Consider the following 71,614-nt stretch of genomic DNA (forward strand, 5'->3'; position numbering starts at 1 on the left):
AGAGATCATGGAGGCTCACTGGCTAGCTAGCGTAGCTTCTCTGAGCTAGGTCCAGGCCTGTGAGACATTGTGTCTCAAAAAGAAAACAGAGAAGACGGCTCCTGAGGGAAGACAATGCCGTCTTCGCTTATTACCCTCTGTCATTCAAGTCACTGAATGTCACTAGATATCTCCTCACCATGTGTGTCTGCTGGGTTCTCCTCCCCAGTGAGAGGAGCATCATGGTGCAGCCTTGATTTTAGGATTTTTAAAAATAGATATCCTTGCCTTCCTCCTGGAAGCACTCCTCCCATTTAGCACTCCAAACAGGCCCAAAGCCTGGTGACACCAGGCTGACAGGTGACAGATGTTGGCTGTATTGATGGTTCTGAAGTGAAGATGTGAACAGCTTTTTTTGCTATTTCCATGCATCCAGAAATGAGAACAGGGGTCCTCCTGCAGGAGGAGGGCTCTGTGAGGGGAGAGAGGTCTAAGCTCATTTGTGACCTAAGATCATCTTGTGGGGAAAGGACACGCAAGCAGCATTGTACTCAGCAGACAATGGACGTTCCTTTAGTGCCGACAGTTCTTGTGGATCAAGACAGATGACTGACTGGCAGCCTTCACTTCTCACAGTCTGTCCACTCCCCGGCCGTCTCAGCTGTTCTTTTCTAGGCCAGCTTCCTGGCCTCCTGGCAGCGCTGGCCACATGGAGAGGTGCGCCAGTGAGGCTTGATGCTTCCGCACTCGCCATGATAGCCAGGCCCGCAAAGGCCCTCTGTCTAGGCTAATATTAGGCGTCATTTCCTCTGTCCATTGTAACTGCTCCATCCTCCGATTGGCACCTGAAGTGAACGGGCAGGGCGGCTGCGGGTACCAAGAGGCCATAGCTTCCTGGGGGACATTGAAGCCATCTCTAGATGAGGCCTTGATTTGACATGACTGATTAAGCAAGCAGCTGCTTATTAAGAAACAGATCTGAGATAGAACAATTTAATTAGCTTCTGTCTGCTGAGCCTTTAATAGAAGCCACAGCTTGACTATATGGTACTCTTTGTTTAGTTATAAATGGAACTTCGTCCCTTGGCAGAGAAATGCTCTCATCATATACCCCAGGAAAACAGAAAATAAATCTGCTGAAAGTATAAAGTATGGGGGGTTGGAGAGGTGACCCAGCAGTTAAAAGCTTGTACTATCCTTTCAGAGGACCTGGGTTCTTCTCATCGAAGCACCCATGTGGTCACTCCCAGAATCTGTAACTCTGGTCCAGTGAACCTGATGCCCTCTTCTGGCCTCTGCTCGCACCAGGCAGGCTCTAGGTTTACATAACATGTGCAGGCAAAACACTAATACACATAAAATAAATCTTTTTAAAAATATATAAAATCTTTGTCCACCATAACAATTCATTCACAAAAACTAGGACTCAGGGGAAGCAATATATGTTTTTTTTAATTTTTAAATCAGTATTTATTTAATGCATGTGTGTATGTATGCACGGTGGGTGCACGTAAGTGTCGGTGTGTGTATGTATTGTGTGTGTGTGTCCTTGCATGTGTGTTAAGGCATACTCGTGGAGGTGAGAGGATGATTTGCAGGAGTTGATGTTCTGGATCCACATGTGGGTCCTGGGGTTGGAACTCTGTGTCAGGTTTGGTGACAAAAACCTTTTACTGGCTGAGTTACACTTTGCTTAGTCCTTCTTTCTTTATTCTTTCTTTCTTTTCTTTTTTATTTTTATTTATTTATTTATTTATTTATTTATTTATTTATTTATTTATTTATTTATTTATGTTTTTTTCAAGACAGGGTTTCTCTGTGTAGCCCTGGCTGTCCTGGAACTCACTCTGTAGACCAGGTTGGCCTCGAACTCAGAAATCCACCTGCCGCTGCCTCCCAAGTGCTGGGATTACAGGCGTGCGCCACCCCCACCCCCCCACCCCCAACCTCTTTCTTTTTTTTTTAAAGACATTTTTTCCCTGTAGACCAGGCTGGCCTTATATATGTGTGTGTGTGTGTGCGTGCGCGCGCGCGCGGCATGTGCCCATCTGTCTGTGAATTCACAGCAATCTACTTGTCTCTGTCTCCCTAGTGGTGCAGCTGCTGGGAATAAAAGCATGCACTCCTCCTCCTGGCCCCGAAATGCATTTCTTAATGGTGAATTGCTAGTGGTTTCTTTAGGATATTAGCTAGTTAGTAATTCACAAACCTGGTAATGTGCAGTAAGTTTTATGACAACTTTTAGGAAGCAGCCAAGAGATGCACTGAATTTTGACAAAAGTGCCAGCAGCTCATGCATGCTCCAGGCCGTGGTGAGCATCCGAAGCCTTCAGGCAAATCCTGCCCGCTGTGGACTGAGACTCTTGTGTCTTCTGGCTACGGATTCCACTCTCTCTAGTTAGCCACCCCCTGGCTTCCAGGTTTGCATTTGTTTTACTGCCAGAAAAGGTCGCACGTGGCACTGTCACAACACATTCAGTTGATACACAAAACCTTACTTTCCCGTATTATGTGATTAATAGTAAACCTAGACTAAAAGGCCACAAATTAATTTAATGTCCAATACACATATTGAACTAAAAGAAATATAAAAAGCAAAATAAGCAATAAAGTTAATGGAGTCCTACAGAGAAGAATGGCGATATCAATAATTCTACGGGCGGGGGGGGAGAAGGAAGGGACTTTATTACTGATTTAAATTATGTGCTGGTTGGCAGGGCATGAGGTGGGTTTAATGCTGTGGCTCAGGCAATGACTTGGTTTTTTCTCTGGTTAGTTGGCTTCAGTAGGAGCTTGAAAACGTGTATTGATTCATTTCCCTCTCACCTGACCAGCCTGTGAGAGAACTGCTGGGCTGGTGGATACGAGCGCATGCCTCAGCTGGGCTGGTGGATATGAGCGCATGCCTCAGCATGTCTGGTGGATATGAGCACATGCCTTAGCTGGTCTGGTGGATATGAGCACATGCCTCAGCATGTCTGGTGGATATGAGCACATGCCTTAGCTGGTCTGGTGGATATGAGCACATGCCTCAGCATGTCTGGTGGATATGAGCACATGCCTCAGCATGTCTGGTGGATATGAGCACATGCCTTAGCTGGGCTGGTGGATATGAGCACATGCCTCAGCTGGGCTGGTGGATATGAGCACATGCCTCAGCTGGGCTGGTGGATATGAGCCCATGCCTCAGCTAGTCTGGTGGATATGAGCACATGCCTCAGCATGTCTGGTGGATATGAGCACATGCCTTAGCTGGGCTGGTGGATATGAGCACATGCCTTAGCTCTTTTTGGTCTGAACATACTTAAGAATTTCTTTTTTTTTATTTTTATTTCTATTTTATTTATTTTTTGAGACAGGGCCTCACTGGTACTCTGGCTATCTTTGTAGACCAGGTTAGCCTCAAGTCATTGAGATCTACTTCCCACCTGCTGGGATTAAAGGCATCTGCCACCAGGCATAGCTCCGAGATTTTCTTAGGAGCCAAATAAAGTTCAGTTCAGCAATATAGAAAATGTACTTTGAATGTGTATATACATATATGTGGATACTACTGTTCTTTCCACTAACTGTTCCAAAGCGCTTTTATTTTATTTTATTTTATTTTTTAAAGTAAATAAAACAGTTTTAAAAACGATAAAAAGCTTTTACATTACTGTGGAATTTTTTGGTCTAAAGAAAAATATTAATATTATCACAAACTTATAGTTACAGTAGAATGGTTTTTTGGTTTTGGTTTTTAAAAGATCTAGTATTTATTTGTTTATTTATGAGGCAGAGTTTCTCTGTGTTGCCCTGGATGTTCTGGAACTCACTCTTGTAGACCAGGCTGGCCTCAGAGCCACAGATGTCCACCTGCCTCTGCTTCCCAAGTGCTGGGTTAAAAGCATGAGTTACCACTGCCCCGCAGATTTATTTAATAGTTAATTGCATGCATATCATTGTGTGGACATGAGTGCAGTACCCAGAGGCCAGAAGAGGGTGTCGGCTACCATGGGCCTGAAATTACAGAAGGTTGTAAGTCACCCACTGGGTGCTGCGTGCTGGGAACTAAATTGTAGTTTCCTTCAGGGTCACAAGGGCTCTTATCTGCTGAGCTATTTTTCAGCCTGGATGGTTCTTTTACATTACTTCTTTCTTAAAATTTAACCTTTTTATTCAATGTTGTATCTCACAATACAATCAGTTTTTAACTTTGTAATTTATTTTTTTGTTTGTTATTGCAGGCAATGGTCTATGCCTTTGGCTTTAATGATTCTTAGAATTTATCCGACCAACTCCTTCAATTTATAGATGAGAAAACTGAGTCAACGAGAAACAGGTGATTTATCTATATATAATTAAAGCAATACTGTCAAATGAGTAATTGAAGGTGTAGCAATTGAAATTTCCTCTTAGTGTTAAATTCCTAAGATAAGTTTGAATCATGATGCTAAAATGTTTTTTACGGTACAGAGATCTGTGAGGCACTAGAGTACCTTTTAGGACCTTAAAGTACATTTAAAGTATTTTTGTTTTCGGTGACAAATGTATGATGACGACCCTAGTAAATATGAAGAACATAGCGGCTGTGCGCTGGCGGTGTGCCCGCGACTTGGCCATGTGCGTGTGCATGTGTGTGTGTGCTGGTGTGGCCGTGTGACTGACGGCCACTTGCTGTGCTTCCCCCTCAGGCTGAGGACGATGGAGGCCAACACCACGGTGGCCATCGGCACGGTGTGCAGCAGTTTTGTCGTCTTCCAGCTCCTTTTCCATTTTGTAAGTTGCTGGTTCTCAGCAAGAGTTTCTTCAGGTTATAACAGTCTTAGCATCGAGAAGAAGATCGAATGGAACTCAAGGTAAATGTAATAAAATGTAATAAATAAAATGTATGTGAAAATGTAATACGCTGATTTAAAATAGTCTTATGAGATCAGAAAAGTCACCATTTAGGCTCTTAAAAACTTTTGTTTGATCTCAGGAGCAGAAGAAAGGATTTTTACATCAGATGATGTCAGGGAGGGCAGAGGGGCTGGGTGCCGCTGGGGACGGCACGCAGTGCTCTTCGAAGTTCTGGGCGCAGTTCCCAGCACCCACACCACAGTTTGCAGCCGCTGTAACTCCAGCCCAGGGAATCTGGTGCCCCCATCTGGCATCCATGGGCTCCAGGCGCACAAGCGAGAACAGCATCCATGCACATGAAATAAGGATTATTATTATTATTATTATTGTTATTTCTTCCAATGAGGTTTGGGAAGATTGAGTAGACTCTAGCTGACTGTAGGAAGCTCTGTTTTCCTCTCTCCAAAGTTCACAACAACAAACACATTTATCTTATGTAGTGTGGATGTTTATCTTGCATGTGTGCCTGTGCACTGTGTGCTGGGCTGGCCGAACCTGCTGAGGACCACAGGTGAGTGCTGGATCCCCTGGGTCTGGAGTTACAGACAGTGTGAGCCTCCTGTGAATGCTGGGAATTGACCTTAACCACCGAGCGTTCTTTCCAGCTCATGCATCATTATTTTTAAAAACCTTTTCTGACATTTGAAGATAGAGTGGTGGGAAACCGGAGAAGGGGGAAGAGACTTTTCTGAGTGAATTTTGAGCTTTTTTTTGTTTCCTTTTCAATGTGGTCAGAAGCTGTAAAAGCTTTCAAATCTACAGCTACCCAAGACATGGGGAGGACGCAGGGAGGTGGGAGTAGAGATGAAAATGAAAGTGGAAACTTACTTATTTTTTTGCTCAGTCTCCTCTCTGTTCTGTGGCACAGGAAATTGTAATGTGTGAAACTGAGTTCTGCTTCGAAGAGGGGATCTGGTCTCCTGTAAGATTCATTTAACTGTTCTAATGGGGTTTCCTCATCTCCCTCTTTCCTGCTTCCTGCTCATATACTTATGTACTTAGAGCTTAGCGATAAAGAGTACAAAGGAAAGTTGGGCTCTTTTTTCAAAAGTATAAATTTATGTCTTAAAACTCAGCTTCCAGCTTTGAAACATGCTCCAAACCAAAGACAACATTTTTTGGAAAAAACAAACAAAATAAAATTCAACTTTTTCCACTTGGTGTTTTTTTTTTTTAGCTACTATAGGATTTGCATTTTTGTCTTTCAAGGAATATGATTTAAAAAAAAAAAAAAACCTTAGGTGTTTACTGATAGCAGCTTTGAGAGCATAGACTCTTGTTGTTGTTGTCATTGTCCTGGGGACTGAATTCAGGTCCTCAGGATCGACTCACCCTGGGAGGGCACTGAAAAGGAACCTTTCTTTTTTTCTTTTTTAGTTTTTTTTTTTGTTTTGTTTTGTTTTGTTTTTCGAGACAGGGTTTCTCTGTGTAGCCCTGGCTGTGCTAGAACTAACTCTGTAGACCAGGCTGGCCTTGAACTCAGAAATTCGCCTGCCTCTGCCTCCCAAGTGCTGGGATTACAGGCTTGCGCCACCACACCTGGTGAAACTTTTTAACATATGGTTACTAACCACTGTTCAGGCCTTTAGGAGAGGCTGTGTTTCCCTCTCATAGAATAGTCTTTTGGATAACTGTTAGGTGAAGTGTTTGAATGGCAAGAGATGGTGCTACACCTTTAATTCCAACACTTGGGAGGCAGAGGCAGGCAGATCTGTGTGAGTTCCAGGCCAGCCTGGTCCTACTGCTCCAGGACAGTCAGGCCTACACAGAGAAATCCTGTCCTTTTCAAGCAGAAATAAATAAATAGAAGCAGTGTTTGACTTCATATCAAGGAGCTTACTTTTTATACATGTGAGTACACCACCATTGCTGCTTTTAGACCCACCAGAAGAGGGCATCGGATCCCATTAGAGATGGTTGTGAGCCACCATTTGGGTGCTGGGAATTGAACTCAGGATCTCTGGAGGAGCAGTTGAGCTCTTAACTGCTGAGCCATCTTTCCAGCCGGAAGGAATTTACATTTCTATCCTGCTGTTCTCTAAGTGTGCTTGCTTTGGCTTGGTTCACCAGATCCGTTAGATTAGTTACACTTCCAAATGCTGCCCCAATTTACAACAGTTCCTTTGTCACTAGCCAGACTCAGGAATTTAAAATACAATTTGGGATAGCATGGTTTATCCACTTAAGAGATCTAGCTGATCAAGTAGACTCGTGGAGTTCAAGGTCCAGCGAATGGTTCTAATGTGAAATGTAATATTGGTTGATGAAGTTCCTTTGCTGTTAGAAACTTGGGGAGTCATAGCATAGACGTCTATCTCACTTCAAGTTTCTAGTTTATCCCTGCATCCTTCATTTTAATGAAAAGAGGCTTCGTTACTTGTGAATTCTAAATAAAGATTAAAAACTTTGAAGCTGGCTTAAAAAGCCAGCCTCATTTTGTGTGGATGATTGCACGGTGTCTCAGAGGGTCAGGTTGCAGGCCTGGGTCAAGGACTAGATTGGCACAAAGAATGGATTTTCATCCAAAACTTATTTTCTGCTATAAAAGGAAAGAACCTGGATCTTATGAACTGTTTCACTTCAATATCTCCAAAAAAGAGTTGCTGGGGGTGGGGTGGAGGTGGGGTGTGGCTCTGTTTGTATGTAGCTTGGGGTGTTTCTCTAGTATTATAAAGCCCTGGGTTGTGTCTGTAGCACCCCGTAAAGCCAGGCCTGGTGGCTCCTCTGCAGTTCAAGCTCTGGGAGGTGAAGCACAGGTCTCAGAGGGACAGGTGGAGGATTTCCTGGTGCCATTGCCTATACTCCAGGTTCTCACAAGTTCAAGCCCAGCTTGAGGGATCTAGCAGATGTACCTATCTCAAAACTCAGCACTACACAACTGAATACAAGCAGCAGATCAGAGGTTCTCTAGTCTCTATTATTAGGAAGTGTTTTCATAATAATGGCGAAGGGCTTCCATGAGCATCTATCTGCTATTGCTCCTTGAAGATTTGTCACATGTGTGCCGATGCGTGTGGATACTCACGGAATCTCTAAGGCAATGCACCACCGCCAAGGCACGGCTCATTCAGACTGCTCTGGAATACCGCCGTGGGCCGGAGGTGTGGCTCAGTAGTGGAGCACTTGTTTGGCATAAGTGGGCCCCAGGTCCCCTCACTAGCAGTGAGGGGCATAAGAAGGAGCCATTTACGGACAGTAGATGTGGAAGTCATTCCTACCGAGAGCAGAAACTCATCCTGCGTCCACACTGCTGCTGCTGGGACTTGAGGTGTTCAGGGTTGTGGGCTTACCAACTGAGTCAGAGAAATGATTCACCTAGGATTATAGAACTTGTTCATGTGAAAGTAAGACTGTGGCCCTATGGTTTCTAAATGACTTTATTCCCATTGTCACTGTCATTATTATTATCATTATTACTTGATTTCTTGAGACAACATCTTGTCACGTAGCTCTGGCTGGTGTAATACTTGCTATGGAGACCAGACTGATCTTAACTCCACAGAAATCCATCTGCCTCTGCTTTCCGGTGGCTGAGATTAAAGGCATGTAGCCCCCCCACCTCTGATTTGGTTATTTTTGGTGTTGGGGATTGAACCTAGACCTTCTGCTTGCAAGGCCAGTGCTCTGCTGACCCCTCTAAATGACAGTGCTAGGCACTCCCAGATGTGCGGGACTCCTGCATCACTCTGTCCAAGGTGCGAATCTTTCAGGATGGAGAATGCCGCAGAGGAATAAGTTGTCCGTTACAAGGACTCTGAGATCTTTACGTGTACCTCGTCTTGTTTCAGGGTAGTATCTACGTGCCACTCTTTGCTGGTTGGAACTTTTGGCTTATACCTCTTCTTCTTCGATGAGGCTACTATAGCTGATCCGCTCTGGTAAGCTGTTTCCTTCCCAGCTACTTAATTTGATGCGTGCTTGCTATTAATTATTAATAAAAGCCTCATTTACGTTCCTTTAAAACAAAGCATATCGATTATCTCTGATGGATGCCTTATTAAAGTGCTTATATTTGGCCCTACTTAAGCCAATTACATTAAATGGCTTTAGATTTGAGCACAAATGTTAAGGGCAATTTTGCTTTCATACTGCAATCGCCAGCTCAGACAAGGAGAATACGATTAGTTGAGGAAAGCCAAGTTAGTGCAAACAGTTGTGAGCAAAAGAGTGTCTTCATTGAGCTAGGACAGTCAGCTGGAGTAATCAGTGCTTAAGATTTGTCGTCAGAGTTGTGTGTGACATCATTTGCCATCAGATAATTGAAACTGGATTTAGAGATGGCCATGCTAAAGGAATTAAACCCAACACTTATATAAATATTTGATTTAGCATATGTAATGATTTAAGATAACTGTGAAGATGCTGTAAACATTGAGTACAGTTGTGGTTACAGAAAGTTTGCAAACTGATGGAGTTAGGAAGGCTTTGGTCAACTTAATAAGGAACTGGAGGGTGGGAGTACTGATGTGAGGTGGCTCTGTGCCCTTTGGGACACGGGACAGTTTAACCAGGTGTTTGATGTCACTATGTGACTACAAGGGTACCATCCCAGCTGGAACTGTGAAACTCTCCCTCCAGGATTTACCAGCTGATACATTATTTCATACCTTGATCAGAGTTTGTATTCCCAATCTAAACAAATCATAGCTTTAATTCCCCCCGTGGTTATTTTCTTAACATGTTTGCAAACAGAACCAGTCCTTTGAGAAGTAAATTTTATTAAAAAAAAAAAAGTCTCTCCTTTGTCGAGTTTTGCCTTGGTAACTTTAACCTAATGTAATTTATACATTTTGCAGGCTTTTTTTCCCTGTGACTTATTCCAGGTCTATCTAACTTTTCTGGTTTGCATTTATAGGTCAAAATGTATGAGGATAATGTGACTTCTCTTTTGTGTTTTCCCTGCTATTACCAGTTTCATCTTGTGTTAATTTCAAAGAAATGCAAGTTACAGACCATACAAAGGATGGAATAAAGCAGATCTGTCCCACCCTAGACTACTGAGGTGCCCAGCAGGTTGTAGCCTGCCTAGGCTGGAAGCCTGAGTTTAACCCCTAGGACCCATATAAAAAGTGCAGTGAAAGATCAGACTTCTGAAAGTTCTCTGACCTCTACACACATACACACACACACACACACACACACACACACACACACACACACACACGCTTAAACTCAAAAATGTGATACACATATGCAAAACACATGCACAACACACATGCGGTAATAATAATAAAAAAATGAAATAGAAAAATTTAAAAGAAATACATTGTATTTATACAGATTATGACCCTGGTTATAAACACCAGGGTCAAATTGTCCGGTTCTGACTCTATTCATGGCTCAGAGTGATATTGATAGGATGATATTGCCTCAAAATCAGAGGGAAGATAAATGATTTCTTTATTTAATTGGGACCCTGCTTCTAAGTAAGGCATTTAAAAAAACAGCATCTAAAATTCCATTTCAGTCCTTATTTGAACAAATCACATGAAGATAAGTCTTTTTGTAAAATTAAATTTTTGTACGTTTTAAAATCATGTATGTATGTGTGCATAAAAATTATGGCTATTTGTACACTCAAAAGTATCTTAGCCAGCACTGTTCTCAGATAGGTTTAGAACAGAGCACTCAAAGGTATCTTAGCCAGCACTGTTCTCAGATAGGTTTAGAATAGAGTCCAGAATCACTAATGATTCATTCATACATAGGCCAGTGGCCCTTAGGAGTCCTCTAAGTGCATTGAAACTGGTAGATGCTGCTTCCTCGTTTAAAGAAGAAGCAAACCCTGTGTTTACGCCCAAGGATTTGGACCCTTTTGGGAATAGTTACAAGCACTACAGAAAATACTGGGCCGCCCTTGGTCATCCTTAGGCAGTCTGCCTTTGACTCTGAACCCAGTGTGGATTGGTGTTAGGTGGTTTCTTAGGAGAGGTCAGCCTAGCTTAAATGCCAAGAATCAATGCTTGGTCCGTAGGAAGATCCTGGAGGCTGGCATGGGCTTAGAGTAAACCTCATGGGAAGTACAGGCAACAGGTATTCTGGTCAAAACAAATCCTGTGTCTGGTGCGCTGGTGCATCCTGTGATCCTAGAAGGGCGAGTGAAGGCAAGACAGCGGGAATTCAAGTTCCAGGTGGCCCTAGCAAGTCTGAGGACTGCTTGAAGCCTTGCCTTAATAAGTCAAATGAAAGAAAACCATATGTTTAGGAGGATAACGTGGTGTTGCTTTTGTTTTGTTTTAAACATGTATAGGGGTGATCCAACGTTTGTGAACATAAACATTGCAACTGCTTCCGGCTACCTCATTTCCGGTAAGTCGTAACATTGTTTATTGCCTATTACTTTTTAAACTAGCCATGGAATAATGCAAAGAATGTATTATTTATGTTTTCAGCTAATATGAAAAATAGCTTTAAGGGTCTGTGCAGGGAAAATAGTCGATGATGGCAGATCTTGAAACTAATTCCTCTCTAGATCTTAGGAAAGGACAGATTTACACACTGAGACTGCAGATAACTGAGGCCTGAGCCAATGCTCTTTGTCTTCTCTAAGGAGCCTATTACTCTAGTTACTGTAAAGCTAAAGCCTGGTTCCTGGCCCTTGAAGACTGTATCAGTAGCCAGGAGTTTTAATTGTTTGGATAAAGTTTTCACATTTATGCTGTCTAGAAATGATAAGTTAAGGTATGGACTCCTACTTGAATTCCCCCTTGCTCTGTTCCCTTTCTTGCTGGGTAGGGTTTGGATTGGCATTTATTACAGTGAGGACAAGGGAAATAGAGAATATGCCATCTTAACTGCAGTTAGAAACATTTTAGTATTTCTTAATATAATGATAAAGAGATCAGCTGAAATTTGGACATTTATTTAAGAATACTATTTTATAATTCTAAAACTTACCAAATAAGTGAAAGAAAATACAAACAGAAAGAGAATATGGCACAACAGTGATAAAGGCAGGGTGAATTTAATGGAAGATTTATGTGTCATGAAGATGAGAATTGTAACAAAAATAATTATATTGAAATAAGTACCTCTTTAAGAGGAAGGGATAAGTTTTAGGGAAATGATAGGTAGACTGTTGATTTGATAACCCAGTTTAAAAAAGGAACTTGTCAACATATTAGGAAAACATTTCCTCGTTTGTCCAAAAATAGTGTCATTGACAAGATCAAACAATTCAGTGTGCCACATACCTGGGTTAATGCTACTGTCACTGCAGAATAGCAACCCTCAGGCAATCTGTTTTATGTTCCTGTAGTTTTGTTTTTAAAGCAGGTTGCTTGTAGCCCAGGCTGGCCTCAAACTTGCTATGTAGTCAAGGATAACCTTGAAGTTTTAGATGCCTCAACTTAAAATTGCTGGTATTATAAACAGTCACCAGGCAGCGTATGTAGTGCCAGGGACTGAACCTAGGGCTCCTGAGTGCTGTGTAAGCCTCCGCAGAGCTACGACCTCAGCTGCTCCAGAATCTTGTACAAAATAAAATTACTAAATTCTCTCAAGACAACAACCCATAACACAGGGGGCCACACACAAATGTGTGGTTATCTCAGTTTTCTTTACAACATGCTACAAAGCGGTGATAGCTCTGACTGAGGTGTGTGCACCCAAGGCGGCCTGGGAATGGATGCATTTAGGGAAAGGCACCGGGTAATTCCTGAGATTCATTCTTATATTAAATTTCTCAGAGTATTTGGATTCTCTTTAAAGTTTATGGTTTTGAGTCCTCTTTCAAACTGTTTGTATGTAGTTTTGTATTCATAACCTTTACTTTTAAAACTGAAGTCTCTACATTCTCTGCTCTGTTAAATTCAGAGTTCAACCATTTGCTAGAGAAAATAGTGTTAATCTGAGCAGTTTCCATGTTGTTAAACTAAACTATTTTCTGAATCACCTGAGAATCTCTTAATGAGAAATCGTTGCCTTCTCACTCTTCTATCTCTTCTGGATAGTCAGTTTTTTGTGGTCTTATTGGTTTTCATGAATATTTAGCTATGTCATAATGTATATAATATACATATAATATATATGTATAATACATATACATATTCCTGTGGGCAGTAAGGTAGTATCTGTCTATATCCCAGCATTGAAAAAGGAAAATAAGGAGTTACAGGTGAACCTTGGCTACATAGCAAATTGGAAGCTAGTTAAAGTACATGAGCTCTTTCTCAAAAAAAAAAAAAGCAAAAAACATTATTATAGAAGACATGATAATTGTATCTTTTACCTTGCCTGTTTGCTTTGATGCAAGGCTAAAAATCAAAAACTTGCAATCAAGTTATTTTTGATTGATCATATTTTTGTTTTGTTTAACTCTGGAAACAAGTTAGTATTGCCAGATGTTGGCCTTCATTCCCACCCCACCCCCCTTCTGAGATAGGAAACATCCCCTAGTCTGACAATCTGAAGTAGCATCAGCAGGGATGGTGAGACGGGTAAACAGGAACAGATACTTTGTTCAAAAGTGGGTGGTATCAGAATGGACAGACAATGTGGTAAATACACTTATGAAACCAAGCAGCTTTTTTTCCAATGTGACATCTCATTTTTCTTTCTTGCAGATTTATTGATTATACTTTTTAATTGGAAAGTGATTGGTGACAAATTTTTTATAATTCACCATTGCACAGCACTAACTGCATACTACTTTGTATTGGTGAGTACCAGCGTTCACAGTAGCCTGCAGGCACTGCTGGAGACTGAGGCTGAACAGGGCTAAGCCTATAAGTCTTGTTTGTTGTTTTTGTTTGTTTTGAGACTGGCTGTCCTGGAACTCAGTGTGTAGAGCAGTTAGATCTCACACTCAGACGTCCACTTTCCTCTGCCTCCTGAGTGCTGGGAGGTAAGGCCTGCATTCTGTAAGTTTTAATTCACAGTGGCCACATTCAGATGTATGCAGGGATCACTCTTAGGTTAACTTATAATAACTAAAACAACAAATTCTCATGTGTTTAGTTTGGATTTGGTCTTTTGAGGTGGGGTCTCACATAGCATAGGCTAGCTGAGGCAGTCTTGAGCTAACACTCCTGCTCCTTTTCCCCGTTGTACCAGTTGCACCAAACTTATATTAAAAGGGCATCCCATTACAATCTGATTCTTAGGGGTCATGTGCATTTCCTCCAATGCTTTTGGGTTCTTTGTCTTTTAAGTAATAGTAATGATAATTCACATTAGACAGTGACGAGGCTGGTCATAATTACGGTAATTTTTTGAGAATTTCATAAGTGAGTGTACTGTATTTACGTCATCTCCTTTGCCCTCCCCCCAGTCCCTCCCGTACACCCTCAGCTCTTGACTTCGCTGTCTTCACCTCTCAGGTGAAGACATGACAGGCATCAGCCTCCACCCCGACTCAGTGTGTCTTTATATATTCATAAAGCAAGTCAGGCAGATGACACTAATTATTTGAGTTTCCACTTAAAAAAAACCTTACTTAAAACCTTGCAGATGCGAACACTTGTCTTTCTAGATATATTTGTAATGTAACAGCCTTGGATGTGTATAGATTTCTGTGTGCTGTGCTCCCTTACATGGACGTAAGCTTAGCTATTATAAACAGCTGTTCTGTTTTGGCTTCTGGAATCACAAGCTTGGTAAATGGCTGGCTGGGCATAGATTGACAAGCTGAAGGCTTAATTATATGAGTCAAATACTGGTTTCCCTTTGGACATTTATGTCTGCTTTTAAAGAATCAGACGCATGCTGTTTTAAAGGAGAAATTCATGGTTGTCGTATTTAGCAAGTTGATGAGTAAGGCCCGTTGCCACCCTGTTGTTTTAATGCCTTCCTCTGTTATGATGTTTTAATATGAAATAACTTCATCTAAAGTCAGTCTATTTATCCCAAAGCAGAGTCCTAGACCAGGCTGGTCTTGCCTCTGCCTCCCAAGGGCTGGGATTGAATAATTGGCCACCCGAGTTTTAGGGCAGAAATCTCAGCTCCCGTGGCCCCATCAGGCCTTTAGTGACACCAATGAAAAATGGTGAAAAGCAGAGAAAGGAGATTTTGTCGATTTGGAGAAGATTGGATGCCCCGAGTTCATCTTCAGATTACTGACATGAGCTTCAGTTTTAAATAGAGGAAGACTTGGCACGAGACAGTAGGTATGCATGGGCAGTCTTGGTCAAGGTGTGGTCCTTTAGATCACTGTCTCAGATCTGGTCCTGCAAGCTGGTCCAATGAGAAGACGACTAATCTGGTTTCTTGAAGACGATTTCTCCGGCTCAGGGTGACCTCACCATTGTCCTCAGTATGTGTGGTGGTCTATCTTTCAGTCCCCTCAGGTTCTATTGTCACTAAAATCTGAGGTGACTCCAAGTTTAGGATAATGACACAGACCCATCTTTGAGAGCCTGGTACTTCATGAAATACCCAAGGAGACAGATGAGAAATGAATGTGGAGGTGCCAGGCCTACATTGTGCTTCTAGTTATCCTGTGGGACCAGGGGAAGTCAGTGCATCTTAGCAAAAGCAGCTTCTAAGGGTCTGCTTTGAATAATGCTATACTTTTTTGAATATATAAAGGGTTTTCCCTTATGTAGAAAATTCACAATTCATTTTGTTACTCTAAGAAGGCTAACAAAGTAATAATTCCTTTTTCTGAAGTCAAATGTTATAAAATTCTTATTATTTGTCATTATGTAGAAGCACTTGACTTCATGTCTGCAACTGTTTAAAGATCTTTTTCTTAAATGATTTTGTTATTGGAATTAAGTCAAATAGTAGGAATAGAAGCAAGTTTCTTCCAGATTTTAAATACAGACTCTAGTGAAGAAGTACTTTGACTAGCAGGATGCAGGTTTAAGATATTGCAGGTTATACTTATGATTTTAAACACACACATGTATGCATATATATTTATGCATATGTGTTTTACTTGCACATATGCATATGTACCACTTGCATACTTGGTGCTTGGGGCAAGTCAGAAGAAGGTATGCCTTGGAACAGGAGTCACAGACAGTTGTGAACTATCATGTGGGTGCTGGAAAGTGAACCCAGGTCCTCTGCAAGAGCAGCAGGTGTTCTTAACCTTTGAGCCATCTCTCCAGCCCCATATACCTAGGTTTGCAATGCCTTTGTATGTGTGTCTGAGCATGCTGTGTGTTTGCATGTATATGTGTGTAGGTGTGTGTGTGTGTTTATGCCTGTAGAGGTCAAAGGTGCTAGTTAGGCACCATCAGGCCTGGCTTTTGTATATATGGTTGCTAGGTATTGAATTTAGTTCCTCCTGCTTGCAATAGAAACTTTTACTGACTGAGTTTTCTCCCTAGCCTTGGGCTATATAATGTTTGAGCACTCTTTGTACTCCCTACAGCATTTATTAGATTAATTTTTTCATACCAAAGTAGTTTTAAATCTTAGGAACTCTGCTTCCTTCTGCACAGAGAGGTAACCATGCTGTAGGTCTTTAAAGTGCCAGTCAGCTTTCACTCCTGAGAAGAGATGCTGGTTGGCCAGGGGAGGGTGGCATTAGCTCTTACTGTGGGGACATGGATTGATTTATGCTTTAATGCATTAAAACTACTTGTTTATTGTGTGTGTGTGTGTGCTTTGTGCCATGCATGTTTGTGTACCATGTCTGTGCTTGGTGATCTTGGAGGCCAGAAAAAAGCACTAGGTCCCCCAGACCTAGAGTTACAGATGGTTGTGATCTACCATGTGGGTGCTAGGAACCGAACCTGGGTCTTCTGGAAGAGCAGCAGTGCTCTTGAGCTTTGAGCCATCTCTCCAACCCCTTAATACCCTATTGACAGACATTCCCCCAGACTGTGGCTTTCTGTCCTAATTTCTTTTTTTCATTCTTTTTCCTTTCCTTTTCTTTTTTGTTCGCTTTCCTTTTTCCTTTCCTTCCCTTCCCCTTCCCCTTCCCCTTCCCCTTCCCCCTTCCCCCTTCCCCTTCCCCCTTCCCCCTTCCCCCTTCCCCTTCCCCCTTCCCCCTTCCCCTTCCCCCTTCCCCCTTCCCCCTTCCCCCTTCCCCCTTCCCCTTCCCCTTCCCCCTTCCCCCTTCCCCCTTCCCCCTTCCCCCTTCCCCCTTCCCCCTTCCCTTCCCTTCCCTTCCCTTCCCTTCCCTTCCCTTCCCTTCCCTTTCCTGACTCAGTGTGGTTAGTTTTCTTTTTACTCGGGCCTCACTGCAGGCCAGACCTGTGTATCATTAGTTCGTTCCATGAAGGTCATCGCCGCAGGTCCACATTCTCAGCTCTGCGCCCCTGCAGCGTCCTAGCATCTATTATTACACTGACCTGCTGCAGTTTAGGAAGAAACTTGGGTTTCTAATGGGTCTTCATGGATGCGTATAAAAGTATTGATTGGAGTATGGTGTCTTATGGGTCAGAAGTTCTGTGTCGCTTCCTTTAACAATTCACCCCAGTTTCTGCATTTTAAAAATACTTTAAGGCAATTGTGTATGAAAATCCTATTGAAAGTGAAAGACTTTGTTGTGCCACGTGCACCGAAGTGGTGCTTTGTGATAAACTCTAGAATTAGGAAGAAACTGTCACTTTGTTTAGCCTTGGCAAAAATATCCAGGGCTGTGGAGCTATTGGCCGGTAAACGTTGGCACCCAAGCATGAACCTCAGCCTTTGTGTAAAATCGTGGACTTGGTAGCATACACCTGTTATTCCTGCCCTTGGTAGGGGAGCCAGGTGCAAATTCTAGCCAGCCAGTCAGCCTAATAGGCAAGTTCCCCACCAGTGAAAGACATAAGGGGGACTGTGACTGAAGACGACCTCCAAGGTTGACTTCTAGCTGCCACATGTGTGGACACAGACACCTGTACACACATATGCATGTGCATGCAAACATACATACATCAAACATTTTATCTACCTAACAATGCCATAAAATAGATGCCACTTCTTAGTCTATGGTTATTGGAGTTAGGAAGTAAAATCCTTAGCTTAAAAACACTTGTTTTTGAAGACAGAGTTTCACTATGTAACCCTGACTCCCCTGGAATGTGCTATGTTGGCCAGACTGGCCTTGAACTCTCAGAAAGCCACTTGCCTATAGAGGCAAGTGCTGGGATTAAAGGCCATGTGCCACCATGCCCAGCTAGAAAGAGTTTAATAGTGTATTTATCTGTAATCAACACATGCAAATACTGTGTCCTCCCATCTCCCCCCATTAGAATAGCCTAGAGATAAAGTTAGGAACTGAGTAGGTGGCTCAGTGGTCAAAGATCTTGCTTCGTGACCCTGAGGACTGAGCTTGGAGCCCGAGAACCCACATAAGTGCCTGGTGGATGCAGCAGCCCTCCCGTTGATTCCAGCCTTAGAAGATGAGACGTGGGTCCCCAGGGAGAGACCGGGTGTACATCACCAACTCTTGGGCCCTATTGAGAGGCCCCACTGCAGGTGATAAGTTGGAGAGGTAAATGGAGGGTGATTTTCCACATCAGTTTTGGGCCCCACATGCACAATCAGTGTGTGTCTGCAGACATGCATGCGCACGCACACATGAAAACAGTAGCTACCATGGCCATGGTCACCCTTCTGTTGTAGGAATTTGTTTCAGCATTTACTATTCGGCCTTGAATGTTTGATGTGAACATTCTCAAAAGTTGCAGGCATAGCTGAGTTTCTATTTGGCTTGGGATCTAGACTTGAACTGTTAAGAAAAGGGAAAAGTAAGCAGGACAAGATGGCAGGACTGGGAGCAGCACTGACTGCTCTTCTGAAGGTGCTGAGTTCAAATCCCAGCAACCACGTGGTGGCTCAACCATCCATAACAAGATCTGACTCCTTCTTCTGGAGTGTCTGAAGACAGCTACAGTGTACTTACATATAATAATAAATAAAAATCTTTTAAAAATAAAGAAAAATATTATCTTTAAATAAAAGGGCAGGACCTTTGTCTGCCATTTCTCAGTTCTCTGGTAACAGGGATTTGCATATTGGAAGTAACTTTAGCTAAGTTGTCTTCTTTTTAGCTTTAGCTTGCTGGGATTTTAAATCACATTTTCCTTTCAATATGGAAATAAATAAGGAAAGGAAACAGCCGATGGACTGTTCTGTCACACTGTCACATAGCAGCTCAGATAGGAGAGAGACTGGAAAAAGGCTGATCCCTTGTATGCGGAATGCCAGGGTGCTGAACCTGTGTGGCTCTCACCGGCACATTGTGCCTTCAGTCACAGCCTGGAACATTTAGCTGGGATGGCTCCTCCGCATCTGGAGAGAGTAGCTAAATGGCTGCCACGTCTCCAGCAGCACCTATATGCCCAGTCTCCCCCGCTCTCCCCCTCTCCACTCTCCCTCACCTTCTCAGCGCTTCCACAGCCCTTTACAGCCTCACACCTCCACAGTCTTTGCCCTCAGGCCTGTCTCCTTCCATCCCATCCCTCCTTTCTCCCTCCCACCTTACTCCCTCCTCTCCTATTCCTCTCTTTGACTGTCTGTCCTAGAACTCACTATGTAGACCAAACTTGTCTTAAACTCAGATCTGCCTCAAGCCGCTCTTAAACTTTTCTGTCCTATAGAAGCTGCTGGGAGTGCCTGGAGCTGCCGCCTTGGTAGTCACCCATTGTTCGTGCCACCAGTGTAGCCCCCACCACCACAAGTGGACAGTTATTTTGGATGATGACAATGTTCTGCTTCACAGAGGCTATGTACAGGGAAAACAGGACTGCAGCCTGTGGATGAAGAAAATGTTGCTTAAACATCCAGGAATAGAGGCACGGTAGAGCCATGGGTGTAGGAGGCACCTCCCTACCAGGTTGACATCTGATCCAGAAAGGCTAGCAGGTCTGTGGTTAAGGTCATCTAATGTGTTGCAGGCAGACGACTTAATAATCTGAAGCTGACTTTGGCAAAATAGGAGCTCCTTAGTGGTGGCAGGGCAGTTTGGGTGGTTCTCTAAGTCCAGCTTCTTCTGGTCTGGACTTCCAATACCCAACTTGTCAAAGGTCACAGCAATGCTGTTCATTGGCTGACTCTGGAACTCTGAAGGTGGCAACAGTTCTCCCAGGCCAGGATTCCTCCCTTTCCGTCCCGGGCAAAGTTTCCACACTGGGCAGCTGCTGCTGTGGCTAGGCATGAGGGGGTGGACTTGACAGCTGTCAGTCAAGCTGCTGAGCTGCCTTCTCTGATAGTTCCAGTCACTTAAAAAATAATATTTTGCATGCAGTCAACAGTTTTCTTCAGTAAGCTTAAAAAAATAATGTTTAACTTCTAGATATTAAATAACCTTAGCTTGGGCCTCTGAGCTGTCTCAGGGTTGGTATAAGCCTGAGATAACATACACATTCAGATTAGTATTTTACTGTGAAATTAGATTTTCCTAAGAGCAAGCTTATTATATGACTCTTCAATTGAGATGCCTAGGATTCTCAAGTCCATAGAGAGGAAACAGATTCCAAGTGGCTAAGAATTGGGCAGAGGGCTAATAAGAACACATTGTGTCTGAGTTTGAAAAAGCTCTGGGAGTACAGTGCTGACAGTTGTGTGACAGTCGGTTGTCCTTTCTATCGCTGACTCTACACTTCTAAAACTGTCGTGTTGTCTATATTTTATCACAGTAAATTAAGAAAAGAAAGCTTGCGTATGAAAAATTAGGAAGAACTATTGTGTTGGACAGTATACTTTTAAAATAAAGCTACATGCTAGAATGATAAGCCTAAATAGCATAAAGAGCTTGTGTTCACATTTAGATTTAATAACCTGTGAAAGAGAGAGATGCCCTGGTGGTGGCTGACCACATTCCATCAATAGTATATCGTGTCTGAAAAGGAAAGCCATCTTCAAGTTTAGACTCCCAAGAAAGGCACAGTGTCTCATTAGAAATGCTCTATTCGCCCGGTCAGAGCAACCCAGTGTAGGGGTAGTGGACCCCTGTCCAGAGTTCCTGATCTCAGACGTTCAGGACAGACAGACTCAGGAGAACAGCCAGTGGGCTGTAGAGGAAGGGTTAGATTAGGTAGCAGTTGCATTAAGACAGACAATTGAAGGCCCCAGAGAAGAGAGCCTGGACAGGAGAGTGGTCACAGGACACCTAGCTTTGAAATGTCCCTGAAATGCCAAGGGGACTGTGAAGGAGAAGAGAGAGGAGACTTATTCTCAGCTAATGCAGACATTACTAATGTGAATGTGCAAACTAGAGTACTTCGAACTGAGAGGTAGGTGTGTGTGTGTGTGTGTGTGTGTGTGTGTGTGTGTGTGTGTAGGACAGTGGCTGTCACAATGAGGATGTGAATCTTAGTGTGGTTTCCATTGGGGTACTACTTCAGAAAATAGCAATCTAGCATCCAAGTGGCTGGGACAGGAAAATAGTAAGTTTGAGCCAGTCTCTTCTATAGTATAGCAAGACCTTTTCCCAATAATTAAATAAATAAATAACCAGTGACAAGTCCCTAATTACTGCAGTAATTTGGGGAATGAAAAGATCTTGGGTCAATTTCTTTTTCCTCTATAGTATTGGTTATATATTACAGTCAATAATATTGTACATATATACTTTTTCTGAATATTCTGGGAGCTTTTGAGATATGTTGCACTAAATTCAGCCTTTAAAAAGCCCTCATGCAGGCAGTGGTGGCACACGCCTGTAATCCCAGCACTCTGGGAGGCAGAGGCAGGCGGATTTCTGAGTTTGAGGCCAGCCTGGTCTACAGAGAGAGTTCCAGGACAGCCAGGGCTACACAGAGAAACCCTGTCTCGAAAAAACAAAAACAAACACACACACACAAAAACAAAACAAAAAGCCCTCATATCGGTTGGGGGTGGGGTGGGAGCCCATGTTCTTTAATCTCAGCATAGCATGAGGGAGGCAGAGGCAGGCAGACTTCTGCTGAGTCCAGACCAGCTCAAGCTACACAGTGAGATCCTGTCTCAGCAAAAGTTCATGGAATATAAAGTAAATAAATTAATTAATTAAAAAACTTTGATATTCTCAGAAAAAAACTAGAGACGTTTTCATAGATCATAAAACATTATGGAGAGGGTCCATGGGAGGAGACATCTCCTCTTCTTGGGAGATTGTCAAGAGTTGGACTAACAGGAAGTGGGGTTTGTGGAAGCATGGTAGGCTTAGCAGGAGGAGGGGTTTGTGGGAACATCGTATGTGAGTACACATTTGGGTAAGACATAGCCACTGAGGGATGGGTGAAAATTCTGACTAACATGCTTGATTTTTCTACAGTTCACAAAATGGTTATAGGATCCGTAGCCACAGCACTTGATAAAGCTGGCCTACTTGTGATGTTTTGTAAGGAAGAAACCAGAAGGCTAGCATTGTGGTGCACACCTTTAATCCCAGCACGTGGTAGGTAGAGGCAGGTGGATCTCGAGTTTGAGGCCTGGTCTGTAGAGTGAGTTCCAGGGCAGCCAAAGCTACCCAGAGAAACAGGTGGGGAAGGAAGAGGGAGGGGGAGAAATAAGAGTTGGGGAGGATATTATTAGCAGGTTAGAGAGGAGAGAGAGACCAGAGTGGGGGAGGATATTCTTAGGTTTCAGGTGCTGTAAGCTCTGTTGGAGCTCAGTGAGAACGATAAGGCAGCATGGACACGTGGCTGTTTGCCCTGACAGTGGCTCTGTCTTCATGGACCTCACAGGCATTTTTTGAAAGGGGAATTCCCAGAGTGATGTCTCAGGAGTCCTGGGGAGGAAGCAGGTCTTCTCCTGACCCAGCTCTGGAGCACACTGGCCATAGATACCACAGTATCCATCAATCAGCTGAGTGGCAGCTGGCTTCAGAGGAGGAAGGAGACCTTCAGTGCTTGCTGACAGGAGCCTGCATGTGCGGAGAGAAGGAATCTCAGAGATTGTTCCCATGTGGCTGGCCAGTTTTAGATTGTGCAATAGAAAGGGTTTCTTTTTTGGTTTTTTGGATTTTTTTTTTCAAGACAGGGTTTCTTTGTATAGCCCTGGCTATCCTGCAACTCACTCTGTAGACCAGGCTGGCCTCGAACTCAGAATTCCACCTGCCTCTGCCTCCCAGAGTGCTGGGATTACAGGCGTGCGCCACCACCGCCCAGCTAGAAAGGGTTTTCACTTTATGCTTCTAGTTGGCTTTTCTTCAGAGGTGAATGAACTCTTGGCCTCAGAGGTGATGCTCCTGTTTAAGGCAAGATTTCAGCTCAGGAAAAATGGGTCAACTGCTGTGCCAGTCTTTGTGGATATAACAATCAATAAGGTACAGGATTCAGGCCCTTCGCAGGTACTGGGCCTGTAACAGGCAGACAGAGGTCTGCATAGAGAACCTGACCTAACTGGTAGTTAGGGGAGAGTGTTTAGGAGATCGCCTGGAAAATACTGTCTGGTATGCTGGAGTGTTTGTAAGTGAGTGCTAACCACAGTGAAGAGAGTTAGTTAGCTCCTTGAACAGAAAGGTCTTGAGACCCTGCTCAGTTTGCAGTGTGCCGGAATCACCTGCAAGCTTGTGAAAATCTAGATTACTGATCCCCAACTCCAGGGTTGCAGAGTCGGTATGTTTGGGGCTTACCCTTTGAGGCTCAAGGGTAATGCATGTTTAGTGCAAAGTGCTTGCTGGGGAAGTGTTAGGGCTGGAGCGTGGATCCCTAGTACCCATGCAAAGCCTGTCCCGGCTGTGTGCATCTGCTCCTCCAGCGTTGGAGGAGGGAGAGAGTCGGATCTCAGAAGGTACACTCTAGGTTCAGTGAGAACCCGTCTGAAGAAGTAAGGTAGCAGTGGAAGCTGGTGACATCTGCCTCTGGTGGCATGCATGAGTGAGTGCACAGGAGGCATGTGCTTAGCACATAAACATCTCAGAGGGGAGTGGCCACTGTGCCGGCTCAGCAGGCAGAGGAGAGGTAGGCACTTGCTCGCTGTGTCAGCCTGGGACCCAAATTCCATCTCCAGGAGCTAGAGTTAGTTGTCTTCTGTACATCCTGTCAGCCACGGGCACCCCACACAGCAATCTCACACAGTAATAATAATCAAAAGGACCGTGCAAGTTCCCAGACCCTGTGCTCAGGGCACCATATTTTAGAGCTGCTCTACTCCAAATAAGAAAGTGGAGATTTTCTTGAAAGAATTTCTTACACTGTGGAGGATTTGCATTTGGGATGAATGTGGTTAGAGAAAGACATTTCAAAGGTACTGTTTTACCAGGAACTTTTAACCGGTAAATTCTCCACATATTTAAGGGATATTGTAAATGATGGTGTTTCTGGTAGTAATTCGGTGCCTTGCTTAAAGGCCACATCTTGTCCCATGAACTATGAGGAGTTGGAAGAAGTGATCAACAACTGTTTAAACAGTCACTTCCTGAAAATGCGTCTGAGTTTGCCCTGACTATAGAGGAAAACTAAACCGTTAATTAAGACTGAAGCTCTCACTGCCTATCACGTCCTTACGCTTTATGACTTTAGGATGTCTATTTTAAAATGCTACTAAAATTATTATTTTTTAAATTGGGGACAGTTGGAGAGGTGGCTCAGCAGTTAAGAGCAGCCACTGGCTGCTCCTCCAGAGGACCTGGCTCTATTCCCAGTACCACACGGCAGTTCATAATTGCTTGTAACTCAGGACCCGTGGGTTCTGACACCGTGCTCTTCTGGCCTCCCTGGCACCAGGCACACATGTGGTACACATATAAACACATAGGCAGAACACCCATAACACAAAATAAGTAAGTCAGTCAATAAATAAAAAAAAATTAGGATAAAAGTTTGATAGTAGCACTTACCTTTAGAAAAGCTGGGCCTTGGAAGTCCACAGGAAGTCATTTGGCAAGGAAGTTGGCACACTTTAGGAACATATTAGCTTATGTTTGGTGCATGTTTGTTCAGTCACACTGGGCATAATTATGTCACACGTCAGTCTTAAAACACCCCAAAGAAGAAGAAAGCTGTTCATCAAAAACAGATTGGAGTTTGCCTTTACCCAGAGTTGCCTTTACCCAGGAGGTGAAAATGATATCATAAGTGAGGAAACATGTGTCATGGGTGTTGCGTTGGAATCCGCCACCCTGAGGGAGTGACTTGGTGGAGCTGGTGGCCCACACCTGCGGTCCCTGCACTTGGCAGGCAAGCCTGGAGATCACAAGCTGAAGGCTCGCCTCTCGTATGCAGAGAGAGTCTGAAGGCTTGGCTACAGTATACAGTGAAACTCTGTCTCCAAACAAGAAGGGAGGTGAGGAGAGACAGACAGACGACAGACAGACAGACACAGCCAAACATAGAGGGATTGTTGGAATGAAATAAAAGATTTTGCCCCTGGTTCAAGCAAGAATCCCACTAAAAATAGCTTTTCCTTTTGCATGATTTACCTTGAGAGTTATGTATATATTTCAAAGTATATATTTCAAAATATTCAAAGTTATGTATATATTTCAAAATATATATTTCAAATATATTATATATATATTTCAAAGTTTATCACTCCTGCTTTAATTCACTACAGAATTTATAGAAAAAAAGAGAACTTCGGTTTTCTTATTTGGATTATGTAGAATTAAACAATTATTCTTCTAATCTTATTTTTCTTCTTAAAAATTATTTTCTTCTGAGACTTGTTAAGTAGCTTATGTTGGCTGGAATCTACAGTCTTCCTCTGTGCTGGGAGAGCAGGCTTCCTAGCATGCTGAGATTTAACCCCTTTCAGTCAGATACTCCAACCAGTTCATTTGTTAAAAGAAAGATTTTTTATTTTTACATGTATGTGTCTGTATGCCTAATTGTATATATGGGGCACCACAGCCGCGTCCTCTAAAAAAGTAGCAAGTGTGTTTATCTATCTGCTGAGCCATCTCTCTGATCCCCAAACCAATTCTTCCGGACAAACTCATCTGTACTTTTAACAAGGTACCACAATTTTTTATTAAGAATGCACATAAAATATGCATGGGCTTTCAGCGTGAGTACAATTTGTTTCCTGTTATTTTAAAGTGCTTCTTCATGCTGCACAAATTGGAGAGGTCATGCTGTCCTGTCATCCGCTTGTCTCCTAGCTACAAATGTGACCTCTATTATGTGGTAAAATTAATTTATAATAAAACAGAATGAGTGTGACCTATCCACGGGAGGCAAACCTCTGAAAATCCTGCCTCCCAGGAAACCCTTCCCATGAGGGGAGACTGTCCATGGCAGCTCTGATGTACAGTGTATGGTGATGAGTGGGTCATCGGTCACAGGGACATGCTGATACAGCCAAGCGTGTTGTAATTGGGAGCAGCAATAGTCTCTTTTGGACTTCGGGTGTTAGACTGACAGCTGTGATTTGCATTCAGATAGCACTGGTTTAATATATAAGTTGAATTTTCTAGAGTGACTATATTTTCTAGCAGTTTACGTAATGAAAATGAGATGACTTATACAATGCCAGAATGCCCAGCTATTACTGATAAAAGGTCATCTTTCTTGTATATGGAAAAATACATGTATTTGCCTGTGTTTGTGTATCTACATATATGTGTGTGTGTAATATATATACATATATACACATATCACATGATCCATAACAGGGCATTACAGAGAAATAAAGTAAAATATAGTAAAAGCGGAACATACTGTGCAATATTCAGAAAAGAACTGGGGATCCACATGGACATGAGTTGAAGTAAGTTCCCTCTGGCCTTCATGTGTTGAATCTCTTTGAGTCTAGTTCCTCTGAATGTGTTTTGGAGATAGGTCTGCTTGCATACATAGTTATGAGGACTTCATATTGCAGTAGGAGGGGCCTTTAATAAACCGTTACTAATGTCCATTTAAAAAGGGGTAATTCGGGCCCAGGAATTTTGTGTGAATATAGGAGCTAGGCCGCTAAAGTGGAGGAGCCATCGGTCTGGCAGCAGCGGTGGAAGAGAGAACGCCTTGCCCTTCACCTGCACTTCTGGCTTCTAGAACTGTGATGTATCATCTAGCACTGGTTCTTGGTTACAGCTCTGCCAGATCAACCCAGCTTTAGTGGAGGGGACGTAAGGCACAGCCAGTCATGGGCTTTCACAGGCCTGGGATGGAGTGGGTAGCTGTACCTTCTTCATCCTCCAGACAGACACACATGCTCAGTTGGAGTGGCAGCCTTGAGTTAGCTTAGACAGCACTGTATGAGCATACACTTCGTATTTTCCTATTGATTGCTACAGGAAATTGAATAAACTTGCATTTCCTAATGCCAGGGCTGCAACTCAAGATTTCTTCATGATAGAATGGTTAGTGGGAGGAGGATCGTGGGGCCGAAAAGATGTTTTGACCTCCTATAGTAGACCTGCCTCTGCCTATGGGGGCAGTGATCAGACTCCTGTAGTCACATGACACTTCGAGTGCCAGCAACAAAAAGTGCTTTGGGGTGCTTTTTGAAAAACAGAATTTCAAGCTGAACTTTAAGGCATGGAAAGGAAAATAAGAGTTGGTGCTGAATCATTAGCATACAAACGAGGTGCTGCTCATCTGTGAGTCTGGCAGGTAGCACATGCACACATTTTGGCCAATGTCAGCATGGAAATATCTTGCCAAAGGTGGGGAAAGACATTACCTGCTAAGTTCCTTGCAAATGGCTTCTGATACTGAGGATTTTATAAATTATTTGATCGTTTAAATTTCATCAAAACCTGTAGAACCTCTTAATTAAAAAAATTAACTTTGTGCAAGGATAAGAGTCTCCGAAGACATATGCCCTCAAGACAGCCATGATTCATCTCCTAAAGATGTTGAAAAGCCAGCTGCTACAAACTCATGTTTTCTGAGTTGTGACAAGGATGGCTTGCTTTAATTATAAATAAGTTGAGGATGAAATGCAGAAGAATAGTGTGTAATAAGGGAAGTATTTGTGGACAGTGCCTCAGAGTGCCTTGACTTTGGAGGAGGTCATGGGAGGGAGCTGTCAGTGGTTGAGTTGTTTGATGTTATGTTGATTGCAAGAAAAAAAAAATCATAAAGTAGTTACTCAGCTTTTGGAAACAAGGTGGCTTCAAAACTTCAATACAAAATAGGGGATGGAAATGTAGCCTGGGGCTTCAGTGCTTGTCTAGCAAGCAGAAAGCTCTTGGTTTTATAGCAGCACCTAGTATCAGATATGGTGGAGGCTGAAGGTGGAGCTGAAACACAAGTCAGAGCGTCATTGTCATGGTTTCACACGATGTCCCCTCCCCCTAGGCTGCAGGTTGTCATGGGTAAAAAAGAACTTACTATAAACCGGAAACAGAAAAGAATAGCCTGCTATATCATGAGACTGAAAAAAACATTGTTTAAACTGATTCTAGGTAATACCTTTAGTTTGTCCTGCTGTGTTTATATTATTCTCAGAATGTGCTGCACACATTAATATACACTATACCCTGTTAAATTGAAGTGTTCAACAAAGGTAAGGGGACAGGCTGTAAGAAATGGTGGTGGCATTGTAAGTGACAAATCAGTAAAGAGAAGCAAGCCCTCTGAGTTAGTGATGTTACTAACTGCTGACTGGCACTGTTACCAGTCACACGGTTCTGTGCCAACGATTGTGGATGCACATCCTGACACTCACACTTGCCTTTAGGTCCCAGTGTTCTGGGTCACCGTGACAAGTTGGCCCATCTTTCCCACACAGGGCTCATCTTGCCTGCTGGTTTGGTCTTTGGCTAGCCAGCCTCCTTTCTTACTCATACATTCCAGTGTCACCAAAGACAATGAACTTGAAAACAGCAGATCCTGTAAAGCAATTCTGTGGCCAAGTGCTGAATCTTAAGCCCCACCCCCACAAATAATTATGTAGATAAGTAGTAAAAACAAGTTTTCAGATAAAAATTCAATTTTTAATGCTTCATGTTTTAATTTAGCTTGGTATGCCTGGCCAGGAAATAGTTTGCCAAGTTCTGTGTACACATACTGGATTGGGGATGGCAGGCTTCCCTCTGAGATCATAACGTGGATACTGACCTGAGAGGCTGAAGGGACTCCATTTGCTAATGGCAATTTTACCACCACCCCTTTTCTTTCTTTGTGTGTGTGTGTGTGTGTGTGTGTGTGTGTGTGTGTGTGTGTGTGCAGACGTGTGGAGATCAGAGGACAAATTACCTTCCACCAGGCATCAAATTGAACCATCTCACCTGTCTCCTCTTAGTAATTTAAAAAGTACATTAAATAAAATTCTAAGAACTTTCTTTTTAGAGTTTGTTGTATTATTGTTCTGCTGTATTTTCCATCTCAATAAATTTGTGGAATATTATGTTTCTCTCTCTCTCACACACATACACACTCTCTCTCCCTCCCTCCCTCCCTCCCTTGGCTCTAGAACCTTCTGATTGACAAGTATCTATTTGTAGATCAAATATGATGACAAGATTTTGGCATGTAGTTATGTTTTGCTCACTGATTATTTAGGATAATTACACTTTTGAGATGTTTAATCCCTTCTGCTTCATAATGGATATTAAAAGTATGCCATAGATGTTGACTGTATAACTAACTCTTGACATTCTCCCTTGTATGTGATTGTTTTTCCTACAGTGGTTTGAGGATTCTGTGATGGTTTGTAGAGTGTGTTAGCTCAGAGTGAGCCAGTTGCTGGATTTCTGTTTTCCTAGGAGAACGTGTAGTGCTAAATGAATTTATGTGTGTGACTGATGACTGCTTATCACCTGGAGAGCTCTGAGCACATCTCTAAAGTCTGAAGGCGGAAATCCGGAGGTTGGAGAGATGGTTTCGTAGTTTAGAGCACATCTTGCCCTTCCAGAGAATCCGGGCTCAGTTCCAGCATCCAAGTGGTGGCCTACAACTGTCTGTAACTACAGATCTCGATGTCTGACACCTTCTAGGTCTGCCAGGGCAGCAGGCATGCATACGGTGTCCACACAAACATTTAAGCTCACGTTCCTACACCTAAAAGCAAACTTTAAAAAAGAAAAAAGTTAGTTTAATGATAAAAGGCAGAGACCTGGTCTGTTTTTATAGCAGTGGATTATACACAAGAGTGACGGGCTATGTCTAGGAAGTTTTGTGTGTTTTGGTGAGTCCTGACTCTGTCTGTCTCTGTCTCTCATCCAGAGATACGGAACGCTCGCATACATTGCCAATTACCGCCTGCTTGCTGAGCTCTCCAGCCCCTTTGTAAACCAGAGGTAGGTTACAAATCTTACCAGTTTTGAAGTTGTGTGGTTTAGTGTTAAATTGTGGAAACCTTTTCCACATGACGCTGAACCTTTGATAGAAAATCTGATGTGAATTATTGTAACGGTTGCACGCAGGGACAAGTGAGGTCTTCAAAGCTTTTGAGGTAACCATATCCTCAAAGTTCCTGCCAGTCTTTACACAGCAAAGCCTTCCTCCTTATTGCATCCAGGATTTTTGTAGTTTGATTTTCCATTTCAGTATTTAAACCAGTACACCCCTTGCCTGTTGTCACCTCACCTTACCAAAGATGAGATGTGAAAACAGAACTGTAGCTTTGACAGCGGATGGCGCACAGACTCCAGTCTCCTCATTCTGTTCTGGGATCTGGCCAAGAGTGTCACACCAGGTGTGATGTCTCTCCAGTCCCTTAGCATGTCTCCGTCCTCTCCTCCAGTCCATAATAGTTGCTTGACCTCACCTAGATTCTTTGTTGAGAACTGGCCAGCTTTCTCATACAGTATCCCCAACTTGGGCTCACTGGATGCTTTTCTCATGCAGAGAGTACAGGTAGGCGCTGGTCCTGCTGTGCCTTGGCAGGGATGCTTGTCCAGGACACTGTCAACACTCGTCACCTGGGGAAGGTGAAGTTTGCCAGGTCCCCCACTAGGAAATTTTTTCTTTTCTCTATTTTGTTCCTTGAAAACTAGTCTTGAAGTAGCCTGCCTTCAAGATCCTGAAGGAAGAGAGAGGACACTCACCCCCTTGCCTCATTCTGCTTCCATTTCCTCTCTCTGTTAGCTGTGGTGGAGACAGTTTTTACGATAAATGCATTGCTACTCTTCACGTAACAAGGTCTATTGAGTCTGTTGCTTCGGCGGTTGAGCTGTCCCTGCCTTTCCACATCTATGGTTCTGCATTCTCCGTGCTTGGCCCCTCCAGAGCCGTCTTTCACAGCTGTGGTCCTCTTTTGATGCCAGTTTGCTTAAAAAGCATTCTGCCTACTCGTCCCTACTTTTCAGAGTTCTCTGATGTGTTCCATATGTTGCCAACTTTGTTTCTGACTACTGAGCATTGATTTTGTCTCTCTGCCTTACCTGTGGGCTGTTCTCACCCTTTTTTGTTTGTTTTTTTGGGTTTTTTTTTTTTTTTTTTCTGAGACAGGGTTTCTCTGTGTAGCCATGGCTGTCCTGGAACTCACTCTGTAGACCAGGCTGGCCTTGAACTCAGAAATCCACCTGCCTCTGCCTCCCAAGAGCTGGGATTAAAGGGGGCACCACTGCCTGGCTTACCTCGTCTTTCACTTCCCCAAATCTGAGAAAATTAATAACTATCCTTCAAGTCTTCAGTCAAAATCCCAAATCCACAGAAAACTTTTCTTTAGTCTTTTATGATTTCGGATGGGACATCACAGAGCAGGGATCTCAGATCAGACACATGTGATTTAAGAAGCTCATCCCACATCAGCCTTGTGAATAAGTTCACAGGCACTGGTAACCATGAGGCATGGGCACAGCAGGGAGATGGCCACGGTCATGAGCATGCCACATCCTCTCTGCACTGGACACACTTCATATTTCCTGTGAGGTCTTTAGATCATGTGCCTGGCTCATCTTGTTGGCATAGATGAGTTCTCTAGGTACAAGAGTTCTCTTACTTAGTATTCAGATATTGACTACTTTCTGTTGCACCCTGCGAGGGTCAACCACATCCATAGCCTCCTGGGTTGTTGGTCATAAGCAGTCCTCACAACCATGTCTTCTAAAAGCATTGAGGCTGGCCTGCTATAAATGCATTTAATCTGTATATCAGGAGATACATCAGATATTAGTATGTGTGCAGGTAATTAGCCTGTCTTCCTTCCTTCCCTCCTTCCTTCCTCCCTTCTTTCCTCCCTTCCTCTATGCAGTGGGACAGAAGGTTCTCATTTCCCATATACATCAGAAAAGAAGAAAATGGAGAAGTGTAGTTAACATTTTATCAAACAAAGTCATCCTTTGTTTGGCCATGTCTCATATATTCTAACCTTACTTGGTCCAGGAGATAATGTTTAGCAGGTTTAAGGCCATTTGTATGGTTTTAATCAGCAGTGGGTATTGGAAGCAGGAGGCTCTGGAGTTCAAGGCCATCATCAGCTCCCTAAAGGATTCCAAGGCAGTTTTTCACTCCTGTGTGCCTCATGCCTACCGAGTGGGACAGCATAGCCGTAGGACAGTTTCAGAGTAGAAAGTTCTTTTGAACAGACTTCACAGCAGCGCAGCCGCTGTGCATTCTCCCTGGGTCAGCACAACTGTTTGCTTCCCATGCTTGCTTTCACCCAACACCCACAAAGCCAAAGTGCTGAAGTTGGCGTCCAGGCTCCAGAGCTACGATGTAAGCATCTACATCTTCCATGCTATCAGGCATGAAGTCACTGAGTATATTTGTATGTATCTGTGTCTGCAGTTTCTGTGACACTGGTTTGTTTCTCTCACTGATGCCATGAGTCTTGACTATGTGGGAAATCTCTTTACCCAGGAAGTAGGTATTATGCCTCCTCCAGCTGTTCCTCTGTAGTGCGTTAGTTCTCCAAGACACTCTAAATCATTTTGTGTAGGCCCATGTGGTCATGTACACATATGTATATGGTTGACATCCAGATGTTTTCATGAGTTGCTTCTCCACCTTACCTTTTTAGACAGTGTGTCTCCCTGAACATGGTGTTTGCCATTCCAGCAAGGATTTCTGGCCAGTGCGTTCCAAGGATCTGCCTGCTTTCAGATCCCCTCCCACAGCGCCAGTGTTACAAGCCTGTTTTCACACCAGCATTTTTTTGGGGAGTTCCGAACACTGTTGCACAGTGTTGAGGTTGCACAGAAAACACTTCATCCACAGAGTCATCTCCCCAGCCCCTCCATATAAGTTGATACGTGGTCCTTGAGTTCTTCCTTCAGCCTAAAGCAGGAGACTAGGAGGGCAGATCCCAAGCTGCGGAATAAGTGTGATGTTTCTTTTCTTCTCTTAACAGGTGGTTCTTTGAAGCCTTGAAGTACCCCAAGTTTTCCAAAGTCAACGTCATCAATGGAATTCTTATGACAGTGGTCTTTTTCATCGTGCGGATCATTGCAATACCTCCAATGTATTCTTACTTTTACTCCGTGTATGGAACAGAACCCTACATAAGGTTTGGATCTGTAATCCAGTTTGCCTGGATCTCCACTTGTATTGTTTTAGATGTGATGAATATCATGTGGATGATCAAAATCACAAAAGGATGCATCAAAGTCATCTCTCTCATCAGACAAGAGAAAGCCAAGGATAGCCTTCAGAACGGAAAACTCGATTAAAGGTGTGCGTCATCAGACACCTGTTTCCATAAGCCGTCTTCATTCCTGTGTCGTGATAGATCGAGCTCCTGCGCCGCTCTGTTAGCCACGACTCGTACTCATGGTTTCAGTGTTTTCTTTCCTCTTTTCTTTAATCTTTAGACAAGAGAAAATAAAATTTAGTTTCCACCCCAGGATTTCTTCTTTCCTTCTATATTTTTAGGCATGGATGGAAATTGGAAGGTTTAAATAAAAGTTGTAAGTAGAGTGGCGGAACACTCTCAGTGTGCATGGGGATTATTCTCTGCAGGAAAACGACTGGTGATTTGCTGGCCTTTGTACTCACCCATTTTGCTGAAGGATGAGAACATCTTTTCAGTTGTGAGCAGCTCAGGTGGCTGTGCTCCGGTCTTTCCTGGTGTCAGTGCCTGTGTCAGGTTTCATTTCTACGTTGCCAGCATGCCCCTTCCCCAGGCCATCAGAAATGACACCATTTCATGGGATATGCAGTCATCGTTGCAATGAAGTATTTCTCACGTTGGTACTGACATATTTGAAAATATTTTGTGCATTTTTAAGATTTCAGATGCTGCTTTATTTCTATTCTTAGTGCTTTATCCAATTATATTTTGAAAGTTTTATAGTCAGGCGCGGTTTAAGACCCACCGAGTGGACCATATGAATGCCGATAGATGACTTCTTGTGCTAATGGGGGGGAGGCCTCCTAGGAGCACGCCGTCATCACGATGCCTTCCACTCTGCTTCCGAGTATTTTCCCCATGAAGATCAGATTTCTTCTTGCAAAATCTTTTCCCAGTTCCATGCCTGACACCAAAACATCAGTATTTTCTAGAATGCACTGGATATGCTCCTGAAATCAGCCTCCTTTTGGTGAGCCTAAAACTACAGACAATTCAGAGTTTGTGCTTTACTCATAGATTTTACTCGGGCTTGCTTAGTTTATCTTTCCTTTTTTTTCTTAAAGATCAGGAAGGAAGGTGATCTAACCCAAGTATTCTGATTATCAAAACTGTCATTCTATGTGAAAAGATAATCCGTGCGTGTGTGTGCATGTGTGTGCACATGCATGTGTGTATGAAGGTATTTTTCCTTTTCCTTTGATTCTTGCAATCCAAATATAGAATTATATATTTAGCTATTATTGCCTTTATTTATTTTTTCTGAAGTACTTGACTTGTAATGATTGCTTTTAAGAAACAGATTTAATCTAATTAGTGGAGAATACTTGAATTTAACTGAACTTAAACCAAAAGATGTAATCCATTTAGAGTCACAGACTGAAGGAGAGCCTGCTCTTTCATTATTCATCTTATGAGGATGACAGGAGACTAGTGGAATGTAATCAGAAACATTTAAAGCAATGTAGTTTAATTTAATTGTCCAATAAAGATCGAGTCTGGCAAGTTCTGGTATGTTTAAAGATGGGAATTGAAATTCCAGTCAATCAAATGATAAAAAGTTGATTGTCTTTACTGTACTTTAAATAGTGTATTTACTTTGGAAAGATAAAGTCATGAAAAAGATGGGGCTTTGGCTTTAAAGCAGCTAGTGTCACATTGCTAATGGCTTGCTAAGTTTAGTGCTGTCTCCATCATAGGCACTCAGGTGTGTGTTGGTTGTGTAACAGTGAAGGTATGAGAATGCAAACGATTTGTATTGTTCATGGCTCTTTTATGAGAAAATGGGCTTTTTTTTTAATGGAGAGAAGACATTTATACTGTAAAATTATTTTGGAAATTCACTAAGAAAGGAATAAATTTTGAGGTAAATATTTTTGGCTCTTTGGATATTGCTACGGTCCTGAACACAGATTTTAAACTCCCCATCAAAATGGTGGCAGCATACAGTTATGAGTCTCTTTGGAGGCTATAATTGTTTCATGCATCAAAGGTCATTTGTATTCCGTTGCTGTTGTCATTGAATGATATAACCAATAAGTATGTTCAGAAACAAACATTAAACCCAGATTTACCATTGTAATCCTTAATAGCTGCAGCATCCAGAAAATACATTGGAAATGTCCTGTGAACTGCCACTGTGAGCCAGCGTCCCCTGGGGCTGTGTTTTGCTGTTCTTGATCATATTTATCAACCTAAAACACAAATAAAGACAGTACATAGTATTTACTAAAACAATACAATTTTCATTTATTGAATGACAAATTTTTTGCTAGATATTTTAGATATAAGTATTTTGGCTACATGGATTAATTTAAAGGAGTATTAGGCATTCTGATATTTAACAAGTCTTAAAATATTTATAGAAAATAAAAGCAAATTGGTATAAATTTTTAAGCAATTCTATTTTTCTAGAGAAGATTAGTGACAATCTGAATATATAGTATTCTAGAAAATAAACTTTAAAAAAAGAGCAAAAATCAACTAATAGCGTGCAAGATCGTGGCTCCTGCATCTGATGTTGTGTATGAGACTTAAGGGTTTTTGAGCTTGGGTTCATAGGATTTGCATTCTTGTGTCTAGAGTCATTTGGAGGATTGTTTGCATTTATTTGAAATTCAAATAAATGGAGTTACATATGCATGCAAAGAAATTAAGTCAAAGTACTTATTCGTGGACCAGTTATCTGTTAAGAGGAATAATGGTAGGTTTTACCATTTCTGAGAGTCACCCTGCTGCATTTTGGATAAACTGAGTCCATAAGGTTTAGAAAGTTGCCTAATTTATAGGTATTTGGATGGAATTCTTCCATAAATTTTAATAATTTGCTTAACTCAAGTGTTGGATTTTTTAATTGCTTCCTCTGAGGCCTTGGGCATTTGAAGACAAGTTCTTTGTGAGATTTCCGCATGACTCATGGATGCATTTCTTAGGCATTGGAAACGTCGTTGTTTGTCATGAATGCACAAAGGGAAAAGTCCCATCCTAACACACTTTTCTTTCCTTTCATTTTTTTAAAGAAAAATCAACACATCCCACAAGACCCCATTAACATATCTGGATACATTTATTCCTGCATTGCTATTAGCTCCAAATATGTAAATAAGCATCTTAGCATTTGTAAGCATTCATTGCCTCACTTTCAGTGTTTTAGCAGTCTATGTAGCTGAAAAGTCCACATAGTTATGGGCGTCAGTAATGTTTCATAGAAGGTTATGCGTCTTGTGTTTTGGATTTCATCAAAAGGAAACATTTTATTATTCTGTTAGATTGGCAGGTGTGAGCCAGCACACTAGTGAAAATCTTCCTCTGTAAAGAGACTCTGGATGTGCACACACACCTCCCAGCCTTAACCACAATTGGCTCATGCTAAAGCTACTGAAAGCTAAGCCCGATGCAAAACTCAGATGATGTGTGCAGAACTGAGAGAATTCTACAGGACCCGGAGTGGAGGAGACAGCAAGGCTGCATTTCCGTTCAGAGATGTTATCTCTTCCTTTATTGGTCCTTTTCTCAATGAGCTCACCTGGCTTGCTCAAGTCCAATGCCCCACAGACTTCAGTTTCCCCTTTCCGTATGCCAGGACCTTTCTATATCTCCTTCTGAGACATCCCCACCCATCTGGATGCTTCTCAATCTTGTGGCAAGTTTCAGAGTTTACAAACAGGTTTCCTCATGCACACAAGCATTGGAGGAGGTATAAGATCTGACAAACCACAATTTATTAAGAGGCTACAGGAAGCCAGTCAGTGTATAATACTACCTGTTTACAATATGAAACAAAGGCAATTATGGTTTTATTAAGAAACATCTGTAAGCTCTTTTCTTCAGCTGGTTTAGCAATAAGAGTTTTATAAAGTGTTTCAGCTAGGGATTGTAGGTGTGTTAATTGTATAAATGTTCTTTATAGACCCTATGGCAACATTGAATGTGCAAAACAGCTGTTTTGGTGAAGGCAGGGTCTGGCTTGTAGCAAATTGTTTTAGAGTCTTCTTCAACATAAACAACGTCTGTGGTACTGTTTATTTAAGACTTCCTAGCTAATGAGTTATTTAGTGTTTCTTGGAGTACAAGAGCCCAGGACTTGAGCCCTGGTACCTTTGTGGTCCAGACACCCACCCACTTGATAGACTGTGTCATACTTTGTCTTCTATTGCAGTAGGCAGCTTCTAAAGATGGGTTTGTTTGCATTGAAAACGTTCACACGTACCACTCCGAACAGCAGTTTTGATATCAGGTCCTACACAGAAGACCAAACACAATTAAAACTGTTTCTAAATCTCAGATTTATAAGCTCTAGATCTCTGGCTGGAAATTTGTCACCATCTCAAATTTTTTCTTTGCATTTTTATGTTATTCTGCAGTTGATGTGTGTTTTAATAATTTGCTCCTTTTGGTGAATGGAACCTAAAAATATGGCTGTAAATAAAATGTGCTCTGTAATTTTGTTTGTTGCTTGATTGGTTTCTGTAGGATTATGTCTGCTTTTTTTCTTAGGGAATTTTTGTGTAGATTATATTCTTAAAAGTAGGATAAATTATGAAGTTTTTGAGTTATTTGAATTTGTAATAACATTTCAACATAGATCTTATTTGCTAAAGCTACTTTAAAACTGCAGTACATGCATTAGCTATAGTGATATGTACGCTTTTCTCTGATACTATAATATATAATATTGTCAAAATATGCTTAATTTATTTCCATAAGACTGAAGAATTTTATTTACAAAACATAAGACCAGATAATTTATAAATCAGTGTTACTAAGATGTATCCATAATTAAAATACAACCTAGGATCTTCGATTTGGTTTCTGGTTGTGCTTTGTTTGAAGGGATAAGTGTCTTTTCAGCACTCTCATTAAACTTTTGAAATGTTTGTATACTTTGTATGTGTGCCATTTTGAAGTTTATGCAAGTTCTAAGCAATAACCTGCATGTCTGACTGGTCAGCATCCTTTGTCATGACAGTTTCCTTTAGTATTAAGAATGACACAGAGAACTATTGTGTAACTCTCCCCTCTCCCAGTGAACACCTTGGGAATTTCCTCTGTTAAAACACTACTATAATGTGGTGCAAAACTTTGTATTTTGTGAAAGAAAAATAAAGTCACAATTATTTAGTGCAAAAATTTGTATAGTGTATGCTTCAGTAGTATTTAGTGAGTGGATTGGTGAGACCGGGTTCTTCCAATTGTATAATCCTAGGACCTGCATCCTGAAGGTAGGTTTTTATACCCCAGAGTGGCCCCCTCTCCCCGATGAGATTCCAGCGTCAGAGGAACCCCGAAGCTGCAGACATTTAGTTTGTGCTTATTAATGGAGCTAATAGGCTCCTGTGGGTTTAGTGGAACCTTGCAAGCAGTTGGATTTTGACCTCCTTTTTTGCCCTGCTGGCCTCTGAGCTTCAGCGCTTTTTGCCTAGTGTCTTAGCTGAAATTTCAGACTTCTCAAATTGCAAGTGGTCTGAAATCTTGCATCTGAGTTTGGAGTGTCCATAGATTGGGAAGCCGAGCGCTAATTGAACAGAGAGCTGAAGTGGTTTTGCCTTTAGAGAGTACCATGCTTCTGATCATGCCTTAGAGCAGCTGAGTCTCAACATGAAAATAGCAGCCCCAGCTGTTGGTGGCGAGAGGCTACAGGTGGAGCCGACGGGATCCAAAGCCTCAAAGACTGTCTCAGGTTTAATTCATTAGCTTTCCTAATGGCCACTCTTAACCAAGATTTATTTATGGCTTCTTCTTTGGTTGGTTCCTAAGCATGCCCAGACATATGCTGTGGCCAGTGCATCACTTTCCCTTATGCCAGTGACTGATAATCTACCACACATAGCGAGGTTCTTCATGGAAAGGCTCTGTACGTGAGGGGCTGGTGTCTGTTGCCCTTTATGACACAGTGTTCCAAGCCAGCTCCTTGTCCATCACAGGCAGTCCCAGCCCCTGTCATCTACCTCCAGCTAAACCCCAGGGCCACCTCTTGCCACATCCCTGATTATGCCAGCAGAAAGTGCCTGAGCTGCCGCGGCTCCTAGGAGTAGGGAGGTGTCACATGGACAGTGGGCATTTCTACTAAGGATAAAGGTCAAAGTTAAGTGAGAATTTGGAAGGGAAAACCAAAAGGAAATGACTTTGAAAAATAATGCAATGTATATATTAAATTTTAATTAACAGGAAATCTGTCAGAGTTCTGAGTCTCATGGGATAATCAAAGAAAGAGGGTCACTCAAGGACGAATTCAGAGCTGCACAAAAGCATGTGTTTTGATTGTTACACATATGATGTTTTTGGGTAAAACAAGTTCCTCATACCAAAGCCCTAATCTAACCTATACGTTTCCTGAAGGAAAACATCACATCTCTGCAACTTCAGCCCTTACTGCAAACTGTCCTCAGTACTTAATAATGCGACACTTTCCAGGTGTGCCAGGACGGTCCCGTGACCAAAGTCATGCGAAGGCTGGAAGGCTCCTTCAGAAAAACAACTCTATAGATTATAGCAAACAATCACTGTTTTCTACAATGATTGCTTCAAGGCCGACATACTTCTAGATTTCATTTTAATGTTTACCCTAGAGAGAATGATTCTACTAGATTTCTTGTTTCAGAAATTAAGAGGAATAAAGTCCTTATGGTTATTACTTGTGACTTCAATATTGAAATGCAGTATGTACAGCTATGTACTTCTATGTAGGGCATGAGCTTACCTGAGGTTTCAGAATCATTTAGTCTAAGAGCAAATATTATCAATATTCCCACATACTGCCAATGAGCCCAGGCCTCTAAGCGGAGGGGTCATCGCAGTGAGTGGACCTGGTGGACTGCCCTATCAAAGAGCCCGAGTCTGGGTCTGTTTTAGTAGTTAGCAAAATACCCAACAATTACATTTCCTGGAAAGAGCCGTGTTGGCAGGTAGGCTCTCCGAGGGAGGATTTAGAAGATGAAGTGAGTGGGGTTTTAAAGCTGTGTTTGGGCAGAAAGGATATGTGAATGGGTGCGGTCGGCCCCTTAGGGAAGAACTCTGAATTGAGAACTGGAGAGGAGGAAAAACATAAGGTGCCTGAGTTACAGTAACCATGACTTAGAGACTTAGTTTTATCAACGTTAAAATAGTGTTTGAAGTGTCTCTGACATATCCCCTTCAGCTCCCCTGTGCTGTTAGGAAGAGCTTTAATTTGCAACAAGGCAATTAGGAAGGAATATGCATAGCTTTTGAGAGTAGCTTCAGGAAATCTGACTAAAATGGCGTCTGAGGGATATTGTCAGAGTCAGATTAGATGAATGAAGAACAGCGGTAGGTTGGCTGGCAGAAAAATGGATACGCAATTTCTAAACAATAGCCAGACCATGGCGTTGTGTGCCTTTGATCTCAGCACTCTGCAAGCAGTGGCAGGCAGACCTCTGAGTTAGAGGCCAGCTTAGTCCACTGAGTGTGTTCCTAGACAGCCGAGACTAGAGGAGAAAAACTCATGAATGGAGCCGAGTTGAGACCACCTTTGAGCTACTGAGCCACAGACTCCGGGGTGCTGGTGGAGGGAGCTGTGTCTCAGCAGGCTGGCAGCAGCCCTTTAAGTTGGTGGAACAGAGCGGGGTCCACAGAACAGCAAGGCAGAAGGCAAATTTAGGAGAAGTGCCTTCTGCGAGCCCTCTGACCTCCACCCTGACTTTTTTCTGACCCACTGCCTTGCCCTCAGGTGTCTTGAGTTTGTGTTCTTGGCCAGCCATTCACAGCCCTCTGAAGTCCCTTGCTGACTCAGGCTCCCTGTGGGGTCAGCCCCGCCCATCAAGTCTTAGGTCTTTAGAAATGGCTGGACTGTCTGGTCAGTTGAAGCAGAAGGTCCTGTAGACAGGACAGAAGTGGCTCAAGGAGACCCTAGCCTTGCTGTGAATTAGTCCCAAAGGTGTCCCGAGCAGGCATTTATGACCTTGACAGATGGCCACTTCAGTTTGTGAGTTGATCAGAGGTGAGACAGGAGGCATGTTTACCGTGTTTCCTCGTGGGACACCGCCAGTTCCCCAAATTCCCTGAATCCATCCGCTTAATCTTATCATCTACTTGTAAATTCTACTGGGAATGGGGGATGGGGCGGGTGGGTTGAGGGAACCCACTGCCTACCTGTTCCTGATTCGATTCTAGCCTTACAGCCCTTTCCTCCCTTACTCATCTGTGTCCTTAACACCACATATGAAGACGTTTGGTTCTCTTTTGCCTACTAAAGATAAAACAGAAATATAAGTTTATGGGACTGGCAAGATGGTCCAGATCCTCCTATGTGTCCCCTATCCACCATGTACTTGCCATGGTACGGATGCCAGAGAAATCTATCACCCTTGGAGTGTGGGACAGGGTCGGACAGCAGTGGGAGCACAGACTAAGATTTGAAAGAACATGAGAAGCCCCTTCATCTGGTGATCTAGATACTGGCGCTCCTTTCTGCCTCTCCAGCACACAGTTGACTGATGCCCTCAGACAGGTGATGGGTGATTTTAGACAGGTGATCTGAGCCGGGCAGTTGTGGCACACACCTTTAATCCCAGCACTTGGGAGGCAGAGGCAGGCGGATTTCTGAGTGCGAGGCCAGCCTGGTCTACAGAATGAGTTTCAGGACAGTCAGGGCTACACAGGGAAACCCTATCTCGAAAAAACCAAACCAAAACAACAACAACAACAAAAACAGGTGACCTGATGGCAGAAAGGTGACAGATAACAGACAGGCGAGGACCTTAGACAGGTGTTTCTGCCTCTCCGGCACACAGGAAACACCTTAGGCAGGTGTTTTTACCTGGCTGGTGTTCGATTTTTCATCTGTAAACTGGGCGTTTGAGCTGTCCACTTTCTCTTTCAAAGTTCGTTTATTCAAAGGCAATTAGAATCCACAGTTATTCATAGTAAATAGAATAGAGGTGAAGTGTCACTCAAGGCTTGGCAGGCTCGAGTAGGAATCCTGTCAGAGATTTCACAATACTATTTTTACTTGTGTAAGTTTTTGGAGCTAGCCTAATTTATATTTGTTTAAAATTGTGTGTGTGTGTGTGTGTGTGTGTACGTGCATTCTTTTGGATGTGAGTGACAGTGTGCATGTGTAGAGCTTAGAAGAAAACCTTATGTCTCTGTCATTGTCTTCTGCCTTGTTTGTGATGGAGTCTCTAGGTTACTGCTTCTGTGGGTGGAAGATTAGCCAGCCCTCTAGCTTTCAGGGATTTTCCTGTCCATGCCGCTGATCTTGCTGCAGGAGCACTGGGGTTATAGATGTGCTACTACAGCTGCCTCCACAAGGGCTCTCGGTATTTGAACTTCCGTCCTCATGCTTGCTTGGCTCACTGAGTCCTAATCTCTCCAGCCCTACATTCTAATTCAGTCCTTGAGTGAAGCTTGTTACGATTCTGTGTCCAGCCCTATCAGGAAGTCTTGTAATTGATGAACTCAGCCAAAAAGTCTAAATGCCCCAACGTTCTTAGGAGAAGCAGAAACAGTTCTAAAGGTGTGCCTTCCCCGTATGCCTGAAACCCAGCTGATTTTTCTTTCTTTCTTTTTTTTTTCTTTTTTTTTTTTTTTGGTTTTTTGGATTTGTTTTTTTCGAGACAGGCTTTCTCTGTATAGCCCTGGCTGTCCTGGAACTCACTCTGTAGACCAGGGTGACCTCAGAACTCAGAAATCCACCTGTCTCTGCCTCCCAAGTGCTGGGGTTAAAGGCCTGCGCCACCACGGCCTGGCCCAGCTGATTTTTTCTTTTTTTTAAATTAATCATAGCATTAACCTTTGGGAAATATAAACATCTTTTTCGTGTTATCCAAATACAGTGCCCATTTTCTTTGTTTACGGTAGTAAAATGTCATCAGGATGACTAATAAGAATGTAAATCCTAAGTTATTTATTCCTCTCTCATTAAAACAATCTGGAGCTTCTGCTATTAGGAAAGGCCAAGCCATCCTTAACGGGCTAGTTACCTGTGACCCAGTGCTGGGTAATCAGGACTGTGGATGAGACTTCCTTGTTCTTTTTGTGTGTATCTGTGAGAGAGGTGGGGGTCAGGAGAGCCCTCTGGAAGAGCAGTTGGGGCTCTTAACCACGCAGTCACCTCTCCAGCCCCCTGCAGTACTCTCCTCCTTCTGACCTCCCACAGTCAGTAGATAGACTGTCTAACAGACATGTTTTAACAAGAAGAGAAGTAACAAAGGGAGGACATTGGTATTGTTTTAGGAAAATAATAATATTGTACTGAGTACAAATGGGCTAGGCTGGATGACCTGCTGGCCCCAGAAATCCCTCGATCTGTTCCCTCCCCTCCCCCTCACCCCCCACCAAAATTACAAGCATGTGCCGCCAAACCCAGTCTTTTACACTGGTGCTGGGGGGTCCACCTCAGGTCCTCTGCTCATGAAGCAAGAACTTTAGTCACTGAGTTATCATCGCAGTCCTCGCATAGAATTTGCATTGAGTAAGCCAGAACTCAAAAAATATTTATCCCCTATATATGTTATATAGTATATGTATGTATTTTAGGTTCTGGCGACACATCAGTAAAGGAGACACGAGGCTCTGTTCTCTCGGGACTCCATTCTAGCAAACATGGCTGTGGTAAACAAGTGTGAGGGACAGAAAGGAACCGAGTCACTTCAGAGAGGAGTCAGCCAAGGAGACAGACCAGGCTCTGTTCTCTCGGGACTCCGTTCTAGCAAACACAGAGAGGGTAGACAAGTCTGAAAATCAGAAGTAAATCAGGTAGGTTCAGAGGGGTGCACGTGCCATGGGAGAAACAGAAGAACATAGAGAAGAGGGGGGCATTAGAAGGGTTTGAGGAGGCGCCATTTGCCTTAAGACTGGGAGGAAGCTGGTACAAGGGGAAGCAAACAGAGGCCTGGGGGGGGGGGGTACTTGGTGTGTGTTCAGATGGAGTGAGGCTGGAGCATGGTCTGTGAGCAGTACGAGGGATACAGGTGTGATAAGACAGCTACCAGCTTATACTGTAGCTGTAATGCCACTGAGAGATGCTTGGTTTAACAGCATGCTTAGGATAAGGCAGTTCAAATGAGAACTATGTGACCTCAAATCTAGGCTCTCTGAATAATAATAATGATGATGATTTGCTGCAAGGGATTATTATTATTATTATTGGTTTTTTGAGAAAGGGTTTCTCTGTGTAGCCCTGGCTGTCCTGGAACTCACTCTGTAGACCAGGCTGGCCTTGAACTCAGAAATCCACTTGCCTCTGCCTCCCAAGTGCTGGGATTAAAAGCCTGCGCCACCACTGCCCGGCTAAGTGATATATTTCATGAGTGACCCAATACATTAATACATACACATACACATAAAGAAAAATTCCACGACATGGCGCCCTGACTCGAGGGATGCACCCGGAGGTTTTGTACTCCCATTCACTGTAGAAGAAGAAATGCTGGTTGTCACCCGCTAGACTGATTCCATAACTCACCGCTGGGTTGCAGTTACAACTCTGTAAAATGTTGGTTCAGACAAAAGTGCTGGCGACAGAGAGGAGGAGAACTGGAGATGCCCGGAATGCACTGCCCAGGGAGAGCTGCCAGGGGCTCTTGGCAGACTGCTCGTCAGCGCTGGGGGAGGGGAGAGCCAGAGAAGAGATGACGGCTGTGATTCGGCTTGAACAATGGGAAGAGGGTGCTCCTGTACCCTTAGAAGAGGAGGACGGACGGACGGGGTGGTACAGACGGAGCAGTGGAGGCCAGATGTTAACTCCGAATATTTAGAGGTTCTGATTAAAATAGGTCAGTGTGCTTAGATTTGTGATGCGCATTATTAAATTACAGGCCAATTACAAAATATATTGGAGCATGGGGTGCTGGAGTGTATATGGCCCTAAGAGTTTGGGTCTGAGAACCTATGTCTAGTGCCTCACAACAGGCTGTAACTCCAGAGCATGGAATCTAGCTCCCCCTTTTGGCTTCTGAGGGGACTGGCCATACATATATACTCTCTCTCTCTCTCTCTCTCTCTCTCTCTCTCTCTCTCTCTCTCTCTCTCTCTCTCTCATACACACACACACACACACACACACACACACACACACGGAATTAAAGGATAATTTACAAAACATTATGTGGATTCTAGGACTATTTTTTTTGGGGGGGGGGGAGGAAGACAAACTATCAAAGGGCCTGGCATTTATTTGCTGAGGATGACCTCGAACGCGTGATCCTGCCTTCCACTGAAGATGCTAGGATTACAGCGCTGCCCAGTTTAATGCATGTGGTCCTAGGGATCAAATGCAGGCTTTCCTCATGCTAGGCAAGTACTTGTCCAACTGGGCTACATCCTCAGACCCACAACTGCTTTTTTTTAAAAAAAGTAACTCATTATGGGGAGGGGAGGGAGGGAGAGGTAGAGAGGGTGAAGACAGGAAGAAGGGAATGGAGAGGAAGGGAAGAAGGAAAGAGGGAGAAGGGAGAGAGGAGATTAGAAGAGGGGGAAGAGAGGACGAGGAGGAAGGAGAGAGGATGGGAGGGTCAGAGACAGACCCAGAGAGGATGTGTTTGTGAGTGGGTTCTGGGCATCAAATTCAGGATATCAGACCTTCATACCAAGTGGTTTTACCCACTGAGCCATCTCGCTGTCCCATGAAACTACTTTTTAAAGGTTACTTTAATTTTAATCACAGAAATAAAACCTACTTGCCAAAATAAAACGAAGAAAATTGACCCCTCATCCAGTTACACAGAAATGCTATTTAGTGTTGGAAATTTGTAAGCTGTGTCTCGGTCTGGTTGGAGTACTTTAGATCAGACAGTTGATAAACAACACACATTTCTCAAGAAATCTTTAGAGATTAGAAAGCCCAACAGGGGCAGCTTTGGCGTTTGGTGAAGGCTTCTGATTTCCACTTCCTGGTTCATCAGCATCTTCTGGCTGATCCCCTGTGGCAGGAGGGGCCAATGAGCTCCTGTCCACTCCTGTACGGGTTCTCATCCTCATCTCCTCCCAAGGACCCTGCCTTCTGACACCGTCACTCCGAGAGCTAGCAATTCCTTATGTAGAACTGCAGGCAACACAAACAGAACATTGCAAGCACTTTAGAGGTGACCCCTGGATCTGCAGGTGGTGTGCGTTCATCATTGATCAGTTCCGTTTTCCTAACGATAAAGTAGAAGCCCAATAATTGAGCTCAATGGTTCCAGAACTTTAAAAATTCATGTATGTATTGCCCTATAATTTCCATCCAGTGTGCACATACTACTTATTTGGACATTATTACTAGTTAATACTCACTTAAAACCTAGCCTTACACCAATGGATATACAGATGCTTTTCTTCCATTTTTTTCTTCAAATATAAAATCATAAATATGTTTCCCCGAGGGCTGGAGACGTAGCCCTGTGGTAGAATACTTGCCCACCATATGCGAGATCCTGGGTTTGAGCCTCGGCATTGCGAAAACAAATATGCTTTCCCAAGCACGCCTCCTTCTTCTGGCACTCTGAGTTCCCCTCCTGGTGCCGCTTTAAAGATCTGCACAACTGGCAGCCTACGCCCCGGTCCCCTCCCTGGATAAGCTCTTATTTCAAGCCCAGTTGGTCTTTACATTCCCCGAAGCTTACTTCACAGTGCTGATAGAATTGTTAGATGCTCAACTGTCATGACAGCTCTCAGTAGGCTGAGGCAGGAGGATCAGGGCTTTGAGGCTGGCTTGGACTACACAGTGAGACTCCATTTCAAAGACATAAAAACCAAATAAATAATAAAATAGTAAACATGAGGCTAGAAGCCAATATTATATTTGCTTTGTTTTATTTTTATTTATTTATTTTTTTATAAAACATCCTGCCTACAGCAATCTGAAAGCCACCAAAATAGTTTCTCTCATCTAGTAGTTCAGCACTTATCAGGAAGTCTGTGAGAGCTATTTTTTGAGGCCCTGTGGAAACAAATATGAGAAAGAACATGTTATTTTCTTATAATCTGGTCTTGTCAAGCAACTTTCAAAAAGCAAGGTCCTCTATTAAATGTGATTTCCCCCTTTAAACTAAAAAAAGTCATGTGTGTGTGTGTGGACATGATTCATTCTAGTTGCTGGGAACAACTCAGGTGTTATCAGCAGTAGAACAGAAAAGCAAAGTGTTGAATGTTCCTACAAATGAACACATGTTGAAGTCATTTTGTTTTCTTTTTACTATTTCTTTTTTTTTTTTTTTGAGATAAGGTTTCTCTGTATAGCTCCGTCTGCCCTAGAACTTGTTTTTATAAACCAAGCTGCCCTAGAAATCAGAGATCTGAGTGCCCAAGTCTCCTGAGCACTGGGATTAAAGGCATGTGCCACCACTGCCTGGCTAAACTCACCCTACTGTTAAAAAGCCAGATGCAAAAGCATTAACACTATGTGATCTGTTAACATAAAGCTACAACTTGGGCATAATTCATCTATGATGCTATAGGTTGCCTAGGATGTATGGGAGGATAGAGTGGGGTCCTTTCAGTTCTCTGCTGGTTATATGGATAAAGTCACTTTGTAAAAACCTATCTGGCTTGTATTAATGTTTAAAATTTAAATATTAAAAAGAGTTTGCTCGCTACTATAGGAATGTGTGTGGTCTCAGTAGTTATCTCATAGCACTTCACCTGAAAGAATATAAGCTTAAAACAGAATCAATAAACACAAAGTTCTCTTGGGCTCTTCCCTGTTCTATAACCTAAGAGGGATCAAACACCCCCCCTCCTGACTTTTGAAACCAGGAAGACAATTTTGAAAGACATTTGGACCACTTCTGTATAGTCTCTTTCTCCCAAGACAGGTACTTTTCAATCGGGTGTTTTAAAAATAATATTTAATTATGGGTAAGTAATCTTGGCCAGAAAGAGAGTCTTAAATAAATGAAGGTAAATAACCATTACTTAGTCATGGTTCATGGAAGCGAAGCCAGGTACGTTTGCAATCCTGTCTGTGTGTTCCCTTCCCCTTGAGCAAGCTTCAGATTTGAAGCCAAGGTCAATATCCCACTAATGAAATCTTTCACACTAGATGTTGTGACCAGATAGTTTGCTGATGAATGTATTTGAAGATTGCTGAATAATTCCGGTGTTAAACAGCCTTTGGTTTAAATAAGCATCTAAACAACAAACATCTTTAATAAATGAGTATTTATCTGTGGATAGTAGTTAAAATTCCTGGCAGAACTTCTTGTGCTTCGGCAAATGTTAATTCTTCAATTAAAACTGAAATCCGCTCTCTCTCCACCCACAGGAGTGCTAGTTCTTTGTTTATTGTATTTTTTGAGGTCATTGGAGTGAGCTTCCAGTATTTGCTTATCTCCAGAAAGAGGGCTGAGAGCCAATTCAGTACTTAGAATTCTCAAAGTACTTTGCGCAACAAGATTACTTCTGCACGAGGTTCTTGGCAAAGATCATTGTGACCTCTAGTTTTTCTCCTTTCTTTTTTATTTTCCAGTTTACCTGAGGCTGAACACACTCAAAAGGGTGAATGGAAGTTTATTTCACAATTTTAAGGAGGCCCAAGTTGCAGAGTTAATTATTGCCAGTACAGTTTGATTTTCTCCTTTTATTGAAGATAGTTTTTTTTCTCTCCCATAATATATACCGATTACCGTTCCCCCTACCTCTCTTCCCAGTTCCCATCCAGACCCATCTTCCTTTCTGTCTGTCGTTAGAAAATAAGCAGTAAAGAATAATAATAAAATAGTGTTTTAGTCAGGGTTTTTTACTGCTGTCAATAGACACCATGACCAAGGCAACTCTTATAAGGACAACATTTAATTGGGGCTGGCTTACAGGTTCAGAGGTTCAGTCCATAATCCTCAAGGGAGGAACGTGGCAGCATCCAGGCAGGCATGGTGCAGGCTGAGCTGAGAGTTCTACATCTTCATCTGAAGGCTGCTAGCAGAATACTGGCTTCCAGGCAGCTAGGGATGAGGGTCTTAAAGCCTACAGCCACAGTGACACACCTACTCCAACAAGACCACACCTGCTCCTACAGGGCCACACCTCCTAATAGTGCCACTCCCTAGGCCCAGCATATGCAAACCATCACAAACAGTATAAGATACGAGAAACAGGTGTAGACGCAGAAAACCAAGTGTCTGCTGGGCAGCGGTGGCGCACGCCTATAATCCCACCACTCTGGGAGGCAGAGGCAGGCAGATTTCTGAGTTCGAGGCCAGCCAGCCAGGGCTACACAGAGAAACCCTGTCTCAAAAAAGCAAAATCCAAAAAAAAAAAAAAAAAAAGAAAAAAGAAAGAAAGAAAGAAAGAAAGAAAGAAAGAAAGAAAGAAAGAAAGAAAACCATGTGTCCACATACTTAGGAATCCCATATAAACATTAAACTGGAAGCTATTATATATATATATATACATTACATACATATACACACACATACACATATATCTACCTCTTCCCTTCCCATGCTCACTTGATCCTCCCATTCTAGTTCCCTCTCTATCCATCTAGAACTATCCTATTTCCTTTTCCTAGAGAGAGCTATTTGTCCCTCACCCCTAGTCCCTCATTCTATAGCTAAGCTAACCTTTGTGGGTCTATGGATTGTAGCTTGGTTTTCATTTGCTTAACTGTCAATATCCACTTGTAAGTGAATATACACCTTACTTGACTTTTTGCCTGGGTCTGGGTTACCTCATAAAACATGAGTTTTTCTGGTTCTGTTCACTTACCTTCCGGTTTCATGACTTTGGGTTTTTTTTTTTTAAAACAGCTGTGTAAATAATATTGTGTCAATGTACCGTGTCTCCTTTATCTATTCATCTATTATGGGACATCTAGGTTGTTCCTAGTTTCTGGCTATCATAAACAGAGCAGCAGTGAACATGGCTGAGTGAGTGTCTCTGTGGTAGGATGAAGCATCCTTAAGGTATATGCCCAAGAATGGTCTAGGTGGATCTTTACAAGGATCAATTCCCATCTTCCTGAGGAAACTCCGCACTGAATTCCAAACCAGTTGTACAAGCAATGGATGACTTGTCCTTATTCCACGTCTTCGTCTTCACCAGCATGAGCTGTTATTTTTTTTCTGATCTTAGCCTTCCTTCCCAGACACTCCTCCTTGAGAAAGGTATTTAAGCTCAGGCCCTCCCTGATAAGGGGGTGTGGTTTCACTCATCCACGTTCCACAAGACAATAAATGTCTTAAAACCATGGACTGCCTCTTTTCATATGGATCTGCTGTGGGAAGCCATGTATTAGCCTTCGCCTATAGAGCCACCATCTAATCTCCTATAGAAGGCCTCTCTGCACTCCTAGCCACAGTAGCCTACAGCCTACAGCCAACCGCCACTGCAAGGACCATCTGGAGCGCCACCCTTCTCCCTCAGGATCAGCTCCAGCCTGTCGGCCCCCACTCCATTCTCAGCTCTTCCTGGGCTCCCAACAGCACCTAGGTGTCCAAGTGTCTGAGAACCAGATGGCCCTGGCCCCACCCCAGGCCTGGGGATCCTCGAACCAGCTCCAGCTGTCCTGCACCTCAGATTGTGCTTTCCCATCCCCAGAGCAGTGTCCCTGGTCTGCCCTACGGCCCAACACCTGCCCAGAGATGGTGTGGGGTAAGCACTGTCAGCTTCCTGCATCCTGCCTCCCAAGCAGTCGAGCCCTGTGCAGAGCAGACATGGGAGCCATAACCCTCCAGCTAACTGCTTACCTTCACTTCTGTTAAACTGCTTGCTTCTGCAAAACCTCATTGCAGCTGTAGAGTGAGATGCCACAATGGGATTTCTGCCATTAAAAACCCATGCTTGGCCAGGCAGTGGTGGCGCATGCCTGTAATCCCAGCACTATGGGAGGCAAAGGCAGGCGGATTTCCGAGTTCGAGGCCAGCCTGGTCTACAGAGTGAGTTCCAGGACAGCCAGGGCTACACAGAGAAACCCTGTCTCGAACCCCCCCCCCAAAAAAAAACCCACCCCCTCAAAAAATAAAACCATGCTTGGACACTTAGGTCTACATGGAGGTCCTAAATACCTGAGTTGAGTCCCAGCCAGCTGGAATAGAATTGCAATATATGAACTCAGGCTATAAACTGTGCCTGAATGGTCACAACTAGTGGGTTCCCTGTAAGATAATCATCTCTTTGGTTTGGGAAATATTTTTCTATGCTTTTGCTTCTATGTCTTCTATGCCCATGATCCAAGGATGATGTGTTTTCACAGTGTCCAGAGTTCTTCTATGTTCTGCATGCATGTGTACACACACACCTACACACATACACATTTATCACTGACCTTTGCTGAGTGACCCTTACCTTGTCTTCCAGCTTCTGGTTTGTTTTCTCTGTGGTCTCTTCTTCTGGGAAGGTTTCCCAGTGAGACTTTTACTTGGCTTCTTGAGTTTTCCATCTCCAGCATCCATTCCAGTTCAGGTTTCCTTCAGCAGCTCTCCTTACTGAATTCTGTTTTCATATTTTGGCCTCACTCTCTTATTTCACTCTTATTTGTTTTTGTTTGCATATATTCATGACCTCTTTGAGTTGCTTGAGCATACCTATAATTGTTCTTCTAAATCCTTTGTCTGGAAATTCTCTCAGGGCATTTTCATTGGGTGCCATTTTTATAGATGGTGATTTGTGAAGGAGACATGTTGTGTTGGATTTTCACATTGTTTCTGGTGTACCTCAGTACTTGATATCAATAGAGGTATGTGGGCTAACTTTCTTTTTCTTCTTTCTTTCTTCGCTTCTCTCTCCCTTTCTCTCCCCCTCACCTCCAACCCCCCATGCTGGGCAAATGTTCTGTGCTCTATCACTGTTTTATCTCCAGCCACAAGGACATTTTCATAAATGTTTAATGTGCTCTGAGTATATGCCCTCCCTACTGTTTCTCTCCCCTTCCACATCCATTAGTTTCCCCTGGATTATTTTACTTTTACATTCCTGTACCTACTCGGTTATGTATTTTTTTCCCTAGGAACCATAAACAAGATAACACACAGTATTTGCCTTTCTGAATTTAAGGTAGTGAATTTTTAATACTCAAAAGAAAAAAAAAAAGAAATCACTCTACAACTTCCTGCTTTGCTTACTAAGATGAATCTCAGATAAATTTCATCCAGGAAGCCAGTGATTTGGTTCCTACTTTTCAGTTCATATTACTTGCTGATGGTTGCAGAAGCTGGGAGCAGCTGAGGAGAGGTTCTTAAAGATGGTGTTGAAAGTGTGGCGTGCACATCTCTCTCTCTGGCCCTTAACATTTCAATAGGCCAAGTAAGTCACTCCTTGGAAACTGCTGGGAGTAGTGCTCCTAATCGTACGAAGCTTGCTTGAGTCCTTGTTCAACATTTCCAAGAAATTTCAAGATATCTGTGATATTTGCTTAGATAGCACAGTGTCGAAAGTTAGTGTCTTATCCTTATAATTAGTCTTCAGGACCGACTGGGAAAGAATAGGACAGGCTGGCTATGTGAGGCAGGCAGCCATATTCCTACGTTCCTATTATTTGAAGTGTGATCTAATGCTTTAACATCTGTAAACTTCTATTTGCTCGCCCATGAACTGAGAAATGTTAATGCATCTATAACAAAATTTGAGGATTAAGTGAGACAACACGCTTTTAAACGCACTTGCAAGCTCTGCTTGCACTGGTTGTGTTTAGCTACTGATGCCTGTCAGAGGGCACTGCACAGCCAGACTAGAGGCTCCATTGGGCGGATGTTTTTCAAGCTGGTCAGGCCCACATCCATCACCATATCAGTACTAGCTACTGGTGAATCACAGAGTCAGAGTTCCTCCTTGCCTTCCCAGCCGTTTAGGTGCAGTTGGAAGGAGCTGCGTGTCTGACCCTCACTTCCAGAGAATGACTGACATGCCCTGGATGTCTGTGGGTGTAATCTAGAGATCTTTGCTGGACTTGGAAAGACAACGTTTCCTTTTGAAACAAGAGATGTCCTGGCTACCCCTCGAGTCAATAAGGAGTGTTGGATAGTCCTTCAGAGTGTACACCTAGACAAACATTCAGGCCCTCCTAGATTCACATTGAATAGCCATTTGCCAATAGGAACACTTAAGGAAGGTTCAGTCAGCATGCAGATACATCTTCCCCCCCTTTTCTTGCTTTCCTTTCATTAAAGTGTTACCCAAAGTTATAAAGCCATAAGAAAAATCATGCCCTCTGAATAATTTCTTGAATCAGTAAGTTAGGCTGCAGTACAAAGCTATTGAAAATTCAGGCTGGAGAGCTGACTCTGTGGTTAGGGGCTCTGTTGCTCTGGCAGAGGATCCAGGTTCAGTTCCCACAGTGGCTCACAACCATCTGCCACTTTAGTTCTAGGTGATCTGATGTCCCCTTCTGTCCTCCATGGGCACTAGGCACACACATCAGAGGACACACATGCAGACAAAATATTGATACACATAAAATGAGTAAACCTTTTTAAAAAAATCTTTAAAAAAGCTAACAAAAACTCTAAACCAGATTTACTCCTGACTTTAGCACAGCAAATGCCTGTGCTAGAAAACTACATGTCATCATGCTTTTAAAAATTGAGTAACAGTTCCTCAAATATAAGTATAAACCCAGGGTTTTGGCACCAGAACTGAAGACACGACAGCTCCAAGGTCTGGTTAAGGGGAAGGTTTTATTGCAAATATGAAGGGGGTGCATCCAGAGGCGTCTGGAAAGGATCAAAGCAGGAAAAGAATGTAGTGGATAAAACATGGCTGGTAGACTGGACCAGGGCAGAAGGGAAGAGAGACAGAAGCAAGAGAGGAAGATGGAGAGAGGGCAGAGGGGTCCATGGGGTGGGGGTGGGGATGGGGTAGTGCAGGGCCTACAGAGCAGGGTTATAGGGAAGCTGGGGAGGGAAGGCTGAGCTGTAGAAGTTTAGGGGCGGATGGAGGGGAATGAGAGGCGCCTGGGGCCACATGGGCTTCTGTATGCTGATGGACACCACAAACCTCCGTCTGCTCCTTCTGAAGAATGGCTTCTTCCGCAGGGGGGGATGGGTACAAGAATTTGGAGGTTTATTTGGACCTGTCAATACATTATAACTTGAAGGCACTTTATTGAATTAACACCACTTTTTGGAAGCGGGGAGTGCTTGGTACTTTTTGGAAGAAAAAAGAGTTGTAAGTTTTCTGTTATGTTTCATGTTTGGTTTTTCCCAGGTCCACGTTTTTGGATGAAAAAAACTTGTTTTGATTTGTAAAATTGTATTGATTGAGTTTAGGTTATATATATATATTTGCAAATCTTTTATTAATGTGAGGTTTTTAGATTCTTTTTTCCTTTTTGGGAAAAAGAAATCTATACTTTATTTTAGTATTAAAAATTGAAATCAATAGTCCATAGGATAAACAAAAAACAAACCAAACCAAACCCTGAGAACATGGTAGTCTCCCTCTGCCTCTTTATGCTTTGCTTTAAAGGTCTGATTTCAACCGCAAGGTCAAATATTCATATTCTAGGGTAAATGTGGAGAGTCACTGCACCATTCTAGAACTTCTTTCTCTGTGTATGAGTGTGTGCACATGTACGTGCATGCATGCGCCTATGTGTGATGAGTACATGTTTGTGCCGTGCACCAGCCCTTTGCTCCAGAACTTTGTAGCAATGTTCTTTCCTTAGTTACAATCCCTACACTATGTTCTTGTCCTGGAGGTGAGTTATAACATCAACTTTTAAAAACAATTCAATTCAGAGTCTATATCTCACTATATCTCATAGAGGCTATAGTTCACTATGTAGCTTTGGCTGTCCCAGAACTCACTATGTAGACCAGGCTGGCCTCAAACTCATAGAGGCAGGCCTGCCTCTGCCTCCCAAATGCTGGAATCAAAGATGTGTGCCACTCTGCCTGGTGACTTAGCTGTTTTAATACTGATTAACATGAACTAGTATAGTAATAAATCATGACACCCTAGCTACAGGAGGAAATATTTCATAATTCTATCCTGGATCAGATGCTGTGTAGTTTCTTTTGTCAATATGAGACATAGGAATGCATAGATTTGTCTCCCTGTTCCTCCCTGTTCTAGAGACAGCCTCATCTTCTTGTGCAGTGCCAGCCTCATCCCGTAGACATGATGGTGAAGGCCAGTGTGAATGGATTTGGCCATATTGGGAGCCTGGTTACCAGGGCTGCCTTCTGCTCTGCACTTGGAAAGTGGAGATTGTTGCCATCAATGACCCCTTCATTGACCTCAACTATGTGGTTTAAGTGTTCCAGTCTGACTCCACCCATGGAAAATTCAATGACACAGTCAAGGCTGAGAATGGGAAGCTTGTCATCAATGGGAAGCCCATCGCCATCTTCCAGGAGCGAGATCCTGCTAACATCAAATGCGGTGATGCTGGTGCTGAGTATGTCATGGAGTCTACTGGCGTCTTCACCACCATGGAGAAGGCTGGGGCCCATGTGAAGGGTGGGCCAAAAGGGTCATCATCTCTGCCCCTTCTGCTGATGCCCCCATGTTTGTGATGGGTGTGAACCATGAGAAATATGACAACTCACTCAAGATTGTCAGCAATGCATCCTGTACCACCAACTGCTTAGGCGGAAGGGCTCATGACCACAGTCCGTGCCATCAGTGCCACTCAGAAGATTATAGATGGTCCCTCTGGAAAGCAGTGGCATGATGGCCATGGGGCTGCCCAGAACATCATCCCTGCATCCATGGGTGCTGCCAAGGTTGTGGGCAAGCTCATCCCAGAGCTGAGCAGGAAGCTCACTGGCATAGTCTTCTGTGTATCCGTTGTGGATCTAACATGCTACCTGGAGAAATCTGGCAAGTATGATGACATTAAGAAGGCGGTGAAGCAGAAATTTGAGGGTCCACTAAAGGGCATCCTGGGCTATACTGAGGACCAGATTGTCTCCCGTGAATTTAACGGTAACCCCAACTCTTCCACCTTTGATGCTAGTGCTGGCATTGCTTTCAATGGCAACTTTGTAAAGCTCATTTCCTAGTATGACAATGAATATATGGGTACAGCAACAGGGTGGCGGACCCCATGGCCTGCATGATCTCCAAGGAGTAAGAAGCCCTGGACCTCCTACCCCACAAGGACAGGAGAGCAAGAGAGGCCCTCGGCTGCTGAGGAGTCCCTGTCCCAACTCAGCCCCCAACACTGAGCATCTCCCTCACAATTTCCATCCCAGACCCCCATAGTAATAGGAGGGCCCTAGGGAACCCTACTCTATTGAATACCATAAATAAAGCTTGCTGCGCCCCCCCTCAAAGATTACAGAGATTCACCCAGCAAGTGACTTCTAGACCAGGTCCAAAGATGCCCTGTTGAGGTTTGTTTGCTTGTTTATTTATTTATTTATTTATTTATTTATTTATTTATTTAGCTATGAATTATAAGGCTGCTTGCTAGCAGACTACTGACTTCCAGGCAGCTAGGATGTAGGTCTTAAAGCCCACACCTACAGTGACACACCCACTCAAACAGGACTACACCTCCTAATAGTGCTACTCCCTGAGCCGAGCATATACAAACCATCACAATGCCCAAATTCCATACTTTGTATCCGTTCTAATAATCACCTTAAAGTCATTTGCATAAATGTGGAAATGACACAGTGACTGTGAACAATGATTCAAATGTGAAATGTGAGAAGTCTGTTCTTTCTTACATCTGTACATTGCTGCAAGGCTTTGTGTGGAGAAAAACCACTGAATCCTTTGCTCATTGCATATTACTCTGAATGTGGATCAAGTAAAGACTTGGATAGCAATCTGCTTGTTTAACATTGCTGTGTATGTTCATATGTTCAAGAGATAAGGAAATGGAGTAAAAAATCATTGTGGAGGTGGTAAGAAGCATGCACCCTAACCTGTTTGCTTATATTCTATATTCTATATTAAAGCACTCATTCTGTTCTCTGCGTGTGCATGAGTGTGTGTGTGTGTGTGTGTGTGTGAGCGCATAAGCACGTGTGTGCATGCAGAAGCCAGAGGTTGATACCAGGTGTCTTCTTTAATCTTTCTCCATCTTAATTTTTAATACAGAGTCTCTCACTGAATGTAGAACTTGCTGCTTGGGTTAGACTGGTTGTGCAATACACTCCAGGAACCCTCTTGTTTCTCCTGCACAGAACGGGCATTATAGTTGGGTGCTGTCATCCTGCTCATCCTAACCAGCTCTTTAGATGAGTGATGCAAGCACTGTATTGACTGATCTAGCTCCCCTGTTCCCACCATTCATTCATTCATTCATTCATTCGTTCATTCCTAGTTCAGCTTACATTTGAAAGCCTTTTTATGCCAGGCACTGTTTTAAAAGTTGAACAAACAGCTAAAGATGCCATAGAAATAACTCCTGCAACTCTCAAAATCTCTCTGTTGTGATTGTAGACACATGGGAGCAATTGCAGTATGGTTTGGCGAGTTACAAACACCAAGGATGGAGACATGGAAGAAGGGTTCTAGACTCAGATTCAGAGGGAGTAAGGGATTCAGTATGAAAGGCCAGGGGCTGGGGAGTTGGCTCCGTGGTTAAGAACACTTGTTGCTCCTGCGGAGGACCAAGGTTCTATTCTTACCACTCACATGAAAGCCCACAATTATCTGTAACTCCGATCCCAGGAAATCTAACACTGTCTTCTGGGAGATTTGGCCTTGTCAGACACCAGGCACGGCGGTGGTATACATACACACATGAAGGCAAAATTCTCACACACATAAAATGAAACATCTTTAAAGATAAAAAGGAAATCTTAAAATTAGAGAAATAATTTAGATTTTAATATTGAATTAAAAAATTAAATAGGGGAAGCCAGGCATGATGGTGCCTAAAATCCTAGGACTCTGCTCAGGAGGCAGAGGCAGGTGGATCTTTGTGAGTATGAGGCCAGTCTGGTATACAGAGCAAGTTCCAGGACAGCCAGGGCTACACAGAAAAACTGTCTTAAATATATAATATATGTATATATGTATTTATGTATGTATTTATATGTGTATGTATGTATATATAAACATATCACATATACAGGTCTGTAAGTCTGTGTAGGAAATTCATTCACCATCTTTGGTCAGAATTAAGAAAAATCTGTCTCATCAAGGCAGAAGCCGAGGTAGAGGGAGCAGACGCAATGTTAGATGTTAGTAGGTGATAAGAATATATGAAGAGAGTTTTCTTTCTTTTCTTTCTTTTTTTTTTTTTTCTTGACTTATTCCTACTAAAACAAGAACAACACAAACAAGTGAAAACTAACAGGGAAAAACAGAAACACTCCCACTAAAGAACTATTATTTTGATTCTGATTGTGATTACAAAAAAAAAAAAATACCAAGAAAACAATTACATCTTTGTTCCACTGCTGGGAAATACACAGTCCCTAGGAAACACGATCCCTGGGAAACACGGACCCTGGGATATACATGGTTCCTGAGAAACTCTTGAGAGGCAGGCAGGGCAGCTCCTCGAGTCCTGCGGATTCCTGCTGCTGATCGAATGTGTTACCTTTCAAGCCCTTGTTCGCATGCTGCGCTACAGTCACCAATCACCAAGAAGCTTGTGTCACAGACTATAGCTTCCCAAGAACCCGGTGCCATACTTGGCGAATCAGAAGTCTCTCCACATAAACTCATCGAGGAATGCTGGCAGAGCTCTAACACCCAGATCCCAACGTCATGTCGTGGAATTGGTGATATGAATCTTGGCAGACACAAATGAAACTTCACATCCAGTCTCTCTTCCTTTCGTTTCCTCTCTGCTGGAAAAGCCTGCACCATAATGCCTAAAACAGGTTTTCCTGGGTCCTCTCCAGGGGACCTCCACACACCTAGCAGGATTTTCTTCTGTTACTCCATGACAGGAGTGTAGGGTTGTGGGGTCCTACGTCTGCTCTGCCGCAGGGCTCCGCCGCCCAGCGAGGTGAGACACGGGAAGTTGACCCCGCTTACTCCATGCTGTTCCCGGGCTGGCATTGGGCCTGGGCATCTACAGAGTGGGGGTCTGCAGGCTGGATCTAGCCTGGGCCTGGGGGAAAGGGGTGTGCCAGCTGGTCCCCCAGTGCTTGGCTTGATCGCTGCAAGCTTGGGCTTGGTGGCAGCCATGACTGGGAGCACAGAGAGGCCTTCTATGGGAGATTACACAGCGGCTCTATAGACAAGGCCTTCTCCATGGCTCCCCATGGCGGAGTCTTATTGTCGGTGGAAAGCGGATGAGTGAAGCCATATCCCACTTCTCAGGGTGGGCCTGATACCTTTTGCAGGGAGGAATGTCTGGGAGGAAAAACTTATTGGCTAAGCCCTCCATGCCGCTAGGTACCTCATTAAAATGGAGATCTGTCTTTCGCCTACATGACCACAGGCCACGTCCTCTACATGTGAAGGGGCTTGGGGTTTGCCCTCACGTGACTGATGGTGGCAAATCTATGGAGGGCTGTGAATAGAGACGGGGCCTGGTGTCCAGGGACCAGGAGAAGCACCTACTGTCCCTTTAGGATTTCTGGGGCTTCAAGACTTAGTTCAGCGGGGACCAAGTTACCTTTCATGGTCCTACACAGCAGGGCTCGGGGCCCAGAGAGATTAGAAAAGCCCAACTCCTGACCAAGCCCGCTCAGTCAGTCAACAGGTTCTCCAGCGCAGGAGTGAGGATTGAAAAGAAAGACAATTAGACAAAACTGCAGCATGACCCCAGTCAACTCTGAGACTGAAGGGCAGGTTTAATAATTCTCAATCCATTTTTATATGGATTTAATTACATGCAGGAATTAAGGTCAAAAGCAGTACAATGAGGAACAAGCAAGACAGTAAACACAAAATTGCCAAGGCTGTAAGCAAAGTCATGGAGCCTACTTCCTTGCCCAAGCCCAGAATCCTGCCTGAAGCTTGTTTTTCTCCTTCCATCCTAAGATAAAAATTCCTGCCTTAACCTACTTCCCTATTATGCCCTAAAGTCAGATTCCTGCTTGAGCCCTCCTCCTTGGTCAAAGTCAGGTTACTGCCAGGCAGCATGACACCCCAATAAGGCTCTCCACAGGCAGTGAGGACTGTATTTTATTTGTGGTGATTTGAATGCAAATGGCACCCAAAGGCCCAGAGGAACTATTAGGCATTATTAGGAGATGTGGCCTCATGGGAGGAAGTGTGGTCACTGGAGGTGGGCTGTGTGATTTCTGATCCTCAAGCCAGGCCAGAGTCAATTTCTCTTCCTGTTGTCTGCCAATCCAGACGTAGAACTCCCAGCTACCTCTCTAGCATCATGCCAGCTTACATGTCACCATGTTTCCAAACATGACAATAGTGGATTAAACTTCTTAAACTGTAAGACAGCTCCAACAAAAAGTTTTCCTTTGTAAGAGTTGCTATGGTCTTGGTGTCCCTTCACAGCCATAGAAACCCCAACTGAGACAAGTTGCTCACTGGTTGACTTTCTTTCTTTGTCCTCATTTGGTTGAAAGGGCAAGATGTTGCCTCAATCTCTCTGGTAAGGACATTAATCCCATTTGTGAGGTCCCTACACTGATGACACGGTCGTCTCCCAAATACCACCACATTCAGGTCATGGACCCAGAGAGGACACAGGCAGGAAGACTGTGGGAAGCCAGAAGATGCAAATAAACAGAGCGACTTCAGATAGTGGTGAATGTTGTGAGAAAATGAAGGCAGGCCTGTAAGCTAGGGATCCGGGTGGTGTAGGTCAAGGGAAGGAAAAATGCTGGGTCTACAGAATTATGTGACATCGTGTCTTGGTCTTTTGGCTAAGATCAAGTGGAGAATTATGTGACAACCTAATCTCACGACCAGCATTGACCTTGATGTGGCAGGGACAGCAGGGTGCTTCCTCATGTCATTGCCCTTTCTCTACATAAAGAAATGATAAGAATAAATGATACTTAATTTATTCTTCCATATTTAGCTGAGTCTGTGGTCTCTGATTAAACATGGCATTATTCATATTTCCTTTAACTGTGACATTCATGGACTGAGATCCCTCCAACAGCATCTGACTGGACTGTGTTCTTCTGGTTTTATGAGGACATGGTTGGGACATCGCAGGTCATCAAGATCCATACAAAACTGGGGATCAAGCAGGAACCGAGCCACAGAACCCAAGTCTGGTCTAGACATCATCTCCAGACCAGGACGTGTGAGAGAGGAGCACATGTGTGCTGTTAAGGCCATGCATGGTTTAGGTTCTGTACGTTTCCCATTAGAGCCATTCCTGTTTTTTTTGTTTTTGTTTTTGTTTTTATTTTGTTTTATTTTTTGTTTTTTTTTGTTTTTTGTTTTTCCAGACAGGGTTTCTCTACGTAGCCCTGGCTGTCCTGGAACTCACTCTGTAGACCAAGCTGGCCTTGAACTCAGAAATCTGCCTGCCTCTGCCTCCCAAGTGCTGGGATTAAAGGCATGCGCCACCACTGCCCGGCTTCATTAGAGCTATTCCTAAACCATAAACTCATTAAGCATCCAGGTTAGAATCTCTTAACCTCAGACTTATCATCCTTCCTCACCCCTGTCCTCCTGAGCTCGCTCTGGTGTGCTGTCTTTCTTTCCCCTCTGCTTTCCTTACCACTTTTCCTCTTAAATCAGTCATCTTTCAAAACTAATATACCCAGAAGAAATGATCTATTGAGTAAATTTAAAAATCAACTTTGAATATAGAGAACATAAACCCCACAAAAGAGAGAATAAGCTATGACCCCTTATCTGCTCCTCACACAAGTACTCCTCCTTGCTCCCAAACTATTATTGAGTAAAATTCAGTCTGTCATTGTTTATGTCATTGTTATGCCATTGTTTATGTCACTGTTATGTCATTGCTATGTCATTGTTGAGTCATTTTTATCATTGTTATGTCATTATTATGTCATTGTTATATCATTGCTATGTCATTGATTATGTCATTGTTATGTCATTCTTAATGTCATTATTTATGTCATTGTTATGTCATTGTTATGTCAGTGTTATGTCATTGTTATATCATTGCTATGCCATTGTTTATGTCACTGTTATGTCATTAATTATGTCATTGTTATATCATTGTTATGTCATTGTTTATATCATTGTTATGTACCTGTTATGTACTTGTTAATGTCATTGTTTATGTCACTGTTTAGTCATTGCTATGTCATTGTCTATGTAACTGTTTATGTCATTGTTATGTCATTGTTTATGTCACTGTTGTGTCACTTATGTCATTGTTATGTCATTGCTATATCATTGTTATGGCAAAACAATGCCATTGTTTATGTCATTGCTTTATTTATGTCATTACTATGTCACTGTTATGTCATTGTTAAACATTGTTATGTCATCGTTTATGTCACTGTTATGCCATTGTTATGTCATTGTTTTGTAAGACCCCAAAAACCGAGGGTGCCCCAGCACCCCACACCCCGGAAGGCGACACCCAAATCACTCTTGAGAAACGGTCTCGATGCAATAGCATGAGGATTTCTTTATTTCCAGAATTCTGGGTTCCATAGCCGCCATGCACCATGCAGGGTCAGAGGACTATGGACCCCGAGTGCCGAATTGAGACAGCTTTTATAAGTTTACGACAGAGCCCTATGGGGCCAGGATCTCCTATTCAAGGCCTTTCTGCTAGGTCTAAAACAAAGGGCAGGCTCTGGAATGTGACCTTTTACCTAGTTTCTAACAAAGCGAGATAGCATTTTAAACTCCTGATTTCTTGGGGTCATTAGAGTTAGGCTGTATTATTTTCTATCCTTTCAGTTTATGTCATTGTTATAGCATTATTTATGTCATTGTTCATGCCATTGTTATGCCATTGTTTATGTCATTGCTGTTAATTGTTTTGTTTTTGTTTTTTTTTGTTTGTTTTTTAGTTTTTGGGTTTTTGTTTGTTTGTTTTTTAGTTTTTGGGTTTTTTTGTTTGTTTTTTAGTTTTGGGGTCTTTGTTTGTTTGTTTGTTTTTTTGTTTTTCAAGACAGGGTTTCTCTGTATAGTTCTGGCTGTCCTGGAACTCACTCTATAGACCATGTGGGCCTCAAACTCAAAAATCCACCTGCCTCTGCTTCCCAAGTGCTGGGATTAAAGGCGTGCACCACCACTGCATGGCTGCTATGTCATTGTTATGTCATTTTTTATGTTATTGTTCATATCATTGTTTATGTCATTGTTTAAGTCATTGCTATGTCAATGTTATGTCACTGTTATTGAGAGACCCCCAACTCAATGTTTTTAGATCTCTAAGCAACTAGCCCATCACAGAGTAACTTGTTTTCTGCTTTCAGCTTGAGAAAGATAGCCCACCCTGTTCTAGTTCTGATGTTTAACTATACAATGCCCCAAGAACATTTACTCCAGATAATCTCTAGCCTTCCTTAAGGCATAAACTATTGCCTGACTTCCTCCTTCTGTACTTCCCCATTCCATGCATAATTTGTCCTCCACCCCTTGCTTTGTGAATTGTGTCCTCCACCCCTTGTCTTGTGATTTTTCCCCTTTAAATACCCCTGACTTCAGTTGCACGGGGTCCTCAGTCCTCTACCCCTGCGTGGGGTATGGTTGTGGAACCCAGAATTCTGGAAATAAAGAAATCCTCATGCTATTGCATCGAGAACGTTTCTCTCGAGTGATTTGGGTGTCGCCTTCCGGGGTGTGGGGTGCTTGGGCACCCTCGGTTTTTGGGGTCTTAACATTATGTCATTGTTTAATGTCATTGTTATGCTATTGTTTATGTCACTGTGATATCATTGTTATATCATTGTTATTTGATTGTTTTATTTTTTTAAAAAGAGTTATTCTATTTCATTGTATGTAAGTACACTGTAGCTGTTTTCGGACACTCCAGAAGAGGGTGTCAGATCTCATTACAGATGGTTGTGAACTACCATATGGTTGCTGGGATTGGAAGTCAGGACTGTCGGAAGAGCAGTCAGTGCTCTTACCGGTTAAGCCATCTCTCCGGCCCTGTTATGTCATTGTTATGTCATTGTTTATGTCCCGTTCTTTATGATCCTCTACATTGTGGGGTTTTTTTTCTCACCATTTCCCCTTCTCTACTCTTTCCCTTTTCCCTCATACTGTCTTCTCCCTTCTATAGTGTTTCTGTTTATTTGCCTTTAAAATCCCAGCCTCCACTTCTGCTACTCTGTTCTGGGACCTGCTTTTATCTCCCTCCATTTCAATTACTGTCTTTCCAAAACAGCCATATTTGCATATTTATGGCTCCTTTAGATAATGAAAACTGACTCTCCTAGTCATAGGCTGTGAGAAAATATAGTGAATAAAAGGAATATATTTGCAGCAGCAACCAGAATTAAACATTGGGTATTATTTTAATTAGACAGACCTTAAAACTCTAATGATAACTATGAATTGTTTGGACAACATTGATAAGCATTGAACTGTCAGTGGACATTGCTCCGGGGACAGCTTCCCACAAAGCAAGCCGGAACTGTTCTGATGCCAGGCAGACTGCAACGGATGTGCTAGAGCAAATACAGATTATCTGGACATGGTGCTGGCATATCTCGATCCAAAAAAGAAAATCTGGGCCAAATTCTCATGCAATTGAGTTGCTTCTATTTTGACATCATAGTAAAAAATTTTTTTCGCAACTTTGACTCTGTAGCAGAACAGAAAGACCTGTGGTCAATTAATAGCACCCATTTGTACCCTTTTGGAAGCCTATGACATTCCTGAACATTACAAAATTATTTTTCCTCTGGGCAAGTTTTGGGCAACAATGTGGTACTGCACTCCATCCCCACTGCCTTCAACCCTGGCAGGACCTTGAACTCCACCTTGCTTAACCAGATGTGGCAATCCTTTTACCTACAACAAGTCGAGAGAGTCTGGGATTACAGCAGATTGTATTTCCTTATCTAGATGGAAGGTCAGAGTGTGTGAAAGCGAGGACATCTTGCTTCGTTTCTGTCTCAACAACAGTCACAGAGTCCAAGAACGTGCAGAGACCTGAGTGAGCACAGGAACTCTTTAGACACACACACAGCATGGCTTCTCCCAGTAAGCTCCACATAGGAAGCTGGCCTTTAATGTCCCTCTCCGTTATTCTAGGGGCTGGAGTTCCATCTTGTGGACCCTGAGCAGCCTGGTAAGGTGCGCCGCCGCTGAGCTTCCTTCTCAGCCGAGCCGTTTTTGAAAGTAATTTTTAACATTCTCAGATGATAATTTTTCTTTTTCTTTTTCTTTCTTTCTTTCTTTTTTATTATTTTTTTATTATTTTTTATTTTTTGGATTTGGCTTTTTCGAGACAGGGTTCCTCTGTGTAGCCCTGACTGTCCTGGAACTCACTCTGTAGACCAGGCTGGCCTCGAACTCAGAGATCCGCCAGCCTCTGCCTCCCAGAGTGTTGGGATTACAGGCGTGCGCCACCACCGCCCGGCGTCGATCATAATTTTTCTTATCAAATCCACTCAGTTTTTCTCGGGATGCTACATTTTACCTATCCTAATCTCTTCAGATTGGGTCTTGTTGATTGCTTGTGGGTTTTGACTTACAATTTGAGACTCAAGTATTTAAGTTTTTTTTTTTTAAATTTTTTTATTCGATATAATTTATTTACATTTCAAATGATTTCCCCTTTTCTAGCCCCCCCCCCACTCCCCGAAAGTCCCGTAAGCCCCCTTCTCTTCCCCTGTCCTCCCTCCCACCCCTTCCCACTTCCCCGTTCTGGTTTTGCCGAATACTGTTTCACTGAGTCTTTCCAGAACCAGAGACCGCTTCTCCTTTCTTCTTGTATCTCATTTGAAGTATTTAAGTTTTACACATTACTCTTGAGACAGTCAGTAGAGAGCTGTTCTGGGAAAATCAAAAGAGCTACCTGTTCACACTGACTTCCTGGATTAGTGGTTTTCATGGGAGGCAAGAGGATTATGGGTCCTTTCCAATTCTAGTCTTGGGGATACTACTCTCTAGGAAAAGTGCATGGAAAGGCAGTATTGGCTTAACAAATCACACACTGGTGTGTGTATTTATGAGAGGTGGGGATAGAGGTGGATATTCTCACTGCAGACAGCCACTTCACATTTAAACAGCTAGAATTTCAGTAGCCTCCGACTAGAAGAAATTTTATTACAAGAAAAATGATTACGGTGCAGTAGCTCAGGGAGCTGCCATGTACCTGCTATTTTCCTTGTGTGAGAAATGCCAAGCAGACATTGCACTGCCTCTGTGATGATTACTTCTAAATGTCAGAGTGCAAGAAACGTATTCCAGGGACTTCAGTGTCTCAGGGTAGTGTCAATTCAGAAGACATTCACATCGACTTTTTATTTAAACATGCTAAGTGAAGTATGAAAAGCAGGTTAAGGAATCCACGGAGAAAGGAAAGAAGAAACCCACTGACCAGAAAATTTTAAGTACGATAATAGATGGCTGTACTTTTACATCAATTCCCATGGACCCCTTGCTGACAGCAGGCTCCGGTGATTGCCTCCTAATCCTGCTGACAACTGGAATTGCCACGCTGTTCATGTTATTTTGTTCATATCACACATTGAATTTGAAAAATTAAAAACAGGATGAGGGCTATTCAATTATTGTGTGAACCATCTTAACAAATATAACAAATAACCAAATTAATATTTTTCCATTACTTTTAGCAGTAACATTGGACTTTAAACTGAAAATTGAATAGCAGAGTGATACCGTAAATCAAAAAGTGTAATCTGTTCCCCAAATCTCTTTAACAGTTAATTATGAACCCACTGAACTTGCTTGAACTGCTATTTTGGAAATAACTCAGAGGAACTATTTTTCTTTCCTCTAATACAAATTGGCCACACATAGATAATTATGTGTTTAAATAAACCTTTATCTTTCTAATTATGTGCACAGCGTGGTTCCTAATTGCCTGGGGTCACTGAAATCTCAGGGCATCCTTGGGAAAGCTTCTCTTGTCTATCTTGTCAGATTTCCTTTCTCTTATTGGAAGCCAATTTCTCTTCCTTTTTAAAATCCCCCTTTTGGCACTAGAAATGATGATTGGGATAGCAACGTGGGCCAGGTAAAATTATTCCGACTTGTAGAAGTCAGTGAAAAGAATCACTGAAGATCTCCTTAAATTCTTTGATGTACTCATAGAATATTATTTCTGATACAAACCAGAGGCATGGGATCTCCCCTAGTGGGCCAAAGGGCTTCTGGGAGCTGCAGAATTTAAAATTTTTATTTGGAAAAAGAAAAAAAAAAGCCCAAGTCAAACCCATCTAGACAGAAGTACTTACCACAAATTAATTTTTCTTACTAGAGTCGAGGTTGAAACATGATGCATCCATTACTCATTCTGTTATCCCATTGTTATTGCCTGTATTTTGAAGTTTAGGTCAATATTCAAAGATGGTGATTTACCATTAAACTTCAGGGGTCACAGTAGTAATAGACACATTATGTTGTATGCATTGAATATCACCTGAACCAAACCTAATCAAACCTAACCAAACCTAACCTAACCAAACCAAACCAAACCAAACCAAACCAAACCAAAGCAAACCACTGTAAAGCTAGTTTATGGCTTTGGACCCAATCCCACTAGCTAATGAGTCTCATATCAGTCTGTCTTCTTCTGCACCTTTGACAGGACAGAGGCCCTGGAATCTAGACCTTGTCTATAATCCCCGGGGTAGTGACCAGGTCAAGTGTCCTGGAGGTCATTACCATTCTCTTTTCTGAAATATTCTGATAGCGAGGGTCACTGACAGCAGCATGAGGATATGGAATTTGTGTTTTGCTCACTGTGGGATCTCAGGACACAAAATTCAAAAGCCCGATAAGGGCTCGCTCGCCTTTGGCTTTTCTTGTTTGTTTAGGTTTCTTTTACTCTCTCCATCTGCTCCCAGCTAGAATAGGTGAAGCACGGTGGGTTCACAGCCTGGGTGTTCTTGTATGGGGCGTTGGGGTTTTCAGGTCTCTCTCAACTCTAGAAAACCACAGAGGCAAAAACTCTAGGAGTGAAGGAGTGAGTGAGCAGAAGGGCCTGGGCGGGGCTTTCAGACATTTGCCACGCCCCAAACAGGCCCTTTCCCCCGCCCCCCGGCCCGCGCTTTCTGCAGCCTGCCCGGCTGTGAGGCCGGGGCGCCCCCCAGTGGCCGTAGGCGCGCTTTGCTCCGGGAAGCGGCGGAAGTGGCTTCGGGTTCTGGCCGCGCGGATATGGCGGAGGAGGTGCGGCAGGAGCTCTCGGCACTGGCCGCGATCTTCTGCGGGCCCCACGAGTGGGAGATGTTGAGCTGTTCAGGTGAATGCCCTGCCTCTCACCCTGCGGCCACTGCGGGGAGCCGGGGGAACCCGGGGTTCGGTGGCCCTGGATCGGAGTGGGAGGGGAGATGGGGGGGACTTGGCCTGCGCTCGCAGTGCCCTCCCCGAGCTCGCCCTGCTCCTACCCCGTGCTCTCCCGCAGCCAAACGGTGCGCACTGCCCTCATGAACCCCAGCTCCCCCAAATAGTCAGTACCCCACATAAGTATTTGTGCATTACGTCCTTGACAACAGTGCTCTGTATTTGGTTGTCAGCTACGCGGAAGGCAGTCAGGAAATGTTTGTTAGGTTGGGTGAAGGTTTGAACTCTTCAGAGTGGCAGCCAATTCCAGACTCCTGCTGGACTTGTAACCATGGAGAGCGCATTCACGGATGCCTTCTCTTCTAACATAGGCAGGGCATCGAGCCTCTTCTCTGTAAAGCTATTATTATTATTATTATTATTACTATTAATTATTATTTTTATTTATTTACATTTGCTTTATTTATTTACATTTCAAATGTTAACCCCTTTCCACATTAGCCCACCGAAAACCCCCTATTACACCACCACCCCCTCCCCCGCCCCCCTTACCTCCCGCCCCCCCCCCCCCCCCCCCCCCCCCCCGCCCCACTCACTCACTCTCCCAATTTCCTGATTTGCATTCCCCTGTTCTGGGGAATAGAGGGGAATCGAGCCTTCACAGGCCTCTCTTCTCATTGATGTCAAAATGGCCATCTTCTGCTACATATGTAGCTAGAGCCGAGGGACCCTCCATTTGTACTCTTTGGTTGGTGGTTTAGTCCCTGGGAGCTCTGGGGGTACTGGGTGATTCATATTATTGTTCCTCCTGTGGAGCTGCAAACCTCTTCAGCTCCTTGGGTTCTCTCTCTAGCTGCTCCATTGGGAACCCTATTCTCAGTCTATTGGTTGGCTGTGAGCCATGGGTGTTTTGATCTACTTTCCAATAAGGATCAAAGTATCCACACTTTGGTCTTCCTTCATCTTGAGCTTCATGTGGTCTGTGAGTTGTATCTTGGGTGAGTTATATCCGAGCTTTTGGGCTAATATCCACTCATCAGCGACTGCATACCATGTGTATTCTTTTGTGACTGGGTTACCTCACTCAGGATGATAGTTTCTAGCTCCATCCATTTGCCTAAGAATTTCATGAATTCATTGTTTATAATAGCTGAGTAGTACTCCATTGTGTAAATGTACTACAGTTTCTGTATCCATTACTCTGTTGAGGGACATCTGGGCTCTTTCCAGCTTCTGGCTGTTATAAATAAGGCTGCTATGAACATAGTGGAGCATGTGTCCTTATTACATGTTGGAGCATCTTCTGGGTATATGCCCAGGAGTGGTATAGCTGGGTCCTCAGGTAGTGCTATGTCCAGTTTTCTGAGGAACTACCAAACTGATTTCCAGAATGGTTGTACCAGCTTACAATCCCACCAACAATGGAGAAGTGTTCCTCTTTCTTTACATCCTCTCCAGCATCTGCTGTCCCCTGAGTTTTTAGCCTTGGCCATTCTGACTAGTGTGAGGTAGAATCTCAGGGTTGTTTTGATTTGCATTTCCCTGATGATTAAGGATGTTGAACACTGAGTCTCTTCTCTGAGAATTTATAATCTATAAAGCTATTATTTTTATTACTATTATTAATTATTTTAAGAAGCTAAAATTTCATTCTTGTCTTGGCTTCCTTTAAGGAACCCAGCCTCTCCACTCACACACTTTTAAATGTTAAAGGTGGTTTTTTTTTTGTTTTTGTTTTTGTTTTTTTGCATATGTATGAGTGTTTTGCCTGCCTGTATATACCTACCTATTTGATGAGTGTGCCCCGGAGGCCTGAAGAGGGTGGTCAGGGGCTGGGAGTTACCGAGGGTTTGTGAACCTTTCTTTAAAGGTGCTGAGGACTGAACCCAGGGCCTCCAGAAGAATAGTCAGTGTGCTTAACCACTAAGTACCCCCAATTCTCCCCTTTTGGAAAAGTGTGCTGATGTGAATCATCTTTTCCCTGAGCTGTCAAATATGTCATGTACACTTTGAGGTCAATAGGAACCATCCCTCCACTGTTACAATATAACTCCGATCGAAATGGCCCTTCTGACCATACACTGGCTTACTTCTAAGAAGACAGTATGAAATGTGCTAGACCTGAAGAAGCTACATCTGTGATTAGGAGGGCTTTGGGTTTCTATCTGGTATGTCAGTGACCCTGGGAATTGACCCCTTTCTTTTATTCCTTCTTGCATGCACATGTCTACAGATCTTCACGGTGCAATGTGATATTTTAGGCTATGTGAACTTTCTAGAAAAACGGAGCTGCTCCCTTCTTAAGTGCCTAGACCTGTCTTGTATCTTTTTGAAACTTCAAGACCCTTACGAAAGGATTTATTGTAGGGATTTGCCGCCCTCTTCTGATTGGGTAGCATCCTAATTGATTTGCATCTCCTCTGTCTCCACAATTCTCTCTATTGATAATTGCTTCTTCCTGAGGCAGACTCGTGTCTCCGAGTTCTTGTATCATGGCTTACTTGCCAATATCTGGGAGAAACGAACCTGTGATGATCCCATGACATTTAAAAAAAAATGGTGGTGGTTTGCATTATGAATTCATGGTTGACCATTAGATACTGTTGATAGGTCAGAGAAAAACCCCAAAAAGAAGTGCTGAGAGAGAGAGGGGGTGGTGGTGGTGGTGTCTTAATAGCTCGGACACTACGGTCCTTTATCTGCTCTTAAATTGAGCATGACTTCAAGTCATGCCTCCTAATTAATTTAATTCAGTGTTCTGGCATCAATAAGTAATTGAATTATAAAGGAATTCAGTGTAACAACTTCAGACATTCTGTTTCTAGAAGGTTCACTGGAGAGTAGAGCGGTTTGGCAATTGAAACAGGAAGGTTTGACATTCTGAGGTGACGGCTGCGCGCGAGGTAAAGATGTCATCAGAGCAGAGCAAGTGGAGCAGGCTGCCTGGCCCCACCCTCACTGTCAGTGGCAGTTGGGTTTCAGGGTGTCACTCTGTGCCCCATCATTTCTTTCCTGGCCTCGCCAAATAAGTTTCTCCTGTCTTCAGTGGGATTAGAAGAATATTGCAGAGGGCCTGCATTTCTTGGGAAGGTCCGTGTTGACCTGAGCTGAAAAGGCTTGAACAAATGGGTTCAGTTAGTGGGGAGTAATTTATGTTAAGAATTTTGAGGGAATCTACATTCTGGCCACTCAGATGTTAGAGGAAGTTCAAAGGAACAGGCGCAGTGTGTAACAATCTCTTCGGGTTGCAAATAATGTGAACACCATATTCCTCGCTGTGGGAAAGCCGTGGGGGTAGCCAATCAGGGGTATTCTGTTCCTTTCCATCCCATGGGTCAGTCCAGGTTTGAGGTTTGGTGTGGACACCTTCCTGATCTTCACATGGGTCTTGATGAGGGGCTTTCTTAGCTCT

At 43.1% G+C, this 71,614-nt stretch overlaps 3 protein-coding genes across 5 annotated transcripts in view; all 3 read left to right on the forward strand.

Annotated features, from left to right (window-relative positions):
* The first annotated feature begins 4,206 nt into the window (after positions 1–4,206).
* Tlcd4 (TLC domain containing 4) lies at positions 4,207–33,348 on the forward strand. The gene is made up of 7 exons (XM_052179333.1): positions 4,207–4,300; positions 4,653–4,817; positions 8,649–8,738; positions 11,111–11,169; positions 13,425–13,519; positions 29,784–29,857; positions 32,854–33,348. Exons 2-7 carry the CDS (start codon positions 4,663–4,665, stop codon positions 33,170–33,172), a joined length of 792 nt encoding a protein of 263 aa, XP_052035293.1. The 5' UTR covers positions 4,207–4,300; positions 4,653–4,662; the 3' UTR covers positions 33,173–33,348.
* A 22,199-nt stretch (positions 33,349–55,547) lies between these two features.
* On the forward strand, positions 55,548–55,949 carry LOC127683557 (glyceraldehyde-3-phosphate dehydrogenase-like). Its single transcript, XM_052180906.1, has one exon. The coding sequence runs from the start codon at positions 55,548–55,550 to the stop codon at positions 55,947–55,949; it is 402 nt and encodes a 133-aa protein (XP_052036866.1).
* A 12,116-nt stretch (positions 55,950–68,065) lies between these two features.
* The window catches only part of Rwdd3 (RWD domain containing 3), a 16,719-nt gene continuing 13,170 nt past the window's right edge, over positions 68,066–71,614 (forward strand). For all 3 annotated transcript variants that reach the window (XM_052179334.1, XM_052179335.1, XM_052179336.1), the window contains exon 1: positions 68,066–68,161. In XM_052179334.1, the coding sequence (XP_052035294.1) occupies positions 68,077–68,161 (85 nt within the window). In that variant the 5' untranslated portion in view covers positions 68,066–68,076. The remainder of the gene's footprint in view (positions 68,162–71,614) is intronic.

This window comes from Apodemus sylvaticus, chromosome 4 (genome assembly GCF_947179515.1).
Source record: "Apodemus sylvaticus chromosome 4, mApoSyl1.1, whole genome shotgun sequence".
In the NCBI taxonomy this organism is placed as follows: domain Eukaryota; kingdom Metazoa; phylum Chordata; class Mammalia; order Rodentia; family Muridae; genus Apodemus; species Apodemus sylvaticus.

What these genes read in the sequence shown, in the direction of transcription:
- Tlcd4 (XM_052179333.1), top strand. Translation starts at nt 4,663, where the DNA reads ATGGAGGCCAACACCACGGTGGCCATCGGCACGGTGTGCAGCAGTTTT. An exon ending in ACTATAGCTGATCCGCTCTG is followed by an intron (nt 8,739 to 11,110) that starts GTAAGCTGTTTC and finishes AAACATGTATAG; the next exon opens with GGGTGATCCAACGTTTGTGA. An exon ending in TTCCGGCTACCTCATTTCCG is followed by an intron (nt 11,170 to 13,424) that starts GTAAGTCGTAAC and finishes TCTTTCTTGCAG; the next exon opens with ATTTATTGATTATACTTTTT.
- LOC127683557 (XM_052180906.1), top strand. Translation starts at nt 55,548, where the DNA reads ATGACCACAGTCCGTGCCATCAGTGCCACTCAGAAGATTATAGATGGT.